The 72,089-nt window shown below is 28.2% G+C and overlaps 3 protein-coding genes across 4 annotated transcripts; 1 reads left to right on the forward strand and 2 right to left on the reverse strand.

Moving 5' to 3' along the window:
• Window positions 1-9,926: 9,926 nt before the first annotated feature.
• Window positions 9,927-27,554, forward strand: LOC132934685 (uncharacterized). The gene is made up of 22 exons (XM_061001008.1): window positions 9,927-10,121; window positions 12,715-12,786; window positions 14,697-14,960; window positions 15,097-15,138; window positions 15,884-16,113; window positions 16,198-16,369; window positions 17,295-17,369; window positions 18,866-18,985; window positions 19,246-19,386; window positions 19,543-19,680; window positions 20,221-20,360; window positions 21,282-21,471; window positions 21,580-21,650; window positions 21,789-22,023; window positions 22,134-22,282; window positions 22,523-22,697; window positions 22,797-22,936; window positions 23,007-23,172; window positions 23,658-23,902; window positions 24,006-24,078; window positions 24,154-24,365; window positions 27,202-27,554. The coding sequence occupies exons 1-22, from the start codon at window positions 10,007-10,009 to the stop codon at window positions 27,316-27,318; spliced, it is 3,282 nt and encodes a 1,093-aa protein (XP_060856991.1). The 5' UTR covers window positions 9,927-10,006; the 3' UTR covers window positions 27,319-27,554.
• A 5,667-nt stretch (window positions 27,555-33,221) lies between these two features.
• LOC132935908 (pre-mRNA-splicing factor CWC22 homolog) lies at window positions 33,222-44,472 on the reverse strand. Of its 2 annotated transcripts, none has more exons than XM_061002546.1 (11): window positions 44,261-44,472; window positions 39,791-39,851; window positions 38,624-38,849; window positions 38,432-38,560; window positions 38,177-38,368; window positions 37,320-37,443; window positions 37,097-37,231; window positions 36,335-36,576; window positions 35,158-35,426; window positions 34,076-34,174; window positions 33,222-34,008 (listed from the first exon to the last, which is right to left on the reverse strand). In XM_061002546.1, exons 1-11 carry the CDS (start codon window positions 44,358-44,360, stop codon window positions 33,978-33,980), a joined length of 1,608 nt encoding a protein of 535 aa, XP_060858529.1. In that variant the 5' UTR covers window positions 44,361-44,472; the 3' UTR covers window positions 33,222-33,977. The 2 variants fall into 2 exon arrangements, with proteins under 2 accessions (XP_060858529.1, XP_060858528.1); XM_061002545.1 differs by having other exon boundaries at window positions 35,158-35,438.
• A 10,749-nt stretch (window positions 44,473-55,221) lies between these two features.
• On the reverse strand, window positions 55,222-59,775 carry LOC132937376 (E3 ubiquitin-protein ligase rnf8-like). Its single transcript, XM_061004194.1, has 7 exons — window positions 59,673-59,775; window positions 56,896-57,007; window positions 56,259-56,364; window positions 56,097-56,185; window positions 55,829-56,022; window positions 55,501-55,720; window positions 55,222-55,435 (listed from the first exon to the last, which is right to left on the reverse strand). Exons 2-7 carry the CDS (start codon window positions 56,975-56,977, stop codon window positions 55,362-55,364), a joined length of 765 nt encoding a protein of 254 aa, XP_060860177.1. The 5' UTR covers window positions 56,978-57,007; window positions 59,673-59,775; the 3' UTR covers window positions 55,222-55,361.
• Window positions 59,776-72,089: the final 12,314 nt, after the last annotated feature.

Below are 72,089 nucleotides of genomic sequence, written 5' to 3' on the forward strand. Positions count from 1 at the left end.
TTATCTGGACCACTATGTAATGCAATTATATAAATATGTTTACGATCATAACAATTATATTTTTTTGTAAGACTATTTATTTTACTTAAATGAAAATTCAAATAACTCGACATAATGGAAACATAATGAGTCATTTATATGGTTACACCAAATTATTCGGCGTGAAATGCTCGATATAATTAATGTAAATCACGAAAATGCTAAAAAAAATCGGACCAGTTGATTTATTAGGATAAAAGGAATGTTGTGTGGACAGATTTAGAAGTAGGTATCTATTTTAAAATAATCAACTTTTATTTAAAAGTACCAACATCTACGTATTTGTAGTCAAATATTTTTTTTTACCTAGTATTCAAAAATCCGTATTTTAAGCACTTTTCAAAATAAGGATCAGTTGTATTTTTACAAGACTGGTTTTGTGTATTTACTATTGTGGCTATATCGGTGATGATCTCCGAGCGTTTGTGCCCTCGTAAAGACCATACAACATCTGTCATCCACACACGTCACGTCACAAAAGAGTAGTTAATATTTTACGTTAATGCTCACTGCAGCAGGAGTGTCATTTTGTATTGAATGGTGAAGGGTGTGGGCGCACTATTTAATTTTAAATACCAAAAATAAAACGAAATATCCGGTACATATTTTTAAATCTATATTATTGAATCGGTATATCCAGGGGTGACCGCAGATAATCAGCTCAGTGGGTGCAAAATTGACTGTTGTATTATTATTTCTTAATTTTCAAAAACATTTTTGTTTTGATCCGACAATTAGCCAACTATCAAGAGCAAATTGTCAACACTAATATATTATATTATAAAAAACAATTAATATAATAGTAAAAGATAATTTTTAAATGACATAATAATATGGTCGTTTGTATCCTATACTCATTATTATCACAGTACACGAGACATGAACCTCTGGTCCTAATCGTTAAAAATTGCGTTAATTGGAAATCGCAACATGTTTATAAAAATAAAAATTAAGTCTAAAAATTGCATTCCTATAGATGTTGATATATATCTTATCACCTACCAATTACATGTATAATAGAATATAATAGGTGAATAATGTTACTTCCTAATGATTTAACCTAGATCAGCGCGTTCGTTCATGTTTTTTTTATCAATGGAATTTTTTTTAATGTCCACTTTTATCGGTGAATCCCTAAATTGTCTCAATATTTTTAATGCAATACATTCTGTATGAAGATTATTTACAACAAAAATAACAATTATTTAATATTAATTTAATTAAAAAAATATCTCCATAACTTACCTACCAAATGTTAATAGACAAACCGGGCTTTTATATTTTAATTTTAATGAGATAAATAGTAATATGGTGTTGCATTTCATTAGGTATTAAAGATATATGACGTAATATTAGGTTTATTGGATGAAAATTGAACTCTCATATCAGATTTGAATCTGTTGCGGTAATTCGTTTTTGTCGACATATCATAGGTACATAAGCCGAGAACCCTGTTTCACGATTATGCAATTACGTCATAATTAATCGTACGTTACCGATCACAGACGTTGTTGCTAGTGTTTAAGATTCAATTATTTCAATAAAATATTAAAACTGACTATATTTTATGAGAGGTGTGTGAGTCGACATGCGATTAAAAATAATCAAATTTGAATATATAATTCGGCTAGATTTTTGAAGTGATTTCCTTGAAAGTTTTAAAATAGCACTTATGTTTTGTAGAGCCCTTATATATTATGATCTTCATAGAACCACAGGGTTCCGTGGAACACAGAGTAAGAAACACTGAGTCCTATACAAATAGAGGCATGGTAATGATTTTAAAAATGGCCTGTGAACATTTTGGCACTCACAGCTGAAAAGCTGAAATTACCGGCGGATCTAGGATTTTTTGAGTGGGGGCTGACACGTCAGTGGCATAGGTATTTACCGAATCTATAAAAACAAATAAACTGCTGAACTGCACAAGTGTCATATTATACATTTATACCTATGAATTGTTGAAATTTGGTAGTGTTTGCGGCAATCGAGCACAGCCAGGTGCACAGGTGGGACGTCTGGAAAAACAAAGGCGAGGCATATACAGTGGTACCTACTGCTGAATAGTATTTTGTTATAACTTATAAGTATTAAAATCTTGAAAAAAAAACATTATCGGAACGCAGTTGGGTTGCCGCAAGTATTAACAGAAATATGGCCGTATTCGGCATCGCCATGAAAAGGACAAACTATGTGTTAGGTTATAATATAATATACACTTGCACAATACGCAGGGTATTTTTATTTTTATTAGGGGTCGTGCTCTCCGCTCTCTTTGGCAGACCCATTATGTGACTGTGGGGGTGCCATAATGTAAAATATGGTAAAACATCGACGAGGGTCTACGGACCATTATTGGAAACATATATAATAATATATACGTGTGCGGCGTATATAGTCCCGCATAAATATTTAAGTCGACGTGAGGAGTCCTTGTTCGTACAAGATATAATACATAAAGGAACGTTTATTTCGTTTTTGTTATTTTTTTTTTTTTGTGACGGCGCGGTTGTTCAAAAGATTTTCGTATCGAATTGCATTATGTATTTATGATCTGTCTGTATGATATAATATTATATTATATTTTTACGTTTGAAGATAAAAAAAAAGCCGGTTTGATGTGGATAAGGAAGACGGGAGTGGCCGCGACTGTAATGAAAAATGTTTTTATTTATCTTCATAATATCCTTGTATTGTAGACCCTTCAAGGAATCGTTTGTCTGCGTTAACCCGCCTGTATAGGCCTTAGGACTTTTTTTTCACACGCCACCCCATTTTTTTTATATAATGCGTATATGTTCCCAATCCCCGTATAATACCCAGTAATAAATTACGAAATCCGAAAATATTATATTATGTTAGGTTAAAATGCACTTTATACTCTGTTATGCTCCTCACGAGTTTAAATTTTTTTTTATTTTTAAAGTCTGTTATGTTCCCAATTCCGTATAATACCTAGTCCTAAATTACGAAATCTGAAAATATTATATTAGGTTAAAATGCACTTTAGTATCATGCTCCTCACGAATCAAAATTTTATTTTTATTTTTGATGTCTTGTTTTTAAACGCTGATTTTGATTTTTTTGCGGAAACCATTATTAAAGAAATCATGACAATTTTATGATTTTTTTTTTGAAATTCGTGAGGGACGTGGTAAAGTGCATTGTTTCTATTATTTAATATTTTATATAGCGTATTCGATTTTCGGTTTCTAAAATGTGAAACGTATGTAATAATAGTGAACGTAACACATTTCTATACGAAAAAAACGAAATAAAAATAGGACGAGTGACACGAGTCCATCCACGTGACACGAAGAAATGCTGTGCCCACAAAAACATCTGGTTAAAAATGTGGCTGGGCTGTGATATTTATAATGTTACTTTGTTTCCGGTACAGAATCGAGGGGAGCTCGAGTAGTAACATAATATTTATTTATGATTTTACTTTTAGGTTGCGCAAGTGTTCAAAATGTTAATACTTAAACAATTTTTTTGTTCTTCTTTGAGTTTGTAATATAATTAATTGATTGTTTAGTCAATTATCGGTTATGAGCGTAGGTATGTTTTAAATAAATTTTTGAATCCATCACTGAAATATAAACGATAATAATATTATTATTGGCTGAACACAGTTAAAATCGTCTGTGTACATAGCTTATCACTTTTCAGTACATGTTCCTTATATATCTTATTACTGACGGTGGTTAGAATTTAGTCTTGTTCTCCATTTCAAGATTATACACACGTTATTCTAATTATTCTAAAAAAATATATTTTACAATATCTCAACAAAATATAGTATAGGTACAAAGTATTATATTTTAATTGGAATACGATATTACAATTGAATATCTGGTGCGGCCTCATTTCATTTTGAGAACATTTTCCGTGAAGGCTAAAGCCTAAAGATTTTTTTATTGTATTTTATTATTCTGTCGCACGTCTATATTATAATATAAACCTACTATAATAAAGGTATTATTTAGTGACAACAAAAAATAAGAACGTTTTTTCGGAATACCTAGCCACTACAATACACATAATATAATACGCAAACGTTATGTATACAATATGTTTGATTTGAACACAAACGAATGAACTGACACACGTTTGGAAGGCACAGCCGCTTCCGTCGCTTCCGCCGCTGCCGTCCACGATTCCAAGTTCCAACGTGGTTGACTCAGTAATTGTACGGTGACGCATATTAAATTAATAATATGTTTAGAGTGGGGCGTGGCACGTGAGGTTACAGCAGCTATAATGGCGGCAACGCATCAAATTCCTCGACTGTCCGTTCTCACGATAGATGATTATTGAAAATATGACGTTATTATTGTTATTACATATTATTTTATTCTTTATATGCTTCATTTAAATAACACTTGTTGATACCTACTACATGAGGTTAAAAACATAAACATATTATACCCATTATATACCTACTACTTCACTGGCGATTGGTCCACAAACCTGCCCGGCAAGGAGCACAAACAATATAATATTATGTTACCTATTATTAAATGGTCAATATTCCCCCGAAGAACTTATAAAAATGCATTTATAAGTTATAACCGAACGAAATCCATTTCATAAACACACAAAATGCACTTAAAACAAACCAAAGTTTAGAGAAGCATGGATAGGTAATAAAAATGGAGTTTATGACTTGTTATTCGATGGTGACAATATGAGTAATTTTATTGATGTGTTATCGCCGATAAATTACTGGATTTTATGTATAGACAAGGTACTCTAATAATATTATATTCATATGGTACATTTGTCATTTTATAAGAAAAAATCTGTGTTTGTTATTGCTACATATTCTCGTCTAAACATAACAAAAAAAAATATATCCAAATCCGGCCCTTGTTATTATGTAATTATACATATTTTATAATTTTTACCATGATAAATTTATTATATTTGTCATTTATTATTTTACCAGCCGGATTTCTAATGGCTTCAAAGAAAATATTTTAATACCTACACTTAAACAGTATACTGTATACTATTTATGTGCATTTTAAACGTACGTCAGTAAAAATTATTTCAAAATAATTCGATTTCATCATATGTTATGCAGATATATGATATCTGTTTTTGAATTATTGCGGCCCTCATCCTTACGAAATAAAATAAAATGCTGGCAATATTACAAATACGGGATGTGTGAGCACATGTGTGAAGGAAATTATAATTTGTTGTAAGAAGAACTTAGAATATATTATAGTATTGTAAGAGGGTGAAAAATGTTTGGCGTGTTTCGCAATTTTGATACGCAATATATTAAAAGTAATTTAGATTTATATTGGTATGATAATAATATATAGGTATACCTATTAATTTTTTTTTATTGAAACTAATTGTGTAATATTAAGTATAATATGTACAACGATTTATTGACTATTAAGCAGGGCTTGCATTTGAAAAATAATTCTGTTTTATGTTATTTACAATTAAAACGTTACACAGTTTTTGCGTTTATCGTTATTTAGAATTAAAACGTTATCCGAGTTTTGCGTTTATCGTTATTTAGAACTAAAACTTTATACAAGTTTTGCGTTTATCGTTATTTAAAATAGTGTTAATACCTATTAACTTTAAAAATAATAACTAATGCGGGCAGGTTATAATGGCCCGGTTACGGAATGTAATAAAATCAATTCTTAGATTGTTTGCATGAAATAAATGTTTCTACGAAACCAATAGACCTTTTAAATAAATAGATATTAAAATATTTTGTTTCGCGTTTTTTTTCGATCAATGATATTCTATAAATTACGTTTTGCGTTATGTTTTGTTTAATGATATATAATATATTTTTTTAATCGTTTTGTTTTGTTTTGCGGTATCTATTTAATTATTTTTAATTATCGTTTTTCGTTATAATTACGTTTACAAATTTCAATCGTTTTTTGTCAAATATAATGTTATTATAACGTTTGCAAGCCCTGCTACTATGTACTATTACGTACATACTCACCTACTGACGCGTCTTTGTTTGAGTTTCGAAATGGACGGTGCGTGAATAAAATGAAAAAAGTTAATTTTGGGAATTTTTCGTCATTACGCTATGTCGTATAGAATATGTTATGTTTTTATTGGCAAAATATGATTGACATTATTTCTTTTTTAATTAACCGCGAAGAAATTAAGAATAAAATCCATTAAAGCCAATACAGAAATGAGATGCTTTTTTGAAGATTCCTTGAAAATTGGTGATTTAAAATTATTCCTTATACTCTCGGCTCGCTCCATGCAAACAATTTTATCACATAATATATCACAATCAGATATTATACAATATGATTTTCTACAACTATTTATTGTTATAGAAGGTTCGCAAGAATTAATGTTTTTTCGTAGTCTCGTTGGTTATGTTTACATGGTTATCGATTTGTCCGTACAATTTTAGACATTTTTTTAGAAGTTAATGTGATAAAACGAGTAATCGATTACAAGTATTTTTTTTCGTATATCAACCTTTCCTTTGTGGTCGTATACACAAAATAATTATAATCTCTCCACAGTGCAGTATAATAGTGTTCACTCGTTGGCGTCGGCATCGACGAGGATCGTCTGTGCAAGGTCACAACTATAAACGTGGTGCATATTTGTAGGCCGCAACGACCAATCGAAACTCTTTATATTTTATCCTGCAGGTGCGTTTATAATTTATATATATAATAATACTATGAAATGCAGTCTCCCGCATTCCAATGCACGCACTGCAACTCCCGCACGCGCATGCGTGACATGGTATAGTGTCGAGTGTTCAAAAATATTTACAGATGTTCAAACTTCAAATTTAATTTCTGGTATAGAGATTCGAATCCACTCTTATATAATATATTATTTCACATATTTTATACAGCCATACGAGTTTAACATATTATGCCTATACGTACCTAAACGGCTAAACTTATTTTGATACCTATTATAAAAACCCGATTTATACGTTAATTTCGTTTTGGGAATTTTATATTGCAGTTCAGTTCATTCCAAATATATAGATAGTATATTTTATATTATAGTTGTGTTATAAAGAAAACAAACACTGTAAACTATCTTTATTCCCATCGCATGAAAATAAAAATCGTTTGAATATTGTTTTATAAATTCAAAGTGAACATAGGACATATTTGTTTTACAAATTGATGAATCTTTTAGTTTTAGTTTTTTGTTTGCATACCTTTATTAAAATTAAAATCTTATAGTGGGGGTGTGGTAATTGCTACCACCCACAACCACTTGGTATTTTTTTAACAGATTTATTTAATATTTTTAGGGTTTATTTAAAACCATCACATGAGCACCACCGCGATCGTGTTTGAAACTAAAGTTACCTATCGTTTTATAGTCTGCAAATGTTACGTTTGACCGGCTTATCACTAATATTATCAACTTAAGTATATACAGTATAAATTGATCTGTTATAAAATATTACCAACATTTAATAACCAATAATCAATATTAAAACTATTATCAATGAGTAATCCGTTAATATTCTGTATTTCTGTGATAAGTGTTAACCTTTATGGTGTCTTTTAGTTTTAAGCGGATCAAAAGCATTGATGTTCTGTCTTTGGCTATAACACACAGTGATGTGTTAAGAATTCTAAAAACATTTGTATTTGTCGTATTCTACTAGAGATCAATTTTTCCATTTTCTTGATTTCAATTATAAAAAAGTTATATTAAAAAATCAAAAAACTCGCTTTGCTTTATAGTAAGTGTCGAGTCTGCCTCGTAATTGTGTAACCATTGTAATCGATGTGTATAATTTGCATACAATTGCATAAATCATCGCATAGGTAAAACAATTATTCTGAGCGGAAACAGCTAGTCTTTCAGACTACCTATATAATATTATTATTATTATTATTACCTACACCTGAATTTTGTTATATTTTTATATTGCTACATTACTCATTTCTTTGACTACCTACTTATCAGTAATACGAAAGCTTCAATTATATTTTTCCAAAAATATCACAATTATTATATTATAATTTATTATAGTTAATATATTTCATATTAGGTATATATTTTTATTATTATCTTTCTAGCCAATATACTGACTTACCGTATAATTGGTTCATTATATAAATATATTACTACCTATATACATTTATTTACTATTAGGAACACGGTAACTTTAATTTTTACCTATAATATCGCATTCATTATTAATTAGGTAATTATTAATTATTATGTGTATATTTTATGTCGTATAAATAGGCAATAGATTAAAACTAATCTAAATATTTTGAAAATGTCATCGCGCGATTTCGTAAAAATTTGAAATTCAAATCTCCATTAAAAAAATTTGCACATATTGTATGTATTTTTTAGATCTTAAGGTATCTTTTAGAAATACTTTTGAAAAACCTTGAATTAATTAATGTTCAATGCTTAACTATTAAAATTTAAAATGATATTAATTTGTAATTAAATAATAATTAATAGAGTTTCGTGATTCGTAATTCGTACTTCAAACGATTATAAATAAAAAATCGTGAATTCCTATGTTTTTCAAATATTTTAAATTTACAATAAGAAAAAAATTGTGGATCTTGTTTTAAAATGTCAAGCTTTTTGACTCAACTCAAACGTTTTGATCAACACTATTATTATGTCTATAGTTATTTTTCCTTGTATGTTCGTCCGTGTGATCGAGAAACTATACAGTACAAAATAGTTTTTACCGTAAAAAGTAAAAATGTTCACTAAATTGCATAGATATGGGTTTCTATCATTTATTCCATCACATTATAATTGCCCACTTATAATTTATAAGTTATAAATATGCTTATATTCGCCCACCAGCCGCTCCCAAATAAAGTAGCTTTAATTCAGTCTCCGAACGGCAGTTGTAGGAAGTACATATGTAATATTATATTATGATATTAAATGCAATAAAATAATAATGCAGTTCAATCAAACAAAATTTTATAAATGTTTATTTTTTTCAATCACATATAGTTTGCAATCGAACCATCGAAAATTAAAGACCATATTATATCCGTGATTGTGTATTACTATAATATGGATGTACATTTTTTCGTGATTTATTTTTTACGTTATGCATCACCTTCACTGCCGTTGAATAATTAATTAATTATATCATATCATTGACTTTTGACTTTAATATTGATATATATTTTAATCTAAGACAAATAAAAAACAGCTATTTATAATAGGTATACCTATACACAAATATAACTAATGAACTTTGCTAGAATACGATTTGTTATCGGTATAAATTCTTATGTTGCTCTATGCGTGCCGGGGAAATGTACGTTGCTAATTGCTGCAGGCACACGAAAAAATAATTTTCGGAAAAATGTTGGGATCGGACGTGTTTCAACTACTTTTTGTATATTAAAATGACTATATAAATTATATTATACATAGAAGCTTGAAACCAATAAACCACAACATAACTATACAGTTTGCATTCTCCACAAAATATGATTTAAATATTATACTAATAATCGACTTCTATTTGTAACGTAAACACGGAAGAATATTATACATATTAAAAATGTTTGCAATAAAAATAAAATTTTCAGTGTCAATATTGAAACTGTTAATACAGGGCAGATCGTTGTATATAATTATCATATTCCCACCGAGGTAATATTGTAAAATGGACAAACACACGGTGCTTCACACTGTACATTATAATATTAGTCGACTATGTATAGTAAATAATTATAATATAATGGAATTCGTTTTATAAGATGTATAATTCCACCTTTATACACTCATACACAAATAAAAAATTGTCCGATAATAATATGTATACACACTTATACTATTGTTTGTGGGTATTTCTTATAGTTAATAATTTACAGTTAGTTGCTTAATTTGTTTCCAACCATTCAGTTTATATTGTTGTCTCCGAATTTCAGAATAACTTTTCAAATTAACTATACAAAAGTCTCAAATTAATATAATGATTTATAAAAAATATTCTGAAATGATACTTTTAATATATTATTATATTTGGTTTTCCGTACTATGTATTTCGAACGTTTGGAGCGAAACCACATCTCATTCCAACAACAGCAGTAAGTATTTGTGATTAAAATACAACACTATATAATATCAATTTCGAAATGTACAACTTAATGATACAAAAATTTTAAAAGATATTCATTTTTAATTCCATAAGTACCAAGTTATTATGACTATAGGATATAATGATTATATTTTATTTATATTTTAACGAAATATACTCAATAGTTAGGACTTTTCTGTATTTTAAAAGCCCCATTTATTTATTAGAAATTGAATCTATATTATAGTTTATATTCGTAATATTTCTTTTTTGATTTAACATTAAGTGAATTTCTTATCACCGTAATAACGTTTGTCTATATTTATACAACATGTTTCTTTTAGTTGTCAACGCTCATTACCTATTATAAAGTTATATATTTTTTTAAATTACTTGTTTTTACATAATTGTATATTTGTATGTCATTGCTATAGATACAACATTTTTGATAAGCAGAATTTCGATCGAATTTCGATTTTTGAACTAGTCAAGTTAAGAAACTTATTAAGAACTTAATCATAGTTATTAGTAGGGCTCGGATGTTATTGCACTTAAAATGTTATAAAATTGATTGCATTGTTGCTATGAAAAAACCCGAAATTGTGCTTAAAAATTGCAATAAAAATTTTTTTTTCCTAAAAAAATTTAAATAAATATTAAAAATTATTTTATGAAATGGATTATGGAATTTTATTAAGTAATATTATAACGTAATTTCATTAGATAGGTTTTAAACATGTAAAAAAAATACAAAATCAAATTCTCATCATTGAAAATCTGGTAATTTGTCCGGTATTCTTATTTTTTTAGGAACCTATAAATAATGTTATCAAAATTTAAAACTTTTCAATTAAACTATTTTTGTTTTGTTTTTTAAAAAAAGGTATTTACCTTAAAAATGATTGCATTGTACTATAAACGACTTGTTCAGGTTCAAAAATTGTATTGAAAAGGCTGACAATCAACAAAATAGCAATGAAATTAAAAATAGGTCAAAAATTGCAAAATGTTGCACTTAAAATGTTTAGATATTACTTTATACTTGTTTGAAACAAATTTATAACCTAATTAGTAGAGATGGAGAATTTACATAAAAAAAATATCGGTAAATTTTACGGTAAATTTACCAATAATGTTGTAAAAATGGTAAAATAGCTAAATCTTAGAGCCATTGTTATTTTTTACTATTAGACATTAGTAAATACTAAATACGATTCGTATTAGGTACTAATGTTGTATACCTACTTGTTAAATCTAGTTCTTTCTAATAATAACAATAATTAACAAAAAATTTAATAAATGAATCTAAAATATCTATTGTTCTGTATTAGACATTAGTAATTAGTACATTTTATGAAATATGAATATTGAATTATTCATATTACAATTAATAAATAATTTAAACTAAACTAAACTATCAAAATTCACATTACCTTTATTTCTTTTTAAGTCAAAACATTTATATTTAGACTTAACTTTTGTATTAATAATAGTATATTATCAATATCACATTATCTGCATTCTTGGTATCTCCCTATAAAATCTTTCCTAATTACCTACTGATATTTAATGTTTTAATATATATTAGGGGTGGCAGAATATTGATTTTATAGTATATAACAAACTATATAAACAATAACAAGTATATAAATTATAAATATTACAAATGATAATATCACAGAAGTTCCTTTTTCGGTTTACCTACTTTGGTCCAACCTGTTTATTACCTATATTAAGATTTATCTTAAACCGTGATTAGTACTTTATTCATTATTGTATTGTTAACATTTGATAAAAAATATATCTCTTTACAATTTAGACTAGGCGTTTTCGATTTCATTTGATTAGAGAGGTCACACAACATTTTTTTTTGGTAAAAAATAATTTACCAGTAAAAAAAAATTGGTAAAATTTACGGTAAATTTTTTTACCGGTAAAAAATTACCTGGTAAATTTACTCCACTCACATCTCTAACTAATTAGCAACGAAACCGAACAATAGAAAAAAAGTTGAAAATGTAATAACATCCGAGCCCTAGTTATTAGTTATGAATATATTATTTAGTCAATATTTATGTTTAAAATATTCTTCTTTAGTTTAAAAATGTATGATGTCATTCAAAAAAGTAAAAAAAAACATTTAAAATTTAAAAAATTCAATGACATCGAATTGTATAAAATAATATCTTCTAAAAAATAAAACTTTTTGAGATAATGAGTGTGTATATACTGTATAACCCTTAAATGAATCATTTTGTTTAGGTAAGCCAGCTTTCCACAAATAGGTATTAATAATATTTTAGCAAGTACGGTTTTAAATTTGTGTCTTTCAAACAATTACTGTATTTGTGAATAATAATTTTCATTTTATCGAAAAACTAAACATTCGAATAAGCCTATTTAAAAATCTAGAAAAAAATTATAAAACATTAATATAAAATGTCTAAAGTTAATTATATTATAAAGATTTTACTCCTCGTGAAGCTTGAGAGCTCCAAAAATTATAAACATTTAATGTCTAGTTAGAAATAATTGCGTAGATTTATGTATACAAACATAATATTAGAATTTTACTATTTATCATTATTAAATTATTATTTCAGCCATTCATAAAGATTATGACGTTACTACAATTTACAGAATGACGAACGCGTTTACCAGACCCATTAAAAGTGGTATGTTAACAATAATAATTATTAAAAATGTGTAGGTAAATTTAAATTCAAAACAGAAGTAGGTAATGGTAAGTCATTGGAAAATATTTATATTTTTTTTGATTCTGTCTCGACTGACAATTGTGAATATTTCTCTTTTGCTTTAATGCTCATTGTTTTTATTATTAGATGTGAATATTGATATTTTTTTTTATTTTTTTTTTTATTGAAATAAATCTATAATCTATACATTTTTTGTACAATAAGTAGGTTTGATAAGTGAAAAATAAAAGGTTAACATGAATCGTGAGATTAGGGAGGATACCCAGTGGGAACACCCTAGAATTTTGATATTTAAATTATAGATTATGAATTATTATTGTTTTTAAAAAGGTTAATTGAGAAATATGTAGATACGGGTTGTGAAGATTAAAAAGTCAATCACACTCACGATGTTTACATATTTTGTTGTTCCCGTATAATATTTTTTCGCTAATTTTGATAGTAGAAATAACGCGAAATATGTACGATTTTAATTATTGGATGTGAGAAAATCTGTGATTCACGTCTCATTCGATAATATTACGGTAGTACCTATTAAATTTGTGGTTGGACTTTTTTTAAGGAGTATTAGATAGGCATTTTTTTAAAGTTTTGGCATGTTATATTATATTAATTTTGTTGTGTGAGTAAAATTAAACCATCATTCGAGTGGGCTTTTTACGCCACCCGCTACCAGAACCTTCGTTGTCTACTATTTATATGGTAAATTGTTTTATCGATAATTAATAATTATTGTATACAAGAAGATAATATGATAATAGTATGTACCTAAATAATATTATAGAATATTCAATATTATACATTATTGCAGTCGTGATTGTATTGCACACATAATTGTTCAATATTTCCAACATGAAAATTGTTCTTAGTTTTTTGTGGTGTTACTAATACATAATAAAGTGTAAACTGTAGATTGATTAATTAGTCAAACATCAATAAACGAAAGTTTCTAATAAAATATTTATGCTTAAATAATATAAACCCCTTACTAATATAATATGTTCTTAAACTAATAAGTTCCGTGTTTATGGGTGTATGTGATGGGCGAGGTGTTAGGGTGTTGTCCGTTCCCACAAAGAATTTATTATATACTTATCTAACTTATTCCTATACGAAAAAAAATATAAAAATTTGATAATAAAAAAGTTTATAACATATTACTTTGATTACCTTTGTATAATATACTACCTAACTATAGGTACTTACCAACGAACTATTTCATAGATAATAAATTGTGTACTCTTATTATCGCCGATGTATTTAGCTTTTTTTTTATTAATCTGCTGTAAATTATATTTGATTTGGACTTCACTTTTATTACTTCACTATTGTTATTTTCGCGTTCACTTTTTATACTTGTTTATTGTTTCGTTATTATATATTTTGCTATTTTCTTCGTATTTAATTACAATTTAGATAAAGTAAATTATGCACATTTAAATTGTGACATTCATAAGACTGTTTCAGAGTTTTATTTTTGACAGTATATTCAATCTTATTAGTATACATACCAATGATTTTACTTGAGCATAGTATTTGTGTGATCAACTGCAGTGTATCTTCTTATAATCATGGCAGTCATTAATTTATTGTTAGTTAAGCATTTTATAGAGATATATAAATATTATTCTTTATGATTTTATACTTACACACATCCTTCGTGACCCTCCACACCGCAAAACAAATGCATACTTGAATTTTACTTAGGTACTCTACATAAGGTACTTAATAAAGTAATAACACTTTTACTCTATATAATGTTTCCATTATGAATGTGTTAGTTAATTTAAAATTGTTTAAAATCTATGATTGTTTTGTTACTAATATATTATGTTAAAGATTACTATTATTTTATATTTCTACATTAGTTGGATTCAAGGACGCTGATTTTTATAAGATATATTCAAAAAATAGCTATTCAATTGAAATACATTCAAGAACTAATGCTATTGGACTACCAATTACCGCAGAAGTAAATTCTTCACAAAATACATGGTCAAGCCAGTCAATTTCACTAATTAATAAGTTAGTGTTCTTCAAATGTGGATTATCTCAGAATAATAGTCGTATAAAGGTTGATTATGTTCCTAAATCTTGGCTAATAAAATCTATTCCATTAACTGGTGTAAATGGTAAGATATTGAAAATATATTTCCCATTTTTAATTCTTATAACTTTATATAAATACCTACCTACCTACCTAACTTTTATTAGTTGCAAAATATTTTTACTACGATCTTTAATAAAACATATTATTTATTTTTATAGGACCGTCAATGTATTACAGTAATTATGAACAATCTCACGAAGGTAATTTTGATATGTATATTTAGTCAGAATAATACAACATAGGTAGTGAATATTATATAGGTATATAAAAAAATTGTCCCAAAAATTAACAATATTTTGGTATCCACTGAACATTATCGAACTTGACTAATATAAGTTTGTTAAAAAAAAATGGAAACTGTGGTATAATTATGATTTACTTAAGAAAATATTTCATTTAACTTTTCATTTTTATTTTTGTAGGTGATACCTATTATCGAAAATGTATTTCTTCTATTAACGTTCACTATATAATATTATAATCTAATGATATTTTAACTAGTACAATCTTTTTAGTTTTTAATTATACTTACGTTTAGTAAAAAAATGTGTAAACATAAATTATATCGGTACTAGGTACTGCATTAAGTAGGTACTGGTGCACTATCACTATAAAACTCAGTACCTACCTACCTATAAAGTTAGATTATAGTTTTAGGGTTTTTGAATTTCATAGAATAATTATAACCTCAATGAATTACAACAACATTGGTAAATTTATTAATATCAATAATTAATAATAACGGCTGTTTTATAAATTCTAATTTATAGGCATATTATGTTTTCTAAGACACAAGTGACGATATACGTGTATTAAATAATTTTTAAATCTTAGTTTTCAGCAATAATAATTGGTATTTAAATTTCATAATGTCAACTCTAAAAAATAATACTGCATTTATATTTCAAAAACTACGTATTATTAATATTTATTTTTAATTTTTAGATAAATATCAATGTGTCAATGTTTCCGAATACAGATATGAAATTGACGTTATACCTGTACATAAAAATAATGATTTTAATACAATATTTTCGGTAATTTGGACATCCGACCATGGCCGAGCGGGTTTATCAATCACATACATACACACACCTTCGTCCAAAATGGATATCTTCTTGAATATAGCCTATTCAAATGGTACATTAATAAGTTTTACCAAACTATTAAAATTTGTGAGTTTATTATCAATTATCATTAATTTAACTGTTTTATATTACCTACTTAATTAATTATATAAAAATCTATTCTACATACAGGAAGATGTTAAAACAATAACATTTAATGATATTGGTTTCACGAAAAATCAAGAATATATGTTCACGTTAAAAATGAAAATGAATAGTGATTATTACAGCCGAGGACGCTATAATTATGTTTATAGTGGATTTTGGTTTGGACTCATACGGATTGCCGAATCTTCAAATTATGGTATGCACTCATTTATTAATTTACTAATTTATTACCTAGTCTATATACAATATACTATAAATTAAATAAGAAATATTAAGAATTATTTTGCTTATTATATAATGATTGTTTTGTGCGGACTAGCAGGTAACTAACTATATTGTACTATCAATTATCACGAAAGTGAATAATAGCGAAAGGTATAATGAGTGATGGCACTCTTACAAATATTATTCAAAATTTAGATACGTATTTCAAATGTTTTTAAAATTATAAAATTATGGAACAGAACCAATTTTTAATGGATTATTATACTTATTAGGTATATTGTGATTTAATTTATTAAAAAAATGTGAGAATTAAAAACGAACCGTATGAATTGATATGATATTATGTCTAAGATTGTACAAATTATTATTATATTTACTAGGGGTCAGAAGTTAATGACCTTAAAGTTTAAGCACCTTAAAAAAATAAAATTTGAACTGGTCAGTTATTAGTTACCATCATGGATTTATAGAACTTTAAATTCAGTTCCATTTATTAATTTAGCACTAAAGCACAGTCATATAAAGTTAGTTCAGATAAATGGGTTTTGAAAATTTGTTATTGCGTGAGTGGTGACTTGTGACTTTATACAAAGACTTTGAATGTGTTCAATATTTATTTTATATTTGCTTGAAATGTAATTGCTTTTTTATCATAAGTCTTTAAATGTGTATCACATATTATTATTTGATGATTGGTTTATATTGTCATAAGCTCGTTTAATGAATTAATGTAACACTAATATTATATTGTACGATCGTAATACATATTATAAAAAATGTATTATCTACATACATTTTATGTATGCTTTTCAATAGCTTTCTTATTACTTATTAGTAAGTGCTTACAAAATCTCACACCTGAATCTAACTTTATAATTTGCATTGTTGTTCTATAGATGAAGAAGATGTTCGAATTGTGTATGATTTTGAAGACGAAACAAAGCCATTCAACGTACTTGGAAACTATAAAAGTAGGTACCACCTATATACACAAATCACATAAATAAACCTAATTTATAGTATCACGTGAGACTATTGATATAGGAAATAAAGGTACCATACAAATTGCAGTTCAATAACTTAAAATCAATGTACTATTAGATAGTATTTTACACATTAGTAGGTATACATTTACATTTCCCTTGACAAATATTAAATTATTATTTATTATAACTTCCTATTGTCAATTGGAAATTGGTGTCAAAAGTCTTAAGAAAAATGTGTGTAACATAGCAAATGTTACGCTCAGCAGATCACGTTTAGCTCTGTTGGTTAAAAATTTGAGTCAACTGACCTCTTATACGATTTAAAGATAAGATTATTATCTAGGCAATCTCGTAGGATTTTTATTACATTTTATTTTTAAAGTCAGTTATGAGTAATTTAAGATGTACAAACAATTTACAATTTTAAAATACTCGTAACTCACTTTAAAATAAAAAGCGTATGTGATTGCTTAGATAATTTATAATCTTACCTATACATTTTATAAGAGGTCAATTCAATCTAATTTTTAAACTAACGAAGCTAAACGTGATCGGCTGAGCGTAAAATTTGTTATGTTACGCACTTGTATAAGACGTAGACAACACAAGTCCTCTTAAGAAGTTCTTCAATCTCATAAGTATAAATTATAATTATTTTCTTAAAGATTATATTATAATTACCAAATGTAATAATTAATAACAAATGTTAAAAAGCGATCTACTTAATGTTTTAATAAATAAAATTCCCCGAAGACATTGTATTTGTAACGATATATTACAAAACATGCATATAGATAACTGTGAGAAATTAATCACACAGGTAATAAAATAAAATATAACTGTAAACATTATGAACTATTTAAAATAATTATCAATTTTATAATTTACTAATTTGTACCTATTTTCAGTTCATAGTAGGTAGTATTATTACCTAATTATATAATATTGTGTAATCAAAACAGTGTAAATAATATTTGAAGATAAAAAATGTAAACAGTATGTACTATGTAGTCATACGTAGACGGTAATTAAATAATTAATCACCGGTTAATGTATAATCACTGTGAATCAATATGACTATTATGACTTGAATCTTTTAAGTTAGCAGTTATATAAATTATAATACTTATAAGTTATAACTCATCAGTCGTATAGTGTGTTATACACATAACTTATAAATTATCAGGCTCGATACAAGGTGGAGATCGGAGATATGGGGGCTGAATCCTCCCTCCTTAGTCTTTATGTACTTAAAAGATTAACTTGATTGTGAGTTTATTAACTAAAGTAAAGGTGATAGAGAAGCAATCTGTATACTTAAGGTCTTAAAACATATTATATTATATTGCGTATTGACATTTAGGAGAGATTGATAAACGTAAATTGTTTCATCTAGCCTCCCCCCTTTTTAATTTATAGATCCGTGCCTGTAAGTTATAAGTTATAAAGTATAATATAATGTTTATTGTTATAATATATAGCATATAATGCAATCGAGAGTATGAAACAGAAATCGGAATGTTTAAATGGCGGGTACAGTGTACCTCCAATGAATAATTGTACTTGCCCTCCTGGATTTATTGGAAAACTATGTGAAACAGGTAATTTAACTACATTACTATTCGTAATATATTATATATTGATATCCACATTGCGATATTATCAATATTAACTTAAATTTATAATTAAGTAAAATAGTTTCTAAGTGAGTATATAAGTACTTTGGAAAAAAATATAAAACGTCAAATTATAACTGACATTACACGTAGGTAGGTACTTGATTAATACATAGGTAGGTACAAAATAAAAATTTAATTGTTTTAGTGTCCGAATAGACGTATATAACACACTTGTATTTCAGCATGTGGTCCAAATTCTTACGGATTCGATTGCAAAGCCGTTTGTTCTATGCATTCAGCAGAAATGTGTCGTGGTATGTACATGTGTACGAAATTCGGATGTACTTGTCCGCCGGGTTTCACTGGTCCATTGTGTAATAGAGGTAAACAAATTCAATAAATAAATATATTAGGCGTATGTCTTTGGCATGGAATAGCATTTAAATATATTTTTGTAACTGCATAAATATAATGTTATAACACTTGTAGCCTATATAGGTACATAAATGTAGTTGTAATTTTCTTAAATTTTTTTTTAGAATGTGAAATAGGTAAATTTGGCGCCGATTGCAATCAATATTGTTCGTCTAATTGTTACGATAGAAAGTGTGATCGATACACGGGTCTTTGTTCACATGGGTGCTCACCACAATATGTACTACCACATTGTTTACAAAGTAAGATAAAAAAAAGCTCATATTAGTGAACATCATGACATGATTACATGTTTATTGTAATAATAACAATATTTTATTATTCTTAATATATATATAATTGGATTTCAATTGAAAAAGTTTATTCTGAACTACGTAGTAGGTATTTATAGCTTACGAAATTGAAATATTAATTATTGGTTAGTGTAGTACCTATCATTACTAGGTCATTAAAATAAGTTAAATTTCCCTACTCTGCATACTGTATGCTACATATAACAATATATAATGTGATATGTAAATTAATGCTTATAAAAGTATATCGTCAATCGTCATATTACATATTATTATTACATATTATATTAAACTAAAAATGTAGAAAAAGAAAACTATCATCATAGACTATAATATTATTGTAATTTATACTTTAAAATAGTGATCAATTATCAATTAAAGATACTAAAGAGAATAAAAATAGTGATTAAAAATTATGACCGAATAAATGAGGCTTTTCATTTTAGTAATAATAAACTTAATAATGGACTAATATATTTTAATGTTTAGAATATCCATACCTCATAAATCCACCTAAACTACTATCAAGCGAATACGAGTCAATAGAAATAGAATGTGATTTTCAACCTTCTAATGTAATGGGCGAAGATAAAAATATTAAGTTGAAATATTATCAAATAGTTTATAAGGTAAGATATTTTGACAAAACCTTTATTATAAGTATTTATTTAATTTTAGTAAACTTTATTGACTACGATACAATAATATTTAATATTAAATTTAATGCACATACAAATCATACGTATACATGATAATAATATATAATATGGGGACGGAGTGGCCGAGCGGACTAAGGCGTCGGTTGTGACGCACACCGGCGCTGGTTCAAACCTCGGTTCACAGGCGGCATTTTTCTTCGGGCAAGTCATGATGTCCGGAGAACAAGTGCCGCCATCCTCCCCCCCTGGTATGGCAGATACCTACGGGTGCCCACTTGAAAATCTGCCAAAAACTACACACACGTGTTTACCAACTAACAGTATCCTCCCCTACAAACAAACAAACAGCTAATGGCGATAGTTGCCGGGCTCAAATGATCAATAAAAAAAAAATATATAATATGTATTATTATAAATTATAATATTGAATCTACCGATTAAAATGTGAGAAGTTTATACATAAATAACTATATAGGTAATAAAATAATAATATATTACTTATATTATAATAAATTAATTTTTAAACACTTATAATTGCTTTATATTGGCTATATTTGGTTCTTAAAATAATAATATTTATATTTTTACTAATCAATTTGTAGTTTTTTTACTTTTCTACTATTCCGGGTTCTAAATGTTTTAAACCACATACAAATAAATATGAATAGACTAAAAATATTCGGTAGGTATTAGGTAGATAGTTTTAACATCGATGGTTCATAATGAAAGAGCTAGTTTGGACCGACTTGTATACAACAGCCTAGTTAATGGTATTGCCTACATTGTCCATCAAAATCAGAAATAATTATTTATCAAATTCCTGCAAGGTGATCTATTAGATTATATTATGATAATTAATATAATTATGTGTTCTATGATCAATATTTCTAGTCGTTGAAAGAAGATCAATTTATTAACTCTGATATCAAACCCATTATTGAAAATAGTAAGGAAACCAAAGAAACTTTAAGTGGTTTAGAACCGGACACTATATATTTAGTTGGCGTTCTGTTAATAACAGATGATGGAAATTTTAATGACCAAGATATAGTATACGGTAATTTTAAGACGTCGTGCATACGTAAGTATTGTTAATAAAACATTTAATTAAAAACAAGAAAATATTCATCAATGCAAGTTATTGTAATATCCATAATATTATGTAAGCTCTTACAATTTTATATTTTAGCACCAAACATTGAAGATTTTAATGTAACACTTGTAAGAGGAATAAAAAGCATCAACGTATCATGGAACAAAGTAAGAAGAAAAATGCAGCTATTATTAATTAACAATTTTTCATTAAATAAAATATTTAATATTATACTTGATATTTTTCGTATAAAAACAATAAGGAGATACATGTTCTAATGGTTTTATAATTACTAATTACTATAGATAACTACTTCTATTAACCGGTTTGAATGCAATATTGTTGAATATTTATTGGTGTTATCGTACAATCAGTCACAGAACCAAGTATCTGGTGTACAGAAAATAAGATCAAATTCAGTTAGTGGTCACTATATCTACGACCTTATACCTGGATATCAGTATAACATACAATTAATTCTAAATACAACTCTAGGACAATTATTTCCATCGCCTATTTATTCGGTGGCTCCACTTCCAGGTATTCGTTGTATTTTATATACATTATAATAAATGTTTATATAGGTAACTACATAATTATATAGACTGTAAATGTGTCAACTAATAATTCTTGTGTTATACTTGATGAAGGAATTGAATTCAAAGTTAAGGATATTTTCACAATCAGTGAAAACAGAAAGATCAAAGTATCCTGGAAATTAGGATATATGCATGAACGTTATAATGTTACAGTAAAATCAGAAATAAATGAACCAGTTACATGTACTTTACGATACAAAGTAATTTATTTATTATTTCTTATAAGTTATATAAGACGCTTTCTTAAATAATCGAATCATAAATTCTTAACTCAAATGACAACTTAACCTAACATAATAGGTAATATTTTTTTATATACTTTTTTTACTACCTATAGTATATGATAAAAAATTTAAACCAGTTATTTAGGAGGTGGGCATAGATTAGTAAAGTGGTAGTAAAGTATAATACAACAAAGACAAATTTACGATATTGTTTAGGTCAACCGAATTCTCAGTTGTACTTTGCAAGAATTGGAAAACAGTTGGACGTCCGTTGTAATTTCCAATCAAACTAGCTACGAAATATCAGACGTAGTACCTAATTCGCAATACTTAATACAAGTTCTTACCGGTATCGACAGTCAAATGATGTACACACTAACGCCAACGTCAAGTAAGAATTATTTAAAAGTTAAAATTAAATACTCGTGCATTCGTGCCATTTTAAACTATTTTAAAATTATTTTTATGTTTATTAAATTATTAAACTCAGAACCAAACGTAGCCCCGGCTATTGATCCCGATAACCCACTGTACATAACAAATAGTTCCGTGTTCGCTCAATGGAAATTTGATTTTATTAACTGCTCTAAACTGAATGGATTCTTTTCAAAATACTTCGTGGAATTAAAGGTATAAATATATAATACCTGCTTAGAAATTAGAGTTTATTAATTTGTAAATTAAATGATTGTTTTTTTAGGAGAAAAGTAATAATAATTTACAAGTAAAAGAAACGAAACAAAATAATATTTCGTTCGAAGACCTCAAATCAAACACTGCGTATGAATTAAAAGCATTTATCAAAAACCATATTGGATATAGTCTTGACCATTTTCTATCGATCAATTTTACAACTAGATTTGGGAGTAAGTACTAAAAAAATTTAATACATAATATATATGTATGAATTTAACATTTCAAGTATCTGCAGTTATTCATTTTTGAGTTATATTATAACAAAATACATTTTGGTAAAAACGAATTTTGTGTTAACAATTCTGTTTTCCACTATTTTTTTTTTTTTGTTTTTCCTAATTATTTTATTAAATAATGAGAATTGTCTACTTTTGATTCCCTGAAGTACCATTTCATGTTATTGTAAAACTATTTAAGTCATCGCTCGACTCAGAATCTAAAATAAAATATAAAAATGATTTTTCATTTTTTATGTTTACATACGAGTGCGTAATTTAGTATTATGTATATATTTTGCTAAAGAGACAACTGCAGGCAATTCGAAATTCCTAATTTAAAAATTGGTATGTCATATTAAACTACTATAACTGTATAGGTAAATTGTTTAAAATTATAATTTCACTAATATACCTTTACTATACTCTTACATTAATAGTTTTAGGACTAGTGGACGATTTAATGGTGTACAAAAAAGCTATGAAGAATAAAGTGGTTGGACTTCGTTGGAACTATCCAGATGATTCAAATTTAGATGGATTTATAATTTCATTTGATGATAGCTCGTTCATTGGACACGAAAAAAATGTTACTATTGTTCCACCAAGGAAGTGTTCAGCTTGGCCAGAATATTTCTGTCATACATTTTATGATTTGAGTTCTAGTAAAAATGTTACGTTTAAAGTAAGAATATTGGATAACAAAATAGAAAAATTCTAATAAATAAATAAATGTATCGCTGTATTTAGTTGTATTAAATTAATTTTTTTCTACTTGTGTGATATAGGTTCAGGCCAAGTCAATAGATTATCCAGGAGGGGGATTATCTTCGTCTATAAATTTCACCAACATTGATGGGAGTAAGTTAGATTTATGTTCACACGCAAACTATACCGAATTTACATATAACGTCATACTCTGTATTTTTACCGTAGTACCCGATCCTCCAAGTAATGTGAAAATTATCGATATTGGAAAAACATACATTACTCTTCAGTGGGATATTCCATGGGTATTCAACAGCGTATTGAAAATGTTTGTAATTAATATTGAAGAAATATCAAAAGTGGATATGAGCCAGTGTTGTGTTAACATTAAGCCGACAGAAATCCCATTCGATGAAGAATTGCCTTCTTACAACTATACGGTAATAAACTCACTTTTTAAATTATAATGTTGCTTACAGGTCTATAATTTACAACGCGCGGTTGCGTTCCATACGCCGTAACTCCCGTAATGAATTTCCCTTAACTTACTACCATGTGGTTCATTTGTACATATTAACATTTTTGAAAATATTTTTTGATGTGTTAACATCATAACACGCCCCCCTTCCAGAAAATGTGTGGCTCTAGTAATATTTTGTGCAAACGAACGAAAACGTGTTACCGCGTATAATGAACGCAAGCTGCTAATAGCTAATCTCAAGCAACGACTTGACCCATTTCAATAAAAGTTATATCAATAGTTTCCTTGAGACTCGGCAGATGTTTTTAGCTTTTTTTTTCAACCCCTATAATATACTACTATAGGCTGGCTTACGCATGCATTTTTCGTTTTGCCTCATGAAAATTCAATATTTTTTTGTATATATAATAATTAGTGTTTCCATTGGTTATAGATGACATAACTATTATAATTAGATATTAGAAATATGGCATATTTTCAATTTTTTTTGCCGAAAAATTGTACTGTTAGTATACTCAATGGCTCACAACTTTTTTTTAACATTATTTCAAGATGTTAAAAAACATAATTTTTATACCTACCTAGGTATTTTTAATATATTTTAATACTTTTACTTTTTAGAATGACAACAAAGTTGTAAGTTTCGATATGCAGAGTAGTAGACCAAAATTTTACGGAGCTAGTCCACTACACTTTTCAAAACATTTAACTATTATAACTTTAAGTTTCAACTTACAAATTACTCGTCCAAAATTAAATTTTTATAATATATAATTAATATTCTGGCTTTGAAATAAATAATTAAAAATAATTGTTGTTAGGTATACAAAAAGTAAAACTTAAAATTATTATAACGATGAAAAATGGTAAAACAAATATAAGTAAGTATAAATTGTAGTTAGGTAAAAAAAATAAATATTTTCATTAACTTAAATAAGGTTTTTTGATAAGAGAATTACTCTGTATATGTTGTATTTATTCGTTATTTCCTCAATAGGTCAACAACCAATGTACTTGATCGTATTCAGTTGCTGCAATCATTCAAATATTTTTAGCACTCATTGTCGTCAATAATCTTTCCTTTTGATTCATTCATTTCTTTTGAAGTCTATCAAGTTTCAATTATATTATAGTATTTATAACTACCTAAATATTGTACTATTTTAACCATATACAGAGTGTCCCGAGAGGATATACCCATTAACCGTAGAGGGGGCTTCGCCGCCTGGACAAAACCCGGTTTTTTGCTGTCCTCCATATACACTACAAAATTATTAAAAATCACGAGATTTATGAAAAAAAAAATGTTGAAAAGTTTAAATTTTCACAAAAATAAGGTCTATAAAATGGCTATCTTCAATAATTGTTCCAAAAATAATAAAATAAAAAATTATTTTTTAACTTTTTTACTAACAAATTTAATTGAGTTAAAAAATAAAAAAAAGTGTAGTCCTTGTCTCTGTGAGTCTAATAAAAAACAGATTTATGATATATTTATTATCTCAGGAGAATCGCAATGGGTAAATCCTCATGGGACACCATGTATAATGTGAGTATAATATATAATCTCAATGTGAGTATAATATATTATATAAACAGTAAATAGCTACCTACTATAGTTATTAGTTACTAGTTTGAACTCGTGGTTGATGTTTAATCAAGCTGTCTAATCAAATTAAATAAAACAAATTGAAATTAAAAGAGAAATATACTTATAGATTTCTGTGGAATATAAATTTAAAAAACAAAATAGAACATGGTTTCGTCGAATAGCTCATTAAGATAAGGAGTACCTAGGTTACTGTTACTATAATTTGACATGGTTCGATTAGGTGAGCGATATAAAATGCTTGAGAGAGAACGGTACAGAATTATAACCGAAAACAATGGTTACCTATACAATATAGGCATAAATATATAATGACCTTCGACTTATCGATATAGTACGTAGGTAACTGTTTCTTATTGATGAGTACCAATAGCAATATGTTAATGTTATTGAACTGTTGAATGGTACCGTTTCCGGGTTTCGTTGATAAAAAAAATCGAACGAGAATAACATTTTTAGGCCCGTTAAAATAATAGTGAAATTGACAGACTGTCCAGACTGCTAACGGAAATCGTTATAATATAGTATTACCATATTATGAGACAATGTTAAATTGTCTACATAAAAGTAGGTAGGTTTTCTTTGACAAATATTAAAATGTTGTTTAGACCCATATAATAGAGTTTGTTCTGATCGCTGTCTATAAGGACATTAGAAGCTTTTGTATGAGTATAGTTAGAGAATAATCATAATATACAATTAAATAATTAAAATAAATAGTGCAACCTGTTTTGATAGGTATGTACGAAACCAGTAAACGTTTAGTTATTATACGCATAATATAGGTAATATTACTGCTGAATTCAGTATTTGGATGTTTTAGTATTCTGATTATCCGTATTTAACAGTAACTAATATTATACAGTTGGCCAAAAAACAGGTGTCAATAATGAATAAATATTACAACAAACCACAGTTTTTATCTAAAAAAAAAAGAAAATTAAACTCAGCTCGTGTTTCGTCCAGAAAATATTGTGTATAATGTGTATTATGTATTTTTTTTGTTTTTGAACCAATAACAATTCTGTTTCCATTCAGCCACTCCTAAGAAGGTTAACACGATAGGCGTAATATTATGGTACAAAGTTGTGTTTTTAGTTTCACCATAAAGTTTGCGTTTTTATTATTATTATTAAAACACGAATGTATTATATAAGACAAATTTATACCTACGTTTTTTTTACAGCTAACGGGGCTACAACCAGGCTCAACATATTCAGTTGGGGTGTTATCCGTATCAAAATCGTTGTGGTACAGTTCTCCAGCAACAGTTCATGATGTTACAACACTTTTAGATGCATAAATTTATAATATCACAAAATATATATTGTTAATCTATATCTAATTATTTCAAAATACTACATTTATTCTATGAACTTATATAACATAAATAATTTATATATATAAAATATATTACGTATTATATAAAACACTATAAACACTATGTAGTAATGTGCACTAAGACAGAAAATATTACTGTCAATGGTTTTTCTTCTTTAAATATTAGAAAATCAAACCATTTTTTTTTTTGAAAATTAATAATACAATCATATGTTCTGAAAAATGTACTTTGTTTTATTTTATCTAGTCTAATTCACGGGAAAAAATCTGTTATCTACAGGAAGATTTCAAATTTGTACCAAATACGATAGCGCTTAATTATTAAATCACGACCGTGAATTTTTTAATTTTGACAAGAAACTTGAAAGAAGTGCAACATATGATTATTAAAAAATATCATAATTAAAAAAAAATATGAGGAAAATAAGTAACTGCTCTGATATACGTATCAGATAGTCGAATATGCAACTCGTCATTGAGTAGATCACTATAATGAATGTGTTAAAATTGAATTCAATGATAAATCACTACAAACAAAACTTCTGAGCAGAGACTGTGAGCCTATTATAATATAAATATTATTTATTGCTATTAATGCTATTAATTATTGTAATAATTAATTTAAATATGAAAACATTTATAATAATAGACAAAAGTTTTTGTTGTTTTTTCTCGATAATTTGGAAAACGAATTAGGAATTTTCAATTTTGACATTTCAAAAGCACCATCTAGATACAATTTACCATCAGAAGCCAACATTAAAGTTGAAAATAAATTTGCCGCGGAAGATAGTCCAGTACACAAATTTTCATTCCCATGTTTACACGTTATGGATTTTGAGTGAAATAATAACTAACCAGTCATAAATATTGAGTAAAGTACAACTAAATTAAAATAATTTAAAACTTGAAATTAAATTGTCATTGTAAACATTTAGCAGATTTTTTTCAAATAGACTAATTTTCTAAGTCTCCCATAACCCAAAGTAAAGTACCTATATAATATATTATGTGGCCTCATACAGTTTTGCAGGTATTATCGATACATTTTTTCTTGATATTTGATAAAATAATAATGATGATAAGTAGAAATATAATAATATACAATATATTTTATATCGCAGTGAATAATAATAGTTCAAAATGAAACAGGAATCAATTCGGCTCACAGGTGAAAATCATGTTGTTAGCTTGACCATATCATTATTGCGTCTTTAAGGAAAAGGAAAATGATGCAGGTCACCAATCGGCTAGGAATACCTATAGCTTTGAATACAATACAAATTATTGACATCGATACACAGATACCAAATCTTTATGTTATGGACTGCACTCTGCAGAAATATAAAAACTTACTAAAGTACATATTTTCTTCACGTTTCTCCTGTTGTATAATATTTACTGTCGTATTGTTATAAAAATAAGACAATACATTTATTTCAAGAATAATGATTACAGGATTGGATTACTTTTATGTACTATTAATATAATTTAACGATGTTATTTTATACGATTGGTTTTTCAACCATAAAATGAGTTTTAAGACTTGTGTAAAAATAAACTATAAGATTATGGTTTCGATTTTGGCAAATTAATTATTTTCCCCCCCTAGTTGTTTACTCAGTTACGCCACTTGCTACACTAATTATTTATGTAGGTATAATCATAGTACTAAGAAACAAGAATTGGTAGTACTTCTTTTCATGATCAATAGTAACTACTGTAGTAATATTTATTATTACTTTTGTGTGTGTTTTTGGAATTATAATAATAAGAATTACAAATTATTATTATGTTTGTTAAATTTGTAATAACGTAGAAATAAGATAAATATAAGGCGACTCCGGTCGGTAGTTATATTAAAATATTAAAATTACGCTACTACCTTCCTCCAGGTGTTCGGAGGGCTCTCGAGATCGTGTATTCGAGAATTAGATCAAATACACCGTACAATATAATTTTATGGAAAAAGCACATAGAATGTATTAACTGCAATCAACATAAAATATTATATTATATGCCTTACCTGATTCGCAGTTGTTTGTAGATAATATTGTAGGAGTTTTAGGTTTCAGATAAAACAAAGTAATACTTAAAATACACAAATTGAATTAAAGAACGTACTGATTATTGCTCGCATAAGGAGTCCAGTTGTCGCTCGTTGAAATTGGTTTTTTGGGACTTGAGAGGTTGTTACTCTGGTGGTTGGTGCTCATGCACTGGTTTAAGGGACGACGCGAAGATGCTGACCAGAGAGTGGTAGGGGGCTTTATCAAAAAGTTATCGTGAGCCTGGGAACTAGATTATTCTTTGGCGTCAGCATAAAATAAAGTCACACACATCCTACGTAATACCGTTATAAGTGGGTGCCGATATCTTAATTGTCGTTGTTAATAGTTTTATTTGATGCGACCGATTCCTACAAACGACAGTCTGGCCGTTGTTTATTATTCTGTACAATTTTAGTTTATTATAATGGTGTGTGAGCTTATCATTACAAATTTAAGCAATGATATTTTGGCATTCTTTAAATATATTTATATAACTATAATATTATAATGATTTAAGGTTTTAAAAAAATGTATGCTGGAACGTAAATTACCTACTTTTATAATGATAACTTTTTAAGTTTTTTTTATTCGGATGCAACTAACCTACCAATTTGATGCAACAAAATTGTGTCAAGCAGGGTTGTATTTGAAAAAAAATGTTGTTTCATGTTATTTACAATTAACACGTTACACAATTTTTTCGTTTATTGTTATTTATAACTAAAACGTTATACAAGTTGTGCATTTATTGTTATTTAAAATAGTGTTAATACCAGCCTATGAAATTTAAAAATAATAGCTAATGCGGGTAGGTAATGGCCCGGATAAGGAATATACCTAGTATAATCAATTCTTAGATTGTTTGCATGAAATAAATGTTTATACAAACCAATAGATCTTTTAAATAAATAGATTTTAAAATATTTCGTTTTGCGTTATTTTTTGTTCAATGATATTCTAAAAATTACGTTTTGCGTTAATTTTCGTTTAATGATATTCTATAAATTAGGTTTTGCGTTATGTTTTGTTTAATGATATATAAAATATTTTGTTAATCGTTATGTTTTGTTTTGCGGTATTTAATTATTTTTGACTATCGCTTTCCGTTTTATTACGTTTACAAATTTCAATCTTTTTTTTGTCAAATATATCGTTATTAAAACGTTTGCAAGTCCTGGTGTCGAATGAAAGTAGTCGCGATATGGCAGGGGTCTCCAATTAATATTTATGTGGAGCTAATTAGCCAATTAAGAAAGTCAGGAAATTTTCGGGGTGCATCAAAATGGGATGTACATCATGCTTATCCCAAGTAAGTAAAGGAAAAATAATATGACAATTAATGAAAACCTCAAACATCACCAATATAAAAAAGTTAAAAATTTAATGTTGGTCCGTGGGGTACCTTTATAAAGTTTTACGCGGTCCGCTATTTGGTAACCCCTGCGATGTGTGACCTTTATCCAATATTGCTTTCTACGGTATTTGAGTGTCATTCAGAATCACCCTTATAAATACATAGACGAAAACGGCATAGTAATACCTGTCTACCGTAAGTACGTATTATCAATACGATCTATCAACTACCTTCGGGGTGTTCGTATAGATCGCAAAAAAGGGCATCGATTTCTTTGTTGTATTCAATTTCATGGAATACGTTTAGATACCGTCAAAACTCGGGTCGGATTACCTACTTACTTGAGTAGGTAATTATTATAAAATGAGCTTAACGGGAATCGTCGAACTGTACATCTCACTTAGACCAAAATGTTCGAATTGCAAAAAAAAGTTATGTTTGAATTACACTAGATAATTATACATATAGAACTCAATAATATTCATTTTAGATGAGAATTTGCATATTATTTCATGTGGGTCACTATCGATTTAAATCAAACGATCAAATAACATAAAGATCAACGAAGTTATTCCACGACGTTATCTACTATAGTTTAGAAACAAAGAAAATTACAAACTCGTATTTTCATATTATTATTTTGATAATGTGATTATGAGTACCTAATATTTAAATTGCAGCTTTTGAGGTATATCAATTCATTTTTTATTAATTGTGAAAATTATCATATTATTAAATTTCAGCTATGTACCTAATTATTATAATAAAAAAACCATAATTTAGATATTAAATATACAAATTATTCTTCTGACCGTCAGACTGGTATTTATTTTTTAATAAATGTGTTTAATGTAATAATCGGAATGAGTATAATATTCGCACATTACCTTTTTAGAATCCGAGTGCAATTCAACAAAAACATGTGCGATCCGACCTTACCCTGTTTACAGCTGGGTTGTATAGACAAACAGGGTGTATCATTCGCGGGACCACGGGATACACCTGATTTTCTATAATGCTGCGCCGTAGGTTGTCTAAAAAATACTACGTAATAATAATAGAACGCGTCGTTTGTCAATAGCAATTTGAAATGATTGTACAATAGTTTCATCTTTTGTTCAGTGGTAGGCATCTTAGATAGTGCTCGAATTGGTAAAATTAAAAATGGAACTGGGAGATTTGAAAAATTGTCATTCCTTACAAAGTTTTGATTAAACTCAACCCCTAGCCCACGGGTTACACACACTCAACCATCCATCTTCAACAATATGTAGTTGAAATATTATATAATATACCAATGCTAGTAAGTAGTAACATTTACCTACCAACAATTACAATAAATATTATTTTACTTGTCAATTATTAACATAAAAACTAACGGTTACACGAAAGTATATTTTAACATTTCTAACTAATTAGTTAATTAATCGTAAATTGTAGTAATAATAAATAATAGACTTTTGACCACGGACTAAGATATTATACTTATATAAATCCATGCTTTTGATCGCGTTATAAATTATCATGAAAAAATCGTTAAATTAAATTTTAATATATTATTGAATAAGTAGGTACAATTTTACGAAATAATAATTACTAAATCATAATACTATTTAAACAAAATAAAATGTCCAGTCCCACCGTTCTAATGAAAATAATTAGAAGGGGTGCTCTCAAAATATAAAAAATGTATGAGGAGCTGTGTCCTCCGCAATTATAGCCGGTTGAAAACAGACGATGTCACTAGCTTATTTTTGCCAATTTCAAAGACAACGTACATTTGCGCAATACTGTGGCCACGAGTACACCAAACCCAAGAAAAAGGTACACGTGTGGTATGCGTTGCCTAATAAATCCATATTAACAATAGACACGTTGAGACATTATACAACAATCATAATATGTTGACAATAGTCGTGTGGTGAATTTTGGAATTTTTCAGAGGCTAGTATAATATTAAACCCACTCACCAAAATAACCCCTTTAAAGGCATTTTCTATCATATTTTTAACTGAGCATCTTAGTAAATACTACAATATATTAAGTTAATTCTAAATTATTTTATCCATTGGTAGCCACCCCCCACTCATTATAAAATTCAGTGGTGGCGTGTTGTAATGAAAAGATATCTTTTGGTTCTTACCAAATGGCAATAGGTATATGCGTTTAAACGATATCAACTGTGTAGTACAATGTAATAGATCAGTGTACGATTATATTACGTAAAACATGTTTACCTTACTGGTTTATCCAAATGACAAACACCTGTGTAGTAGAGAATGGTAGGTAATGAGTGTCCTTAATGACTGTTTTTAACTCCAGTTGTCAACAAAATGTTAAAAGTTGAAAATGTGTTTATTTATTATAATGATTAAATAGCTATGTACTAAACTAATAGTTTTACATTTTACATTTTTTTTTTATTCTATTTCATAATAAAAGTGTAATATTTGTAATTTATATTTAACAATAATAATTGTTGTTAAATTTCACAATAGTAAAAAAACTATTTTTATTGACAAATAGTTGTATTATAATTAAATAAATTGTTTATAAATAATTAATAATTTGTGCGATTATTACAATAAACAATTAAACCTAAAGACTAGGTATAATAATAATAAAAATCGTTAATATCATGCTGAATATGAATTATGCTGTTATAGGTACTAATAAATGTTGAAGTTTTATTTCATGTGTATGTAACAAACCCATCATCTCCGTACAAACATTATGAGATGGATGGCTTGTTTAACATAACTTATCATCATAGAAATTTAACGAAGATGATGTTATTACTAAAAAAGCTTATTAATTCCGAAGTTTTTAAAAATTAATTAATTTTCAAACCAAAAAAATAATGTTTCAAATTATTATCTATCCTATTTTCTAAATATTATTAAGTTGATGTATGCATTAATTGTTTATTCTAAAAAAAACAGAAAACCGATGAATTATTATTTTTAATTATAATAGTCAATAACTATAGCTTTAAAAATACTCTTAATATATAACTCTTAAATTAAGTAAATATATTTTGTACTATAAAAGTTAATATATCTTGAAAATAAAATATTGGATTTAATAACTCCAATTACGTTTTTAACAAGTGATGAGATGAAGTTGAATCGATGTAGGTAATTGTTGCAGCCAATATGTTACAGCTAATAATTACCCAAGGTCAACGATATCAGTCACAGAAAATTATGAATTGGATTAGAAAATCAATGAGTCTTGGAATGTACGACTAGAAATTGAATGACAAATTATTTAATTATTTAATAAACTATAAAATTTAAAACTAATGGACTTACATTAAGCCATCCAAACCAATAGGTGAAAACAAATTGACAGAAAAACTGGAATGGTTCTGATTATTTCCGAAAATTCCTTCAAACGCATCTTTCAAAGATCTGTAACAACCAATTTTGTAATTATTATTTTTAAATTTCATGTTTAACATATTTCAAGAAATAAGTATGATCCACCAAGTATTCTATTTTCCATTTTTTTTAACAAATAGTTTATTTAAATTTTGACTTTTGAAATTTTTGAGTACCTATTTTTTTAACCCCCACACATGGAGGAGGCACTATAGCAGTATTCCCCATCAACTTAGCATTGATTCCACTCCGTTAGAATTATTTCCCTCCAAAAAAACATTCCCACAGCATTACTCCCCCTAAATGTTTAGATTCTGAGCGGATCAATGGTTTTAATTGATTTTACAATGATGTGTTATTTTGTCTATAAATGTCAATAATATTTTATTTGTTTGTTCAAAAAGCATGCAAATATAATACAAGGCTCCTTATATATTGTTACAATAGCAGTTAAAAAATATTAAAAATAAATATGCACACATTTTTTTATCAGCATTTAAAGTTCGAATTTTAATTAAATTATTTTGCTAATTTATTATTATAAATTTATAAAACGTTCAACTAGCTAAGGATTGAAAATGTAAAACAAGGTTCCACGTAAATAGGTAAATAAATCATTTTATTCACAATATTATCATAGGCTGATTGACCGTCTTCGCTAAGAAGAGTTTTTCGTATGCAATGATATTATACCATTGAATTCAAATTTAACAACACCCATTTGTAATGGGCCCACTTATAACCTACATTTTTAACAATTCACTGTAAAAATGGTGTTACAGTGAATTGTTAAAAATGGTAGTTTTCATTTGAAAAAAGTTTGTATCGACACTCCTTAAATGGCATACAACATCTAAGTATTTGAAAATACGGTTTTTAATTATTTTACAGATTTCCTAAAAGCAGAATTTGAATAAATGCGTTATTAAAGGATAAAAAGGGAGTTATGTAGACGCGGTGTTCACCCCTGTATAGCCTAAAGATTGTACAAAGTAAAACAATTTATTACTTACGGATCTGTAATGTAATAATTCATATTGTGTTCTCCGATATGTTTAACTAACTCGTGGAACAAATGCTTGACAAAATTTCCAGTAGATACTGTGGTTTGTTTTTCATTCAGATGTATTGTTGACAAAACCATCCAAGAAATTGTATCAGTATATAGCAGTTGAGCGAAATATTTCGCAACATTTTGTAATTTTATCTTGTCGAGACTATTGACAATAGCGTATGTGTCAACAAACAATTTCTCAAACTGGTCAATTAGCAATCTGTTTAGCTGACAAAATATCTAAAGTGAAAACATTACATTTGAAAATAATAGCCAATAGGTACTACGTGAAAGGTGATAATTCTTTTCAACAATTGTATCTATATTATTTCATTCTACTCGTATTGTATTTCATTGTGTACTGTAATTAAGTTGTTCAAATCAAAATAATTGTTTACAATTGTTTATGAAATGAATGAAATATTTTACACAAATGATTTTAAATATTTTTATAATCAATGTAATTTCAAATAATGTTACATTCATTTTAAAACTCGATAATCAATTTTACACTAAACAATAATTATAAAAAAAATAACTAACCTTAGCAGGGCTTGAAACCGATATTAGATACCGATTTTAAATACCAGTTAAAACCGTTAAAAACCAAAATCGATACCGAAACCGAAAACAAAATAGAAAAATCCAATACCGGTAATCAAAACTGAAAACACAATCAGAAAAATTCAAAACCGGTATTGAAAAACAAAAACGGAATCAGAAAAAATAAATATCGATATCCGAAACCGAAATCTAAATCGGGAAATATATTTTCGGTTTCAAGCCCTGGTCATTATAATAATATAATAATAACGCAGGACTTGAAACTGATATTGGATACCGATTTTGAATACCGGTTTAAATTGTTAAAAACTGAAACCGAAAAGAAAATCGAAAAAAATCAATACCGGTAATCAAAATTGAAATAGAAATCGAAAAATATAAAAACCAGTATCCGAAACCGAAATCAAAATCAGAAAAAATAAATACCGATAACCGAAACTGAAATCGAAATAGGAAAATATATTTACGGTTTCAAGCCCTGTGTCTTAGTATGTAGGTATGTATACATAGAATACATAGAATACATTAGGTATAATAAACAATAATTGATATAAATGCATTCTGAATCTTACTTGTGTTATGTGTCCAAGATTCTCAGTATAATCATCATTCTCACAGCAAAGCTCCAAAAATACACAGCAAATATCTTTTTCTTGACCAGGTTTCAATTTTATTTTCATTAATAGAGAAGCGCACTTTTCATACTTAAATGATGTGGAGTTCATTAAGGCTTTTACTACATTTTTTAAAATTTTCGATTTTTTGTCTATTTTTGGATTTCCTGTGCGCTTAACCACCAATTTTTGTCGTGACTCTATAAAATAGTAATTTTAATTTATCTCAGGTCAATAAATAAGTAATTTAGTGTAACATTCGTTACACCCTATATATATATAGGTATAAATTAATCACACACCAATATTGACTAATACAAAATATACACACTCAACACTTGACCCATCCAAATTATGACTAATTATTAAAATTACCTACTAATGGGAGTTAGTTTGACAGTAACCATCAACGTGATTGAACCCACTGATATACTTATTAACAGCTATAATATTCTAAGACAATAAAGTTCTATTTTAAATATAATAATTACCTACTATAGATTTATAAACTAAACGTGTCTTATTATTGATAAAAATATCATACACAGTGCTCTAACCCCCAGGTACGGAAAGCTTATCCACAAGGAATAATAAACTTTCTTTGGATAACAATGTTCCCCCGACCATGTTGTAGTAGTATAAGTACAATAATTATCGATTTATGAATGTAGTACCTACCTAGTTGAGGTTGTGAGATTACTGACTTTTATAAATACTTACTTTTTCCTGCACCATAGGTATTATAATCGTACATTAATATGTATTCATGTTTAATATCAGTTCCCAATATTTGTTTACGAAATAATGAATAAATTTGTTCACTGGCTTCATAATCCGGATCGTAAAAGTAAGAGTCTGTAAAACAAATTTTTAATTTCAAATATAAAAATTATTTTTTCAAAGTAAGTTTGAGTTATTAAGAACAAGGTAGTAAAACTCATACCCAAATATTGATCTGAAGTGAGTGGTTGATTGAAAGAAATATTCAAAGGAACTCTAAATAGGTCAGGAAGCTTGCTGTTTTTAAGCGAAATAGTTTTTAATATTATGTGTATCATATGTTTAATCTAAAATATAAAAAAATATTAGCATTAAATATTATCATTAGTCATAACTCATAAGTCATAGGGAACACTCATAACTAGGGCGGAGAAATTATTGCACTAAATAATATTTAGGTAAGAATGGATTGACAAAATCAACAATATATATTAATATAGTATAACTCTATTGATAATTATCATATTATACAAACCAATTATTTTTAATAAAGTTATTATTAATTATTGAACATCTTTATCAGTTAAAATCACATTTAATACTACAAATATCTTAAAATATGTGATATAATAAATTACAAGTTGATATTATATATGAAATCGATTATTTAGGTACTTAATATTATTATATATAAATAATATATTTTATCAATAGTCAAATACTATTATAGTAATTTTTATATTGCATTGAAATTCACACCAACAAAACAATTAAAATTAATTTACAAAATCAATGAAATAAATTTTGTAATCGGCCATTATTAACTGTTCAATTTGTGTGTACTTACTGCGTACTTTTGCGTAAATGTATACTATGCTAGAATATAAACGTATTTACTAGGTAGGTAAGTTAAAAGGATCATAGAAATTGTACTTTGCGTAAGGTTAATATATAAATAGATAGCACAAGAACGTAATACAGTTCCTGCATATGGCATATCAAATTGTAGAGACATTCTACGTGCACATGCATATCCAAAACTGAACGATGAAAATAAACAATTATCATGATACCATTTACCTTTCTGAAAAACCGTATGTTGTATAACGCTTTATCTTGGATACTATCTAAAATCGCATTGAGTTCTGCCATACAATGTTCCCTCAATTTATGTCCACATGTATTTAGAATCACAAAAAATGCATCAATTGAATCCTGGGTGGGTTGTTTGATGATATAGTGTAATAATCTGATTGCCATTAACGGAGAAACCTGTATCAATTAATATTTGTCAGTGTGAATATTTTCAAAATATTAGGACACTTTGAAACTTACTACATCGTAATTAATCAAGTACGAAATAAATAGAACTGATGCTAAATATTTACATTTTTCTTTCTTCTTATTTGCGTCACAAAATTGAAAAACACACCTTGCCAATAGTAACTCTCCAACTGATGGAACCTTAAAGCACCAAATTAAACTCATTAAAAATTGTGTTTTATCGAATAAAGTTAAACTACCTACCACATCGTAGATAAGGGAAATAAAAAAAGCATATATGCGAGTATCTCTGGTTGAATTTAACTGAGCTTCCATAATATTCTTGCAAAGTATACCTTTACCACGCCAAATATTCAAACGTACAATCTTCTTTTTAATTTCAATGGCTTTAGCTTCTGAATTCACATGCTTAATTAAATTAGAGATAGAGGTTTCTAATATATTCCAGGAAGTTGTCTGATATTCTTCACTAAAATTAGCAAATAATTAATGCAGTAAAAAGTATAGAATATATTGTCTATAAGTTAACAAATCTAGTATCCAGTAGTAATAACAAAAATTGATTAGTATAGGTACCTACTTACATAGGTAATATAGGTAACATAGGTACTACCTATACTTATAGGCGCAACTAGGGTAAAAATTCTGGATTGGAGGGGGGGAGGTTACAGCCCACATTTCACAACTATTTATTTAAAATAACCCATATATCACGGGCATGCATGTTAGAATCTGAATTTTCGTCAGCCGTATTTGTTATAACATAGTTTAATGGTTTCAAATCATTTGGTGTTGGTGGCTGAGGTAGCGCCTAGTCAGTTGATTTTTAAGACATCCCCTCCCCCTCCGAACAGGTTTGCGAATCAGCCGATTTGTCAAGCTTATTCAACAGGCCCGATTCTATTAGCTATACAAATTTCAAGAAAGCTAAAATGGGTGAGGTAAGACCGTCAGTAGCTCCTAGACTATATTACTTAAGTAAATTTTAAACATTTCATTTCGATACAAATTTAATAAAATATATTTTTATTTTATTTTATTTATTCAAAACCATAGAATATATTGTACTAAAAGATTAATTTATGTTTGAAAAAATAACATCACTATTGACATCTATATATTATTTTTAATGTTGGTGAATCTATTACCAACATATATATGAATATACTATAGTATAGGTAACTTAGATTAGGTTTGGATAGTAATTATATAATAATAGGCACCTACATAATTTTCCGAAACTATAAGGTATCCACCTAATAATATATTTGTTTCAAAGGTATAATAAATGGCAGAATCAACTCAATAAATAACTATTGTTAATAGATGTATGGGCTAAATAATGGCATATTTTTAGGTATTTTTTTAGAGTTTATAAGGATGTCATAAATAAAAATTGTAAAAAGTTACCTCTGCTTGTTTACAGTGTATTCCGGAATAGCTTTTAGTTGACTGACTCCTTTTTTTGGCCCTGTAATAGAGTATAATATTACCTTTGTCAAAAAATTAGCAGTATAATTTCATATCTATATTTTGCAAAATCTATAATATGTTTTCAACAAACAATATTGTACTGCCCAAATGTATTTATTTCTTACATCGAATATCAAAAACGATAGGTAGTGGATTATAATTGTATGGCCTATATTAATTTTAGTAAAATTATAATCAAAATACAAACAATTAATATTTAAACAGTAATAAATAATCTTGTTGTTTTTGGTACCTACACATAAACAAACAAGAACTAAACTCTAAGCTCTAAACTATGGACTTTCGTTTAAGTTGTGTGTACTGTGTTAGCATCATTATGGTTTATGGTTGGAAAATACAATAACTAATAAATTTAGTCTAAACCATGATATAAGTGTGAAACATCAGTAAATTAATGGCATACTTATAATATAGACTATAGTGTAGTACCTACACAATAATACGGCCAAAAGAAACAAATCTAACATCATTAAAACCTCACAATATTATGTATGGACCCTACCTAAATGTATAACCTATATAACCTAGCTAGGTTAAAAATAGGTACATATCCAGATTGATGGTAGTAGCGCGAAGCTAAGTAAAAAAAAAAGCTATAGTAGCCACTGTAACAATTATAAATATAAATATGTTACATGACACCTATGTATATAATACGAACTCTACCGTATGTATGATTAACTGCTGACCGATACATTAATATTAAAACACACACATAATTGTAAGGCCTATGGCCAACACACACAATGTATTAGTAAGTTAGTTCGGTGTGCACCTTAGACCTCAATACACACAACGATTACCGGACTCCGTATGACTACGATACAGTTACATAGTATAATAGAACATAGTTGATATATTTGTGAGTATTAATATTTGTAAGTGTTTAGTAGACAATAAAACACAATTATAACTGAAAAGGAATCCTAGTAATTTAAATATATTTAAGATCCTGATATCTACATATCTGCCCTTGGCTACGGTATTTATATCTATAGGATCCTACGATTCTCCCTGGATATCTTATATTTAACTGGTCGTTCCCCCGACCATGTTACATATTGGTGGAGGCGCCGAAGCCTATAATAATTACAGTTATATTTGGTTCCTAGGATTTTGTTTCAGTTTTAATAAATTTATAATTTTAAGTAGTTTAAAAAAATTTTTTTTTTCTTTAGTAAAAATTTAAGTGATTAATACTGAATATAGGTTTTAAGAGGAATTTTAAGTTTTAAGAGAGACAATTGAATTTAAAGAAAAAATTTAATTTTAAGTTTTACGTTACACCACTAACCTATATTAATAATAGCCAGTGTAGTACCATTGAAAAACCGTGCTAATTTGTGCTAATCTCTTATTTATTACTACAATAGTAGCCAGATAGGTGTGTATTATCGAGATTATAATAATGTTCATTTATAAACATAGAATTGAAAAAATAATATTTTCGCTATTGAAATCTAAATCTACTAAAAAAAGTAGTCAAAAAATATTTGGCATAATTTTTGTGAAATATTCCAAAAACTTAAGAATGTTATTATCATAAAGTATTCGAATACATAAAAATAAGTATTCAGAATATATATTTGAAATACTTTTAAAAAGTATTTTACCCAAGTCTGCAAATGGATAAACATATAAGGTCATATTATAAGGTATCAATCGATCATAAATATTGTGCTGGTGGGGGAACTCGTAAGCAGATTGGTTGGATGGCTTAAATGTTACAACCAAAAATGGTTAAGTACTTTTAGGTCCGATTTTTCGTTAGCGACGAAAACACCGTAAAATATAATTTTGCCCCCCCCCCCCCCCCCCCCCCGATCCACGTCTTATCAATCTCACTACTCTCGTTGCTGCGGTAGCATTCACTCTGAATCACGATATCATATTATTAAAATTTAAAACTACGTATTTCTTGTAGTGTACTTGTCCGTCACCAACATAATAAATTTACGTAAGTGTTTTACAAAAAGTTATTAAGTACTTAAAGCACGTTATTTCTTATTTATAGTCATGTAAAAATGACTAACAACTAATAATATATCAACAAAAAATTAGTGATATTCCAACAAAAACACTCCGCCAAACTCTGAGTAAAAAAAAACGCTAAGTATAAAAAAACCAGCTCTAAAAGTTGTGACATAATTTTATAACCAAATTTTTGAACTATAGATATCATTCATGTTAAAATAGTCTGCTAAATAAATTAAGTTAGCCTGGTGACTTAACAGGATGCTACACTGACATCTGTTGTCTCCGCCGTACAATTGCGTAACATTTTAGTTTAAAAATTAGCGTGAATTGACCTCTTATAAAATTTAAACGTAACATATATTGATATTATCTCTAGCATCTCATAGGATTTTTTTATTATATTTAAATTTTGAGTATTTTAAAGTTGTAAATTGTTTGTACATCTTAGAATACTCATTCCATTCACTCTAAATTTTAAACTAACGGAGCTAAACATGATCTTCTGAGCGTAAAATTTGGTATACTACGCGCACTTGTAAGACTACGGAGACAACAAATGTCCGTATAACGTCCTCTTAAGGGGATTCGATACCGTGATTTTCTGTTTTTGTCCAACACACACGTGACATAGTATTTTGGACGTATGTTTTGCCAAACATACCAATTGATCTAATGAAGCGATAAGAATTCTGAAAAAAGATTTGAATTTATCGTCAAGTGTACTTGAATTTGACTTTCCCACATTTTTGATATTATATCCCAAATTCCTAAAAAATTTCATATTAAAAAATAGCATTTTAAAATTGTTGTATTTCAAATCTATTTTTAGAATTCTAATCGCTTCATTAGATCAATTGGTATGTTTGGCAAAAAACACGTCTAAAATACTATGTCACGCGTGTGTTAGACAAAAACAGAAAATCTCGGTATCGAATCCCCTTAAGAAAATTACAAATTTATAAATAATATTACATAATGAGTACATAATAATATTGTCTACTATCGTAGAAATAAGTACTGTATTACTAATTAAGTGTTTTAAAGTCACCAAGCTAAGTTCAATTATTTACCAGACTATTTTATTTCGAATAGGTACTACCTATATAGTAATATAGGAATATGTTAGCTATACAGGTAATATTTATATTTATAGTATATAGTCATCGGTTTAAGTTGATACGAAATAGCATTTCACGTAAAAATAACTATCATAAATTGTTCGAATAAGCGAAATTTTTTTGAGAAAACTTACCTAATATTAGGTATAATGTTATCACTGTTAATTTAATCGATTTCTATTTTATACGTTTTTTTTAGTATTTTTTGTTATTCCCTTTACTTACGCACTAAACGCACATACAATTTTGCGTGGGTATAACACGAGGTATAACATGAATATTTACTTAAAATAATAAAGTGTAATTTTATAAATCAACAAATATTTCAGGTTATAAAAAAATATGTATTACGATTTGTTCACAACAATAAACTGTTCGAAGGAATGTTGTAATAGGTATTCGTTTCGTAAAACTAAATCTGCTGTTAGAATTTGTATATTAGTGTTTAGTGTTTGCTTGGAGGGAAATAAGTAGGTAACCTTAAGCACACATAAATAATAATAATTATATATAATGGATATCGAGCGCGCATTGAAAGCAATTATACAATTATCATAATAATACAATAATTTGTTATTAATCGTTGTGAAGGGGAGGGAGGGGGGTCATCAGTGGCGGCGTTATAATTTCTAAATTCTCATACATAAAAAAATAAAAAGTTATGCATTGTTACGTAAAAGAAAATGGAGAAAATTTGAAGTTTTACTGTAGTAAATTTGTGATAATAATATAGGTATATTTTTGATTATTTATTTAGAAACATAGCATATTATACCCAAAACATTTTAGCAATACTTTCCTGAAAATATGGTATACACAAATGAATGTGTAATCGAATAGCCATACATAAATGCCCCAACAGAAAAGAATTTGGCCCGGTATCGCCCAATAAAAAATATCTGGCGCTGCCACTGCAGGGGGTTCATTGTAGATAACGACCGGCGAGAAATAATGAATAATATTGAAGACGATGGAAGATAATATAAGGTTTTAGGTACCATATTTGTTATATTTATTTATTATTATGTATATACCGAAGAAAACGGTATATCTACTATTATTCGGAATTAACCGGATTATTAACCGGAATTATTCGGAAACGGAACGATCGGATCCGATACACAACCATAATATTATAAAATTTAGGTACGAAAATGTGGAAAGCGGCAGCACGCGAATCTGGGAAAACAGAGGTTGTGCCGGGCACGGGTTCGTGCCGTGAATGCACGCTCGAAGACAGAAGCGCAATAATGCCGCGCGAACCAGGAAACAAACAATTACAAGCACTTACCTGCACTAGGGCAGTAGCGGTAGGTCACGGAGCGGCGGCGCATTTTGTAGTTTATCAAATGCGATGGGTACTGCGGTGGTGGCGGCAACGGCTTGTTCATGGCTGAAAATCGCGGGCTCGGAGAATGTGAGACGACGAGACGACACACTCGGCCGATGGTATATAATGGTACTGGCAGTGCTGTTTGCGCGTGGTACTCAACAGGACGTGTAAGCGGCGATGGCGTAGCGGTACAAATGATAAACTGGCGAACGTGTGTCGTCGTCGTGGTCCGCCGCCGCCGCCTCCGCCTCCGCCGTTCACTGCGCCTATCGTTTAAGCGGAGCGGGTCGCGGGAGGCCGAGGCGGCCGTATGTCCTCCCTCGGCGACGGCGGCACAGGCAGTTGTTGGTTCAGTTTGTTCGTGGTGGGGAAGGGGTGTTGGAAAACGACACGTGTCCTCCGTGACTCATCACCGCTGCGGCCAATAACCTTGAAACCCGGCCAAGTAAGGTTATTATTATTATTATTGTTGTTGTTGTTGTGTGCTGCGGAATAATGTTTTAAACGCGCCTAGTCGCCTGGAGCGGGGGGAGGTAGGTGTCGTGAAAGAAAGAAATGTGTGCTCCAGTACGCACTTAACAGAGAGATACGCTGCAGCTGCAACTGCTCCTCCGTCCGCCCATGATTGGGGGACTGTTGCAGCTGTGTAACTAAGTGACTTACGCCGCAGACATTTTATTCCTATCAATACAATATCCGTATACGTCGCGATGTTAGCCGATAAATTAATATTGTTTCTTCATCGCGAGATCTCGACTCGTATGTCTGCCATGTAAAATAATATTATACGGTCCGCGATGGCCGCGTTGGGAAGATGGGACCTATACGTGTAGACTTCTACGGATACTACACGCCAAAATGGGTGCGTGTAAATTCCGCAGATTCTCAGATAGTCGATTTTAGGGTCGGATTTGTAACATGTAAAATATTTCACCTGCACATTTTTTGACATGTAAAAATAAAATAATATGTAAGCTTCAGCGGTACTAAATTATGTAAAATCCACCGATATTAAAAAAAAAATCAAACGTGTAGCCGCCAAGCAATTAAAATGATACTTTTAACGCGTTGTGTAATTAATTTTAAATTGAAAAAGCAAATATGTGTCATTAATATCAAATATAGTTTTAACTTAATCAAAAACAATATCGACGATGCTTTATTTTACAGGTCCAAAGTGATAACCAGTGGAATTTACATGATTACCGGTGGGACGTACCGGTGCCATTTATTTACAAAAAAACGTGCAATCTGTAGAATTTACAATCGCCTCGGTCGACGGCTAAATATTTGAATACCGGTATTGGGATAACGTTTTGGTTATTATGTAATAACAATAATCGACGCTACTGACCGGAGATGCTCTACTCCCGTACTAGATACCTATACTTAGTACTATAATATATTATTATTTTAATGAGACGTTGTATACATTGATATAGGAAATCACCAGAGACGCTATTTTTTATTATTTTTTTTTTTGGTGGGGAATGATGTTACTGGTAACACTTTGTTAAATGGCCGTATTTCTCTTTACAACTATTTATCATATTATTATAAAATTCGATAATTATCCGAGGTTATATTCTAATCTTTAAACAAACAAAGTCTTACATTTCTATAAGTTGATTATTGAAATAATTAGTTAGATAGTATAATTGTCTAATTTTCTTCGATGATTTTGCCGTTTCTATTTAATCATCCGATACGTATTGCGAATACACAGTTTTAATTGTCAACAATCGACATTTACCTACTATAATTTTACTAAAACTTTGATTATATATCTATGGGAACCGTTATAATGGTGATTGGTGACGGTCGAATGACTATAAGTATATACGGAATTCGTAATTTGTGTCGACTAACATTCTAATTAATATTATTAATAATATTCATTGTATCGGGTTCAATTGGTCGCGGTTCATGAGATTTAGAGAATACGTTTTGTCAAAGACGTGCTCCGCGAGTAGGAATTCGGATTTCAATTCTTAAAATTCATAATAATATAAGGAACTCGTGTATAGGACTTCTCGTATTATACCTACTTCATATTTGTGGTATACACTAAACGCGCGTAGGTGTAGGTTCGTCGGTGGAAATAATATTAAGCCCCCCCCCCCCCCTGCGAGCTCGTTACCACCACGGCAAGGCATTTATACTTAAAATATATAAAAAAAAAGGGCGTAGGTGACAGATGAATATGGGTATACACCTCTACTCGTCGACTTCCTACCACGCGGGTATGCCGGGGAACTATATACAAGCACCGAAGGATATAATTATAGCCACACATGCGTCGAACATATTATACAAGGTGGAACAGGACTCTAAAACAAATTGTCATTACAAACGTCAAATAGTCCCGTTACACCCTGTATACGAGGATTCGACAACCCCTCTCGGCACACAATAAATATAATATTATACTCAGTGACAGCTATATAGAGTGCGTACGGATGAAATAGTTTATTATTTAAGGGTCTCCCTTGCAGACATTTTGGTGTACCGTATCAAGACGATATTACATCATGGCGGCAGTGAATTATACGTATCGCGTAGCATTATTAATAAAAACCATATTTTCTTTCGTATATATATATTATATTCATCAAAAAGCCTTTATTGCCATAACATATTAAGTACCAAATGGTAGCGAGTACCCATACGTCTTACTTTTTACTTAAGATTCATTGTTTTTAATTTAACCAACGCAATGAAGTCATTGAACCTATGACTTTAAGTTATAAATTACACTTCAACTATATAAAAGGTATACATTTTCATGTTAATACAAAAATATATAATGAAATACTTTTATTAAAATATATGTTTTATACATTTTGTGTAAAAGGTCGAAACAATAATAAACTGTTTTGTTCTATTGTATTATTATATTGTACCTATATATTATATTATAAATTCTTTACGATTATAATATTCAAATGTCAATATTTATTTTATAATTGTTTGATGTTGCGTACGAAAATAATTATTCAACAACCAGATTAAATTCTTATTGGGTTCACACCACAAAGCATATTATAGTAATCGTTGACAATAAACTAATTGAACTAAAAGAAAAGTAACCTTATACTGATTTTCATATAATTATTATGCTAAATAATTTTACAATGCTATAAAATTGCGTGAAATGGGTTGGAATCTACATATTTCAAATAGTTTACCTTTGAAGCGTGCATATAAATGTATTTAATTTGAAATTATATAAAAAAATTGTACAAATCGTTGAATTTACGCATATTTTCTGGGTCTTGATTGAAGTGATGATGAAGTTTTTCATTTTGAAAATGTGTAAATTAATGATACATAAAATTATGATTTACAATAATAATTGGTTTCATATGTATAAGTGTATAATACCTATGTTAATAAATAATAATAGTAATATAATATTAATATTTGTATTATTTTAAAAAAGAATACCAGGCGGATAACAACAAAAATATGACTTTGTCAGTTTAATGAATCAATCGTGAAATTGGACTTTGGATAGATTATTATAAAAATTAGCCTACGTGACTTCGCGAGAACACTAACAAATATAATAGTATGATAAAAAAAATCAAACATAATACCTACATCCGGTGTGATGATCATTTACGTCATGTAGTCGTTCTAATATTCGAAGTCATTAATTTCAAAACATTAATAAATTCATTTGAACTATTTCAATATTATTTTATCTCTGTTTGATTTTTTTTTCTTTATATTATATGTATAGTTATACCTATATTATTACGAATATTTGTAAACTAAGATAACCCTGGGCCACCACAAGAGTTTTTCTCAATGAAGCCCAGTAATATTTTTGCTATTATTTTATATAATAAAAAAAAAAGTTACATAGTTCTAATTAGGTATACGTTTGGACGTAAGATAATATATTAGAAAAACAAATTTAATTATTTAAAATGTTTTTATTAAATATTATTTCTATCCGAATAAATTATTTACGACTATTTAAATCTTTTGTCAGTTAAAAAACCGATGATGTCTAGTTGTAGTCATTGAATTAATATCATCTGCTACACGACAAAAGCATATAATATAGCGAGAAAACAATACATAATAGTCATTAAGATATCTACTTCTACCTAAAGAAGAAGAAAATACTGTTGAATATTAAATAAATATAACATTAAGAATCATTCGATGATTATTATTATTAGGTACGTGCGAATTGACTATTCTAATGATTATAGTTAAACGAAAAAAATGAATCCCGAGTTGGTATGGTTAACTACAGTGAACTTCAGTTGGCTCGGAACAATTTTTCGCGTGGTGTATGGATGTGCTAATTAATAATTATACATACTTCTATAATATAATCTTACTTACATATACAGTATCTGAGTATCTGCTGGGACGATTTTGCGTGCCAAACTCGATCTTGAATTTTTAACGAAGCCGTATATATTAGATACTGGTTGACGGTGCGATTAACATAATATTGTATTGTCACAAGTGGTGTTTCGTACATTTCATTTAATTATAAACTGTGACCAATTATTATTATACTGGCACAACCCGTGTAGTTTGTATATTTTATTATATTTTTTGTATTTAGCTACTCTTTGTTATTGCCATTGCAAATAATAATGACCAAATTATAAAGAAAGTTTTAATTTGAGGGATTATTTGCTTAGAAAAATAAAATTGTGTTTATTTATTTTAATTACTTACTATGTACATATATACCTATTATATACATATACTTAGCCACCTAGGTGTACATATTACAAACCATTCACGGCGTACTGCATATACTACAGCCAGAATAAGTTGGTTTATAAATATGATATGTTCGTCCGATACTCCAGTTAGTTGATTTTATTTTACAACACGTATTAAGAAAGTCGAAATCGACTTAACAGAAAACAAATAAATGTTTTTTTTGTAACAATATCAATTTATTTAAATATTTTTAGTTTACAATACATCTAACATTTTATATAGTGAGTTGAAAAATAATGAATACAACGTACGTGTTTTAAATAATTATAATATACCTAATTACTATAATAGTATAATATTATAGTCATAAAGATTTTTGATGAGTACATAAATTGAAAAAAAAATTAAATAATTAATTTAAATTCTATTTACTAGGTTAAATATGTTTACGGCTTGTAATAAATATATTATTCAGTGTACTTATTCATGTACCTATAAGTTTAAATGACCTAATCTAAAACATTTTACAATGTTATGAAATAAACTACTTCGATTTTATAGCTTGATCAAATACGTATTGTCTTTTGTAAATTATTATAATAAGAAATAATCAAATTATATATCAGCTTGTATGAGACCATTCATTGTTGAGATTATTATGAAATAAATTTGATTGATCATTATGATTATTAACTTATTCAATGTAATTCACATAATCATATGAAGAAATATAACATTGATGTAACTCTAATTGTTCTAATATTATATCGATGAAAACTTATAAGAAAACTCAATTTATTTTAGATTATTAAATATTAATACATAATATAATATAATATAATATATAAGTAAATAATTTTAAGGATGGTAATTTGTGAATTTCCAATCCTATTTTGAAGTTGTTCTAATGAATAATAAATTAGTACCTAATAAATATGTGTAACAAAAATTTTATTTGAAATTCGTTTTTTTTATCAGCATTATAATATAAGATTATTTTTACAGTTTATTCATTTTAAATAAAAAAAACAAGTTTAGAGAACTAAACTATTTTTAGCTGAAAATCTGATATAAAGTGGGTAAAGATAAGTTCAAAAATACAATTTTACATAGTAATATAAAATATTTACTTTTAATTTAAAACAAATGATTTTTAGTTTATTAAAATTCAAGACCCATGTAAATTCTCCAAATACTAACCAATTTAGAAGTTTTGATGAATAAAATAACTTTTGGTATGACGTAAGACTTAAATTAAATTAAGTTAAGCCTCTTAAGTAATTGCGTAGTTTCGTAGTCCAAATATTCACGTAAGCCTACAACCCCTACAGGACTGTGAAAAACGTTGGATTCATTTTTGATTGCTGTCCAAAAAAGAGGAACTATCGGATGTGTGTTATTGATGTAAATCCGTATAAATGCAAGGGGTGTAATCATTTCAACAACAACTAGCCCTCTCAGAAATGCTCGAATGCAAATAACTCTATAGCCGTGGAAAAGTTGTTTTTCTCCCTTTAAACGAAATCTTGAATAGTTATGAAATTGTGTGGTTTATTGAGTCTGTAGAGACTGTATATCAAATTTTACTATTTCAGTGTTCACTGCACTTTTTATTAGTTCAATTATTAGCGTTGATAGATTTCCATACAGCGAAAAACCTATATAAGGAGATTGCCCTCATATCCCATTTAATACAAGTAATACAACAGTATTAAGTTATCTTACATATTTAGGCACATTAATCGTAGGGAAGAATCTTAGGCTAAAAATTATCAAAACAAAATAAATATAAGCAAAAGCTTAAAACATAATATATTAAGAGCGTACTCACGCACACGTGTTATCTCTGTCTTACAAACGTGCAACACGGAAATATGTGTTCAGTTGTACCAATATTGTGTTATTTAGCATTAGCATTGATATTAAAGTGGCAAGAATGTTGTCTAAAACATGTCGTGTATTGATATTTTAATTTTTGAGCGAGTTATGATAACAACTAAAGTTTTTAACTGGATTGATAGGTTTGATTAAAAATATCGTCTTGCCTAAACCTCAGTATAAGCCATAATAGAAAGTAAATGGTTATTGAAACAATTCTTATGTTAAATATTTATAGGTACGTATACAAAAATAATTTTATTTGAAAGTGTGATTATTAAAGTTGTGTAGCAAATAGTTCAAATAAATAGGTCTGAATAAATTGTTCATACTAAACATACGATAAAATAAGTATTAACCGATATTAACTTCACATATGTCTATATCGAAAACCGTGTCCACAACTATAAAGGGTAAGAGGGCCAGTGAGTGAACACCTTTTAAACCTTTGAACTACATACCTATATATGTTACAGAGAATTCCTGGACATTAAATATATTTGTATTATACATCAAAATGTCATGCAATATAAACGTCACATATTTGTTATGTTAAAACAAATTATGTTTAGTAATTATACGACATTATTCAAAGAATAAGTCTGCTCATATTATTTTTATATATTTTTCAAAGCAAAGATATACACTTAGTCTAAAAAAACAAAAACAATTTAAAAGATTTAAACCTTAAAAAAGGTGGGCAAGTGGGTACCGCTCTGCTGTAGGTACATTAAGGGTCACTGTGATAGATGGGTTGAATTAAATATTCAATGATATACCTAAAATCGTTGTAGGTACATACACGAAAAACGATTCTGGGTGTCAGGTTATTTTTGTATAATATATCAGTCATATTGTATTGAATTTTATGTAGAAAACATGGTTTTAAGAGACTCTTTGTCATCGGGATATATATACTATATACTAGAGAGCCTAGATAATATATATATATATATATATATATATACAAAGGCTCTCTACTATATAGGCTCAGACATCTACATAGTACTAGATAGCGAACTCCCACCGTGTATTGAAACATCGAGGTCGGGGGGGCAATCGCATGGTATTTCATATTACAAATAAGATTAATTACGATTTATTTTGTATTGTATTTTATTATTTCTTAACCTGTAGTTTTAAAAACAAAAAAAATATTTTATCTTAGTCATTTTCATTTGCTATTTTATTTTACCATTAAAAACGATGTTGTTCCTAATACATTTTGTATAATGAATGAAATATTTTGAAAAATGGCGGCTGTCGACAGCTAAGCTTCACTTGATAACAATTTAAATTATATAGGAGTACTTTATCTAGTTAGTATATAATGTTTATATAGGTATTATATAATATGTATAGTATATACATCTCGATGGGTATACCACCGTTGTTATCGTACAGATTCATTATCATGTTATATACTATAAAACTATGCTATGCTATACGTCATTAATATTTTTAATTAGTATTGTTGATGAGTTTTTCAGCTAAAATCTAAATTTATAATATTGCTTGAAAATTAAACCTTAAAAATGATATAGGCGGCCGTGATTGATGATAACAACAAATTGATAATAACGACTGTATATTATGTGATAATAACATAATAATTTAATATGATAACATGTATGAAACTGTCTAGTATCTCTATGTCCTATAATGTAGCCAGTACTCAGTACAGTAGACTTATAGTTATATAGTTATATATATATATATATACTTATATACTTATATACTTATACCATTGAACATTTCAACATTTGAACTATTACTATACCTATAATAAGTAATAACTATTGTTAATTTATTATATTGTTCTACGACTTCAATGGTCTCTACTCTCCAATACTTTAATCCATTCTCCACCGACAAGTGCCAATAGTGAATAGGTACACCATAATATTATTATGTATAGAATTCAATCTTATAACGATTATGGTTTTAAGTTCATAAATTAAAGAATTGATGAATATTATTTTTAATTTTCTTTGTTAGCACTTCTGAAAGATAAATTTGTGCAGAAGATATTGTGTTCAAAAAGTTGGATGTTGCATTTTACATATTGGAAATCATGTTAAGATGGCACCGCACTATAAAGAGGTAATTTATCTACTGTATCAATTATTCTCAGTAGTTATTCTAGTGTCTAGTCATAAAATGTATAGTCCAGTGACATGGTGAAGATAATTTTTTGAGGCCTGTGCCTCAACATAGATGGGTGGGTAGTGGGGTGTACTGATATGAAGCCATGAGAATAATATGAGATTGACTTATCATAATAGAGAATTAAATGTTATCAAATAACAAACCTTTGGGAAGTCAGGGGGACTTGTAAGTTGTACAGTTTTTACTTATAAAAGTAGTGGTGGTGGTGGTGATGATGGTAGTAGTAAAAATAAAAATGCATTGGGCTTCACACTCAAAAAATGTTCGACAAGCCACTGGTATAGTAAGAAAACTTACAAGTTTGTTGTTACATACATCTTTTAATAGTTTTTATTGATTTATCATTGCTTTAAAATCTAATACCTTAGCACTTGATGTTTCTGTATCTTATAAGCATGTGCAAAAGGTATGCATGCCACTCCTTACTTTGAGACTACAAGTTAAATGTCTTTTAATCCCCTAGAAGCGTTTTGTTTACTCAATATCAAGAAATTAAAATGTCGTTTTCTAACAATAGCCTCAGAAATATATATTGAATAAGTTATAAACATCCATCAAAACATAATATCAACCTTACAAAGTGTCTCATCTTTTATAAAGTATTTCACTCATCTTGTAAAAACTTACATTTGTAGTCATATGCAGTGGCATAGCCAAGGGATGGTCGATGGACGTTTAGGTACAACACGTTTAGGTACAACACGTTTAGGTACAAATAGACACAACGTTTGAACACATAGAATAAAAGGTATTTTATAATTTTACCTAGTAAATCAGTGTAATCAGAGAACGTTTGGGTAACAAAATACACATACAATATTAGACAATATATCTTTATAACACCTGTATCAACATAATATATATCACTACAGATTTCTTTATTCATTCAATCATTCAAAATCAGTATCTCAGTTTGATTCGTTTTTCCTAACGGAACAGTAAAAATCATAAATGTTAATATTACTGATGTTTTTGATACCTGTCATGGTAAAAAATGCATTATAATTGCCAATTGGTAATTTACAATGTAGTGAATTTTAAGTAAACAAAGAGGGGCGCAACATTTTTTGTTATACCAACTAAACAAAACTGTAACATTACATAAATACATATAAATAAAAAATTAATGAATTTAAACTTGACAATAATACTATCCATGTTATGTCGGAAATATAAAATTGTATAATAAATAAGATTGCAGTAAATAAAATCAAATACAATTTTTAAATTAAGTAGATTTAGTATTTTTGTAATGACCCAATGATTTAATATAGTATTATGTAATACAAAAAATATTTTTAAATAAGTAAAAAAAAAGAAATAGAAAACAATTATGAGTGAACCTCCTGGCGTTGTCTCTTAGATAACGCTAATGTTCTAAAAAATAAATTAGAAAAAAAATGTGTACCTAAAACGTATTGGTGCTCAAATGTAGTATTATTTTAAAAATATGAGGTACCCAAACGTAGCATTCATTTTTGGTGTCTGAAAAAATGTGCTAAACGTGTTACTTGTGTTCCCAATCATTCTCCCGATTTCAATGTAAAAATATTGTTTTGAACGTGTTTCGGCGTTTAATTTTACAAATAACTTGTAGGTTTACAATTGTTGAAAAATTGCTATAGGGGTGCTTTTATTAATTGGTTTTACGACAATATTTATGTTATAATTTTTATTGTTATTTTTTTTGCGTTTATCAGTTATCGTTTATCAGTTTATTTTTATTTTGCTTTGTGTCCCTCCCCCCATTTCAAAATCCTGGCTACGCCACTGATCATATCATGTTAAAAATGTATATAAAAGCTATAATTTGTAATTGTTACTAATTAGATAACATATTATTTTAATATTTGTTAACTTTTTTCCTCAGTTTTTGGTCTTAATATTGGTAATTATATTATAAAACACACATTTTTATCTTTTATTTCTATTCTAAAGTTTTATTAAAATATCAACCTATATACAAATAATTGTTTGAAATTTTTAATATTCTACAAAAATTCTATAGTAGGTTCTTAAAAGTATTTAGTGAATTGATTGCATCACACATTGTAGACTATAGTCACTTTGTTTAGTTAATTTTTATAAAAATATTTCAAAAAACAATTTATTTTTGGAGAAATATAAACTATTTTTTAATGTGGCACACAACCACCTATATGCTATTATTTATATTTAACCATAAGGCATAATACAATCAAGTTACTAATTTTGTAACAATTATAGAAATAGTTTTAATTCTAAATATGTTGTACACAGTAATTTAGTGGGATTGGAATACATTTACCACTTTACATTATTTGATCGTTGAGTATTAACTTGGACGATGTTCATTTAATGTCATTGCTATAAACTCAAGTCGTCTACGCTCAGCTTGAATTTGTACACCTATAATAATAAATAAATTTTGTAACAATAGGAAATATTCTATTATGGTATAGGTGCTTCATTACTTGTTTGTTTATCCTTAGCTCGGGCTACTTCCAAGGCCTTGAACGCCAATCTAGTTTCGGCTGGCATCAGTTCCATCTTTCTTTGGATGAAGTTATTCATATTTAAACAGTGTGTATAATTGGTTACCAAAACCCGACATGTTGGACAATGATTATATTTCTCTAACCATTTGTCAATGCACCATTCACAAAACATGTGTGAGCAACTAAGCAATGATGGCTAAATCAATGTGAAATAAAATAAATAAAAATGTGGTCTTCTATGATTAATTATATTTTTAATTGTATCTTTTATATTATATTTTCTGAAAAATTATCAACATTTTACCCTTATGAATACTTCACAACAAATACAGCACTGGCAATCGTCATTACCCAACAGCGCAATATTGAATTCCTCAGTAAGCTTAGCATTTTTATTTTTTTCCTCTTTTAACTGTTCAGTTAGCGTACTTGTTGATGTTCCGAGTGCAACAATTGTTCTATTTAGTTTGGCATTCTCATTTCTTAGCTCTTTTAAATCTGAACAAAATGTTTAAATGTATTTTTATATTTTAATATGAGTTAAGTATACAATTTTAGGTGGTGATTTATACCGTGTTCCAGTTGTTTTTTTATGGATTTGGTTTTCTTTAATTTATTTGGAAATAAATATTTTTCATCATGTACAACAGCTGTAATCGGTCTGAAAAAAATAATGCAAAACAAAAATAAATTATAACTATTAAAATTATAATTTAATTTTGTGAAAACCCTACTCGATGGTCGACTCGATGGTGGTTGTTTGCTGAACTTGTTTATGGGTGGTACCTGCAGCTCCAAAATCTAGTAAAGGATATTCATCATCATCATCATCCAGTTTCACTAAGGAAAACAATTGATTTTATAATTATGAATTATTTATAAACTTTATAGTACAGTTGAAAAGTTTTACTCAAACTCTTTTAACTCAAGATAGTTAATACCCCAAACTTTTTCCAAGTCCCTTGAATTTTCTATCGTTGTATTATCTTGGATAACTCAAACTTTAAACCCTTCAAATTTGTGTTAACCAAGTTCGACTATATTTGAAAATGCATAGTATTCTATTCTTTTATATAATTCAATATATATATATGTACTTAGTTTATAAAATTATAAAATGTATTTTACCTTTCATTAAAAATTATAATATTTCAGAAATGTCAATATTTTTTTGCCATAATTATTTTGATTTTATAAGTAAAAAGAAAATAACTATAATCATACTTATATACTATTTGTGTCTAGTTTAATATCAGTTATTTTGATTGGAATCTTTTTAATTTGATTATGTTTAATATATTACTATTTTGTCACAGCCAATTTTTAAGTAGGTTCTTGAAATACAATTATTTTTAATTATATGATACTCACATGACAGCTTTTCATGTCTATTGACACATTTCTTACTAGACCGACAAGATCCATGCAAGCAAAATTTACAAATGGGATTCATATTGCTCCAAAGGTGTCTTATTAACTGTTACTGAAAACAGATTTAAAATTAACTCAGACAGAAAAATTTAATTTTCATAGATTCACAATGTTCATAATTATTTTAAAAAGATTACCATCATTAGAGACTACCAATTTGATAATAGATAATATTATATAGCTTTGATTTTTCTATTGTGAGTTGTTTTACATTGTTGAAATGTTGAGCTGTAGATAGATCGTAGTATAATGTAGCAACATTCTGATATAATTATTTGATTTACAGTTTGAAAGTAATGATCAAGAGGTATTTTAAAATCGATTGTAGGTATAGCAAACAAAAAATGTTAGGAGAGTGCAAATATTTGTATTGCTAAACTCTAATGTGGAAACCGCAGAGAGATTTGAAACGCCTTGGTGATATATTTGTGAGATATTAGATTCTAAATGAGTGATTCAGCTAACAATTTTTAAAGAGTACATTTTTAAAATATTGTTATTTTACTATAATTTATCAGATTGAAACCACCATATAAGTTATAATAACTACATTAATTAAATTATCCATTTCGTCACACCATCGAAATTGTCATCGGTGTCATCGGTCGTGTGACATTTCCATCCCAAAATAATTATAAAGAACTTCTAAACGGGCAACACTAGTAAAGTTTATTCAACGCTACTATCAACATATTATACAGGCACCTAGTTGTGTGAGAGGTAGTATACATCTGATTGGAGTACAGACTTCTATACAATTTACATCGTTACAAGTGAAGCTCAGTTGTAGACGGCCGCCATTTTATCGGTTGGCAAAACATTTCATGTATTATACAAAATGTATTAAGACTACAGGTTTAGAAATAATAAAATACAATACAAAATAAATCATAATTAATCTTATTTGCCATATAAAATACACTCGGGAATATTCAATGATTTTATACATTTTAAAACCTAGTTGTTTAATTACACTAATTAGTAAGTACAGACCATATGCTTCAAAACAAATTGAAAATAAACATGCATTTTTCTAATCCTGGTATTTCAACCACATCAGTACGTTATTGTATAGCAGATTTTAGCTTATCTATACTCAGTCAAACTGACAAATGTGTTACACCTACAATTGTATAAACTAATCACCAATGCTTATGCGAAACCAGGGGAGTGCTCACGGGTATTTTTTATTTTTATTTTATGGCATTTTTGCCGTATAAAAATGAAAGTATATTTATCGCTATATAACGTAGGTACTAACGTAGTCTGAGAATAGTTAAAATTTTTATATCCCCCCCCTCCCCCTTTCAATAAAGCTGGACACGTCAATGCATGAAACTAACTCGTTAAAGTACACACATTTAGCTGTTTATACCTGAAACGTGTCTTATTAAGCACGGCTGCCTCGAACTGCTGGATCACGAATGTCAGGTAGTACATACGCGTAAATGCTGAGGATTAACAAAAATGCCATTAGTGATTTTTTGCATGATATCAAATACTATACTATGTCTCAAAATAGAATACACCAGTTTCGCGAATCGTGACTAATGAAGCTCGTAACCCGATTTCCCCCCCCCCCCCCACTATGCGGTCAAATTGACTATAAAATCGACTCGCAAAATCAGCTGTTGGAAAAGACGCCAGCGCCCTCTACTAACACCACGGTTAGGTTAGGTTACGAGTTAAGAATTTAAGATATCTTAAATCGTTCTCACGGAGAGTGCTTGTTGTAATTTCTAGAACTCAATTAGGTAGTCACCTTATCATATCCCGATGTCCAACCTGTATATTATCTTAAATATTGAATATACTTATAAAATTGTATAATGCATCGTTTATTAACCTGTGGTACACGTACCACTAGTGGTATACGTACCACTAGTGGTACGTTGGAAGCTCGTAGATGGTACGCTAATAAATTCCCTTTCATAAAAAAAAATGATATGGATCATTATTCAAAATAATTATTATTTGGTTTATTTGATATTAATAATAATATAAATACAACTGTACATATTTAATTTTCTTTTTATGCATTAAATGGTTATATTATCATAATTTCGTAGTTCCCATAGATATATAGAACTAGATATCCGACTACTATACAACTGTCATGCAATGTATTGAGGTTGTGTTGCCATTTGTCTAAACGGCAATGTTTATATTTTATCATATTTAAAATATATATATTGATCATTGTTATCATATAAAAGTGTAAACATTGCCGTTTAGGCATAGAGCGGACGGGATGGGGACGCGGCTTCAATAACAAAGTATAGTCGGCTATCTAGCTGTTCTATATGTCTATGGTAGTTCCTAATAAAATAAATGTTCATACTTGTAAAATCACGTATTTATTTTTGATAAGGAAAAAACGTATGCGCATATAAAAAGGTTGAGAACCGCTGGTATAATGTATAGTTGGTATGTATGGCGCATTCTGTACAATGGTTATTGTTAAACGGCCGCGTCGAGCGCTCTGGTACAAACACCTGGTGAGCAGACCAGTTTAGAGCAGATGCTCTGCGGCGAACAAAATCTGGTCGGCCTGCTGGTGTATTATGCTTTGAGCCAGAGTATATAATATGTATTATGATTAGTCGTGATAATATTATATTCACCCAAATTACGACATTGAACACTTAAAGGTATTAAATACAATTAATATGAACATTGTTTACTACGATACAATATATAATATTATGTATACACACCTGTGGAAAGATGACGGTGGTCGGAGGGTTGATCGCTACAACGGTTCAGCGAGTATTGAGTAACAAGCCGCCTGGAAGATACCTTGATAACGCCTGTGCTGAGGCCGACTGCCGAATGCCCGAACGTCGGAACGCGCCGTTGTAACTACTGCCGAAAACTGGTCCTCTTACGTCACCCGACCCCCTCCCACCCGGTAGGGGTACCAATCTTGTCACAACGCCACCGTCGCAAGACTGATCCGCAGTGTTGTGCTTTAGATAAATTTATCTAGATCAAAATTTCATATCTTTATCTTATCTAGATAAAAAATAAAATTGACATCTAATTTTCATCTAGATAAAAATTATAGCTAATTCACAAAATCCGTAGCTAATAATTAATAATAACTATTTTACAATATTATCATTCAATATAAAATAAACAACTTAATAAGAAATCTCATTTGAATTACTTGCAAAAATTGGTTCTAAAATAGTTTTTCATAGCATTTATTATTAATTACGAATAATGCACAGATATAATATAATACTACTATTATAGTATATATTATCTGTGGAATAATGACGATTTATTATGTCAATATGCATGGTAGATGCGAATTATTTATAATTAATACGCCATACGGGGAAGTCTCACGCCTGTATTACGATTTACGATTTACGAACGCCGAAAGAGCCTTTACAAGAATTAGAACTAGAGGTACCCCTCCATACATAGAGTATACACTATACTCTATGCCACCAATCACCATAGGTCCTACGGGTAAACAAGGATCTAACATCGTGTTGGTTCACGGGCTCGTTTCCTAGGTTCAGACTTCATATTATAGGTAAACGTAAACCGAATGAGCTGATCTATTCTCGCTTCTATATTGTTCTATGATAGGTCGAAACTGGTTATTGTTGCGGCTGCGCGGTGGGTGGTTTATAAATACTAAAATACAGAAACAATATTGTCGATAAGAAAATAGCAATATTTTAAATTTAATCTTATACAATATTAATAATTAATAATATACTCTATACAGAAATTGATCATTCTCCATCGACCGCCTCATATTCTATATTTATTTATAAATTATGTCCATCGGGTAATCAAGTGCTATAAATAATTTTCACAACCGGACCCTGATTCTATGAATTCGTACTTTGTTGTGTCTACATAATATTGTACAAAAAAAATAAATAATTGGCGTGAAACGTCCATTATTTATTACAAACTCGTTACTGTACGCACTACGCAGCGTACTCTCGTTACTCAACGTCTTCAGTTTTCACAGTGTTATTATTTTTCATAATTTTGTCTATTAATTTCAATTTTATTTTATTGGTGAAATATTTTATATTTTGTAATGGATCGTTACATAATACAATCATTACCAAAGACCAAAAGAGTTCGTCTACAAACGGATGAAAACGTGAATGATCCGATAACTGGTACTGACATTTCACCAACATCATCAACAGAAAATGTACCACAAAATTGTTCATTGTTATTTGTTTCTATACTTATTTGACGAATTTTACAAACTGTTATCGACCAATGGTAATAAAATAATGGCATCTTGTGTGACCTGTCATAAAAAGATAAGTGCGTCAACAAAATCGAGTGGCAACTTATTAATCCATATTAAAGTAAGTTTTTTAAACAAATTTTTTTTTAATAAAACATTTCGGTTAATTTCTGATTAGTTCCTACATAACAATAATATTATATCACAATTTACCAGAAGTCAAGGAATATTAAGAACAAACTGTATCATATTTTGTGTTTATGATTTACCCGTTGGCTGGTTCCCACCTATAATTACAACAATTACCTACCTACAATTATTAATTAATGTTCCAATTACTTGTTTATAGACTCAACATTCAGTATTAATGCCGAAAATCAAAATAGCCAGAAGTAAGAAAAGTTCAAATGTTAAATTTAATAAAGACATGGTAATTATTAGTTCAAATTTTTTCTAATTTATTTACCATAAAATAATCAACAATGTCAAACCAATAGCAATTTGTGCTTATATTTACTGTAGCTTAATACTTAGTCAGGTACTATAATATCACAGAATACAGATTAGATGAAACTAACTTTGATTTTAGTTTTATCTAACCTATATATAATCTAATATATAAAATTCTCGTGTCACAGTTTTCGTTGCAATACTCCTCCAAAATGGCTTGACAGATTTTGATGAAATTTTTTGTGCATATTCAGTAGGTATGAGAATCGGCTAACATCTATTTTTCATACCCCTAAGTGATAAGGGTTGTCCAGAAAAAAATAAAAGAAGTGCTCAAACAGGGATTTTGATAATATTTACGGTAGAAATAATTGTTTATAAATGGTTGCTAAGGTATTGGTTATATATATAAAAAAAAAAAAAATAATAGATACAACATACAAAAATACATACAATCCTCAATTTTCACCCTTCTACGATCATAGATACATACTTCCAATACGTAAGCTATTTTAATCTACACTAGAAATTACTAGGAAATTATTTATATGGCAAAACAACGTTTGCCGGGTCAGCTAGTATATAATACTATCCTTACTAAACTAGTTACCTAATTTTACTATGTAACAAATGTGTTTTTAAAGATAAATTTTAATAAGTTTTATCCATGTCATTAAAAAAAATAAATCAATATACATACTAGCCTTTTAAATTACTTTAAAGAGTATAATATATATTTTTAATATATATATTAATATATAATGTTGAATCTATTCTTTTGATATATTTTTATTGTATTAGTTGAATGATGAATAGAAACAAAAAATTAAACTAAAAGAATTTTACAAGTAGGTTACTTTAAATACAAAATAATACCTACAACACGCACCACAATGAGATACTTTCTATATTACAGTTAATTTTATATTATATTTTAGATTTAGTAGGTTTATCATAGAACTACTAAAATCTTTGGTACCTAACCTGCCTATCTATTGTTTTTTTGTATATGTTTTATGAACTAAGTACTGGAATAATTATAAAATCCACCATAAAATAAGTGATAATTTTATATATGTAACCAACTAATTACTCAAGTTAAAATATAAATAATAATTTATATGCCTCCACACATAATATATAAACAAATTAACTTTATTTTTAGTAATTTAACAAAAAATATAATTATTATTATTATTTATTATATATCTACATTAAAAATTACCTGTATTTTTATAAGAAAAACAATTTTTTATATTATTTCATTTTTATCTTAAGTTATGCTCAAAATATTTATATTATTAACTTATATACTTACTGATGTCAACACTGTATTTGAAAAATAAATTTTTTTATATGAAAAAAAAAGTTTCAAAAGTTTAATTGTAGGACTTACTGGATCAAATGATGCTATAGTTCCAAGCAGAAAACAGTTATCAAAACAATTAGATTTAAAATACGAACTATACGTTTCAATGCTAACTGATTTAATAGCAAAACATAATTATATATGTGCAAGAGCCGAATATGGAGTGGCAATAACCGTAGTTACATGGGTATACACTACTCCTTATGCACACTATTAATATTATTATTGTATAATTAATTACGATTCATTTGTATGTATGACTTGTCACTTCATAGATGAGGAAACTTATTTTCGGCAATCATATGTCATTGGTTGTATACGTATTAAAGGAAGCCACAACTATCAAAATATTACTGAGGTTATAACAGAAATTGCAAAAACGTACAAGATTGATCTATCAAAAATAACACATATTGTCACAGATAATGCTTCTAACTTTGGTAAAGCATTCAGAGTGTTCTCTTCTCTTCCAACTCATGAAGCAAGTACAAATAATTTGGGGAATTTTGATGAAAATAGTTCAGAGAGTTCAAATTTTGATAGTGGATCTGACTGCTCAGACTTGGATTCAGAAAGAGTTAATTTGAATAATTTGCTAAATGTCGAATCAAACCTACGTAACAATGGCAGTTTTTTTTACCTCAGCATAATGCTATGTTGTGCACATAAATTGAATTTAATTGCAGCCAATGATATTTCTAATATTTCTAATCATGATTACAACACAATATCTAAGTCAACTTTTAATAAACTATCAAACTTTTGGAATTTAGCCAGTAGAAGTACAGCAGCATCAGACACAATATATGACGTTTGCAAGTGGAAGTTCCCAGTACCTGTGGTAACTAGGTGGAATTCATTGTATGATGCAACACAAAAAATTACTAATCATAAAATAAATGTAGTTTTTATATAATCTAAGTGAACCAAAAAGCAAAAGTTTTATAATATCACCAATAAGTCATCCAAAATTAAAAATGGACTGGGTACCTATTAGGTATAGAGATCTGTGTAAAAAAATGTTTATCGATGAATGCAATTCGATGTTATCTACAAATTCTGACTGCAGATGACAGTGACAATATGAGTGATAAAGAGTTGTATAGTAATATATGTGATCAAAATTCAAATCATGATTCTCCGGATGAAGAAATAAATATTCGAGTGTTAAAATATTTAAATTAAAAAAAAAAAGACCTACAGTTATTAAACAATTATCCGGTAATTAAAAAAATATTTTTGAAGAACAACACAACCCTTCCGTCATCAGCACCTGTCCATCGATTATTTAGTGGTGCTGTCCAGGTTTTAACATCAAGGCGAAGTTGTCTTGGTGATATAACATTTAATAAATTATTGTGTTGCTGATCTAAACAATAGATTTATTGTTATTAATATTTATATATAATATATACTTGCAATGGAAAACATGTTGTTACTCATTGTTAGTATGTTATTTTAAACTTTTACTATAATATATCATTAATTTTATTCACTATAATAATTATGTTTGTTTACTGTTTTTATATTTATACAGATATGTAATGTTATAAGTACCTATATTGTTTTGTGATTTTTTTTTTTAATTTTAGCTTTTAACAAGAAGTTATAGCTCAATACTTTAATCTCATAGAATTTTTATAGGTATTTGAATATATTATATAATTATTATAATATTTTAGAATGGTTATAATTAAATAATTATAAAATAATCCATGAAATAAAATATTTTACTCACATAATAGTTATATTATATCGATAAAATTATTTTATCTATCTATATCTAGATAAATTAAATTTCTACAGTATCTATCTATATCTAGATAATTTTTTTTTATCTAAGTACAACACTGCTAATCCGTGCTAAACTGTTACTTCCATAGTAGGTAGGTACCTACCTATTATTCTTCATACAGTAGAATCTCGATTATCCGTCTTCTAACCTTACAGTCTTTACAGGTTAACCGTAAACTTTTTTTTGTATTAATATGATGTGAATTACTCACAGGATGCAGTTAAGTCTTAATATATTCTTATCGTCCTTTTGTACGAGCTGTTATAATCGGGAATTTACGGCAATACCTGCTAGATAGGCGATATAATTCGATGGCGTAGCGCACATGTGTTAAGTGAAATTTTTTTTTAAATGAGTCAAGTGCATATTCAATTTAATTATAAAATTCTGCACATTATTCACGGTGAATAGTTCATTATTTACTCTGCCAGATGTCGTGTTTATTTGAAATAAGTTCGAATACCTAAAATTAGTAAATTACAAATGTTCTAAGTGACTTTACAACATTTGTGATTTTCATCTATATCTTTATGTTGCGTTCAAATGGGTTAAGTGGCGCTAAAACATTTGTGGACAATATGGTAAAATAATAAAGATAATGTTTGTCACGTTTGGCGCGCATTTTATATTCATAGAGAATAGAAACATTTCTATAATCTAAGTCAATATGTTAATATAGACTAATATATAACCTAACCTAACCTATGTCTATATGACATCAATATTGCATATTATATAGCATCACATAACCTTACAAGTCATCACTAAATTTTCTTGACGTAGCGCACAAGTGTGATAAGTGGCATTTTTGCTATTTTACAGGTACGTCATTTTAAAGCGGTTATTCATTTTTAATGTTCTTTAATTATTATTAAGTTTGCATACATTTTTTTTTAATCAAAACATTGTCAATAATTTTGAAAATGTATGTTTCAAAATTGTAAAATTAATATTATTTTAATTATAACTTAATAATATAAATCTTTATTATATCTACGTTTGAATAATCCAATATCGTCAAAATTATATAGGTGCTCGAATTAATGTAGTCATTAATATTATAAGCAAGGCTGGGCATTAACGAGTTAAAAAGTTAAAAAGTTAATTTTATTTTAAGTTTTTAACTTAACTAGTTATTTTTGGCTTTTCATTAACTTAACTGTTATCTTACTAAAATCCTTTTTTATTTAACGTGAAATTAACGAATTAATTTTTCATTTTAAGAAATAAGTTAAGTCAATTTATATTGTTTTTAATTTAATTATATTTCACTATTTAAGTCTACTTCGTTTTTATGTCAAAAAATGTTTACCGTGAATTGTTTAAAGTTAAAAATTTATATCATTCGAATCTAACTTATATGGAAATACTGAATAAAGTATAAACACTATAGTCTATAATTTAGTTTTGGGTTGGAAAAAAATTAAGTACGCAAGCGTTGTATAAACAAATTAACTTTTTTTTAACTTAATAAAAAATTAACACAGAGTGTGTATTAACTTTTAACTTAACTGAGTTAACATATTATAGTAAATTAACTTTTAACTTTTTGTTATTGGTTCACATTAACTTAACTGAGTTAAAAAAAAATCATTAATTTGCTCAGCCTTGGTTATAAGTTATAACTCAGTCATTTACTTACGCATATTTTAATCGTGCAAACAGTAGATACCCAGCAAAGACGGAAGACACGAAAATAAAGGCCTTTAAAATAGCTGACTGGCGTGACAGTAACAAAATAAGTGTAACTAAAATATTCAGTGTGTTATATTACATATTACTATATTAGTGTTGCATAGAAAATATTAGAAAAAGGGAACTGGCACATCTCTTAATTACTATACATAGTAGTATAGTCTAATATCATAATATATCATCACTTATTAGTTATTACTTAAGGCGCTCGGGGCCGATGCCATTTTATCCTTAAAAATACACTCTGCGGGAATAACGATACCGCCTTGTAGAATCAACCAAATTTCATAATTTTATTTTTAATTGCTAGAGGGGAATATTCTGCATCCCGCATCGATCTCTGTTTTTCAATATTTTATTCTCAAACTTTAAAATATATCTAAAAAAATACAAGACAAAAAGCATTTTTTTACAATTTTTTAATACAACTATTAATTGTAATAAAATACAAAATTAGAGATCGATGCAGGCTGTAGGAAGTCTTCTTCTTTCAGATAAAAAAATAGTCATCAAAATCCAACAATTCTGCAAAGCTTGAGATTTATTCCCGGAAAGTCCTTTTTTTCGAGATGATACCCCCTATCAACCCCCCCCCCCTAAATAGATATCGGGTAGTAGATAAGTGGAAAATTGTTATAATTGAGGGGGCAACTAAAATATAAAATTTTATTTTCAAATTGTATTAAATTGTGGAAAACTTGAATAACTGGCACCGGGACCCTTAATCATACCTTAGGCAAGTTTCCTATATAATTTATTTATGCTCAATTTACTGTTTACCATACCAATTACCTACATATTATAATATATTACCAGTGATATTTTATTTATTTAAAATAAGCAACGACTATCCATGCAGTGATAATTGTAAATTATAGCTCATACTATCTATTAAATATAAAAATTTTTCTTCTTAAAATATATCAATTTATTGTTTAAAATCGCTCTGTTATGAATGGTAAGATTGAGTGTTCCGTGGGCGTCGGGTAGAGAGGGGATATATTTTCATTATTTTTAGTTTTATTATCCGTTTAGTGATAGAGAATAGTTTGTGACATGTTTTCTTTCATAAAGGTAGGATAATAATGAATGTGAAAATTATTTATGAATTATGTATTTTAAATTACATACAAATTATGATACTGCCCCTATTTCCCACCTTTTGGACGCCCTTGACATATACCTCATCATATTCAGTAGGTAGTATATATTTAGTATATATTTATATTTATACTTTTAATTTTAAATATCAAGTTTATTTAATATCGTAATATTTTTGAATACATTACTACAAAATAAGAAAAATCGTTATTTTACATTTGCTTTCCCAACGACGTTAAAATTTAAATTTCAAACATTATTAATAAAAAGATGAATATGATGGCTTTACACTGAAATTATTTAATTAGGCACAGTAACAATAACTTACGAGGAATCTTTAATAACATTTTGAAGCCTTTAATATTAAAATTAAGAATTGATCTAGCAGAAGAAACTACATAATTTATAAATGCAATTTTCTATGATTTTATAAAACTATAGGATTTTTGAAATGTTTTCACTGTAGCAAGAATGATTTATGAAAATCCTTGTATTCATTGTCCAGTTTTTTGATTTAGATATAAAAGTTGTTTAAACATAATTTGAAAAAAAGTTGATTAAATGTCTAGAAATTATTACTAATATAAATATTAGACGAATATTTCAAGTATTACGTTGTGTATACTAAAATATAATAATATACGTAAAAGTATGTCATTGTAATGAATATTTTAGTTTTTCCTTATTTATTTTGAAAACGGCTGTGCATTTTTTACTTTAGAACCCCTTCTTCCCTTCTGGATATAACTATTGCTAGGTAGTAGGTACTATAAACAATATATTATGTTGTATTTTTACTTCTTCAAAAGATGATGACAGACGCAACAAACAAATATTAACCAATATAAAAAATAAAAATAAACCACGCATTATGGTAAAACTAATAAATCTTTGTTTCGGTCAAATTCTAAAATTATTATTATAATATAGTCTACAAAGTTTCATAAAATTAAGGAGATGGCATCAATGCAAATATTGTCCATTTTTAAGGAGTTTAATATAGGTAACATGAGATTACCATTGTAATAAGTATTGTGTGGTTGTTTTCCTAGTAAATCTTAGTTCATGATGTGAGAAATATTATCACTGTCACGACGCGTAACTCTCGTACACATATTATATCACTACATAACTCACTGTCACGGGTGATTACATTTTTCGCTAAAAGTATGTACTCTCTGTCATCTTTGTACACTTCTAAAAAGTAAAAACATGTTTAAATTCTTCATTATTTCAACTTAATCATTTTTTTTTCACTTTTTTAATTAATTTATTTTAATTCCGTAGGTATTATAAATTATTTAAATTTCTGACGTTTTAGTATTGTAAAATACAATTTAACGAAAGCAAGTTACGATTTCAAAAAAGAGAAAGTCGTTCTCAGGAAATTTTTTTTTGAGAAATTCAGAACCGTTTTTCAAATTTGATTAGTGCTTTATTAGTTCCATTATCGGCACGATGGATAATAGGTTAATAGTTTTGGTGCACTATACACTATATGCATACGATATATGATATACCTATTTGGATAATATCCGATAAAAAGTCATTTAACTTAAACATTCATATAGAAATGTATGAAATCTATTTAGCCTACCAATAAGAATTCTTCAACTGTATATTTTACGCGTGTTAATATAGCGAATGTTTTAAATTATAGTTTGTAATTACTAATTTGTATGGACAATTTCCAAGAGGCGGTCGCAAATTCACAATATTTTAATAATAATAATATGTAACACATTAATAATGATCTAAATTAATATTTATATTAATATTCATTAATATTAATCAATATCGCTATACGCTTTTCGTTACAGTCATTGTTCCCTGAGAATTTTCAATTATAAGATGTACTTTAGTATCAATATCAATAACTATTATTAGATTATAATTTAGAAGTAATTCTTGTATCGACTTGCCCCGGATGGGATTTTATTCTTGCGCACTTGTGTAGAGTACCTATGTTCACAAACATGAAAAGTGATTTAGTTATTAGTTCATCAGTTCGAAATACCAGTGTTAGATACTTGGATATATATTAAAAAACTATTCTACGATATATTTGTTGATAACAACAAAATACTGAAAAATGTTTTAACAAACGAACTTTATTGTGATGTCTTAACAAACTAATCATACTTTTGCTGTGTCTCACTCAAATTTACTTCTAGAGAGAGAGTAATTTCATGTGTTTGGCTCGTTTTGAATTTTTTTAATAATTCCTAACCTAACACAGGTTCACTGGAAAATTTATATATCTTATTTAAGACTAATTACTTACTATATTTTAACTATTTGTCGGTTGAACTTATGTTATATTTGTCGGCTTACTATGCTATTCAACGGCTGCTCTGTAATGCTCATATGTAGTGTTAGATTGGTGTGAGTATAAAAAATTCGTAATATGAATATCTTAAAATGAATCTAAGTTTTTTGAACATTTTATTTTGTATAATGTATAACTGTATAAGTCTGTAGTATAAATAATAATATATATATAGTGGAGGAAAAGTTATAATACCCGGCGAATAATTTTTTTATTTTTTTTATAATAATTATGTTCAATTATTTTTGAATTTTTATATTTCTGTAAGAACGACTTATTAGAAAACGGTTTGTGTTAAATGTGAATGCGTATAGACCACCAAGGCATTTGTGAGTCGTGTAGATACTACATAAAATGTTAAACATAATAACAGCAGCGCTGTACAGTACTAAACACGACATGGTTATAATATAATATACACATAATAATAATATAATATAGACACGACGTGTTATATTTCTATACATTATAAATTAAAATGAGCCGGATTGTGAGGGGACGGGTCGATGTATTATTTTTGTTCTCGGTCGATGTGTTTGCGTTGTCAATCTGACAAAATATACTTAACGGAGAGTTAATTAATAATGTATTAAAACGACATGATAATTTTATAATAAATATCATTATGTATTTTATACAGCAGCTGTGTCCGTGTGTGGTCGGCACGTGGGGGCGGCGGCGTTGGTTGTGCGATGCGGTACGAACATGACACACAGATACCCTTCCCCCCCCCCGCCATCGACACCTTCGGCTCGTTAAAACGTCGCATGCGTAAAACGAATTTTGGCCGCTTCGGCCACCGCCTAGGCGCCGTACTTTTCGCACACCATTATCAAATATTGCGTTTTGTTTAACTATAATACACTATACAGTGATACTGTGATAGTAATAAATATCGGACGGCAAAACCCCATTAGGTCGTCGAGGATGTGTCCAGAAAATGGTATTATTCGTCCGTATAATAATCTGGCGCTCTTATTTTCGTGTTATTGCGTTCACGTCGGTGCGATTTAAAATATTATACGGTTGACGTATTTTGATGGGACGTGGACGTCGAAAAGCAAACATATTAAAGAGTTGTTCGTATTATATTTATTATTGTTATTAAGCATTCGATTTTATAGTTAATAAATTATAATATTATTATATTCAACGGACGATTATTAATCCGATTATGTGTCGATACGTCAAAAGTTGTTTTGTTATTTTCTCTGCCTCCTTTGTTTTAATAATAATTATAAGCCATAACCGAAATAATAATAATATTATGTCATACGAGAGTACGAGACAGATCAATCACCGTGTTTTTAATTATTAATACAAACTGAAGTACCCAAAAACACACGTTTCAAAAATTCAAATCTTTTTTTCAATAACGCTAATAACACTGTACGATTCCTATGACGAATCAAAAGTAAGCCGTTAACACACGCGTCTGACGCGTGTACTTGAAGTATGCTGAACATGCGTGAAGTTGGCACCCCGACTTTATCGTATCATACTATCATCTCCAAACTATAGTACTATCTTATTAAAAATTATTGCAACAATTTTCAATACTGAGAAAAACAAATTTTTTATGGAGTCCGAAATAAAATTCGTTCGAGTTGCCAAGATTACGTTGCACCCCGACTCTGTCGTATCGTCCTCAAACTAATACCATATTTTTGAAACTAAATGGAACAGCTTATAACACTGAAAAAAAAATTGCAACACATTTTGTATGGAGGCCGAAATAAAATTTGTAATTATATAATTCATTAAATCGTTATGTATATTTTCATTTAATCATTATAATATATAAATGATATTTGTTTAAAAAATAATTTCTAAGAATAATGTTTATTAATAACCAATTAAAAAATATTATAATAAAAAATAATAAATGCAATTAATTGAAATAATTTAAAATTAGGGTTAGTAATTTTCCTAGTTTTATTGAAATTCGATTTTTATTTTATTATTCATTACTTGTTGGTATCATTTTTTTCCAATTGAATATATGTGTTACCAATTACTGATCAACATCACCTAACATGATAACTTTTATATAGAACCATTAACAACATATTATTATTTGAATAGTTAAATTCTGTTGTTTTAATATTTATTTTTAAGTATTAGGTAGTTAAGTCTTAAATTCATATTTTAAACAGCATAGTGT

The sequence above is a fragment of the Metopolophium dirhodum genome, chromosome 1, assembly GCF_019925205.1.
Source record: "Metopolophium dirhodum isolate CAU chromosome 1, ASM1992520v1, whole genome shotgun sequence".
Classification (NCBI taxonomy): domain Eukaryota; kingdom Metazoa; phylum Arthropoda; class Insecta; order Hemiptera; family Aphididae; genus Metopolophium; species Metopolophium dirhodum.

Excerpts from the sequence above, each read along its gene's own strand:
- LOC132934685 (XM_061001008.1), top strand. The coding sequence starts at position 10,007 with ATGATTTATAAAAAATATTCTGAAATGATACTTTTAATATATTATTAT. Across the intron at positions 16,114-16,197 it reads TTACCAAACTATTAAAATTT|GAAGATGTTAAAACAATAAC; the intron begins GTGAGTTTATTA and ends TTCTACATACAG. Across the intron at positions 21,472-21,579 it reads TTTTAAGACGTCGTGCATAC|CACCAAACATTGAAGATTTT; the intron begins GTAAGTATTGTT and ends TTTATATTTTAG.
- LOC132937376 (XM_061004194.1), bottom strand. The coding sequence starts at position 56,977 with ATGAATCCCATTTGTAAATTTTGCTTGCATGGATCTTGTCGGTCTAGT. Across the intron at positions 56,186-56,258 it reads ACCATCGAGTCGACCATCGA|ACCGATTACAGCTGTTGTAC; the intron begins GTAGGGTTTTCA and ends TATTTTTTTCAG. Across the intron at positions 55,436-55,500 it reads AGCTAAGGATAAACAAACAA|GTGTACAAATTCAAGCTGAG; the intron begins GTAATGAAGCAC and ends TTATTATTATAG.
- LOC132935908 (XM_061002545.1), bottom strand. The coding sequence starts at position 44,360 with ATGAACAAGCCGTTGCCGCCACCACCGCAGTACCCATCGCATTTGATA. Across the intron at positions 39,852-44,260 it reads CCGCTACTGCCCTAGTGCAG|GGCCAAAAAAAGGAGTCAGT; the intron begins GTAAGTGCTTGT and ends ACTCTATTACAG. Across the intron at positions 36,577-37,096 it reads TACCTATGGTGCAGGAAAAA|AGTCACGACAAAAATTGGTG; the intron begins GTAAGTATTTAT and ends ACTATTTTATAG.